Below are 72,089 nucleotides of genomic sequence, written 5' to 3'. Positions count from 1 at the left end.
GGTCGTTTAAGGCCAAAATGCATTGAAACCAATGGAAACAACAAAAGCGCATACTTTGTGATATCTCCTCTTGTAGCAAACACAGACAGCTCAAAATTTCACAGATTGTGTTGAAGACCAAGACCCACAAATGTGATGTGAAATGGTTTATCTCCCATGTTGCTTTTAAGAGAAAACAGCAAATGCTCGTTTAAGGCCAAAATGCATTGAAACCAATGGAAACAACAAAAGTGCATACTTTGTGATATCTCCACTTGTAGCAAACATAGACAGCTCAAAATTTCACAGATTGTGTTGAAGACCAAGACCCACAAATGTGATGTGAAATAGTTTTTCTCCCATGTTGCGTTTAAGAGAAAACAGCAAATGCTTGATTTAGGCCAAAATGCATTGAATGCAATGGAAACAACAAAAGTGCATACTTTGTGATATCTCCTCTTGTAGCAAACACAGACAGCACAAATTTTCACAGATTGTGTTGAAGACAAAAAACCCCAAATGTGATGTGAAATGGTTTTTCTCCCATGTTGCGTTTTAAGAGAAAACAGCAAATGCTCGTTTAAGGCCAAAATGCATTGAAACCAATAGGAACAACAAAAGCGCATACTTTGTGATATCTCCTCTTGTAGCAAACACTGACAGCTCAAAATTTCACAGATTGTGTTGAAGACTAAGACCCACAAATGTGATGTGAAATGGTTTTTCTCCCATGTTGCGTTTAAGAGAAAACAGCAAATGCTCATTTTACGCCAAAATGCATTGAAACCAATGTAAACAAGAAAAACGCATACTTTGTGATATCTCCTCTTGTAGAAAACACAGACAGCTCAAAATTCCACAGATTGTGTTGAAGACCAAGACCCACAAATGTGATTTGAAATGGTTTTTCTCCCACTTTGCGTTTAAGAGAAAAAACAGCAAATGCTCGTTTTAGGCCAAAATGCATTGAACCAACGGAAACAACAAAGGTGCATACTTTGTGATATCTCCTCTTGTAGCAAACACAGACAGCTCAAAATTTCACAGATTGTGTTGACGACCAAGACCCACAAATGTGATGTGAAATGGTTTTACTCCCTTGTTGCGTTTTAAGAGAAAACAGCAAATGCTCGTTTAAGGCCAAAATGCATTGAAACTAATGGAAACAACAAAAGCGCATACTTTGTGATATCTCCTCTTGTAGCAAAAACAGACAGCTCAAAATTTCACAGTTTATGTTGAAGACCAAGACCCACAAATGTGATGTGAATTGGTTTTTCTCCCATGTTGCGTTTAACAGAAAACAGCAAATGCTCATTTTAGGCCAAAATGCATTGAAACCAATGGAAACAACAAAAGCGCATACTTTGTGATATCTCCTCTTGTAGCAAACACAGACAGCTCAAAATTTCACAGATTGTGTTGAAGGCCAAGACCCACAAATGTGATTTGAAATGGTTTTTCTCCCACATTGCGTTTAAGAGAAAACAGCAAATGCTCATTTTACGCCAAAATGCATTGAAACCAATGTAAACAAGAAAAACACATACTTTGTGATATCTCCTCTTGTAGAAAACACAGACAGCTCAAAATTCCACAGATTGTGTTGAAGACCAAGACCCACAAATGTGATGTGAAATGGTTTTTCTCCCACTTTGCGTTTAAGAGAAAAAACAGCAAATGCTCGTTTTAGGCCAAAATGCATTGAACCAACGGAAACAACAAAAGTGCATACTTTGTGATATCTCCTCTTGTAGCAAACACAGACAGCTCAAAATTTCACAGATTGTGTTGACGACCAAGACCCACAAATGTGATGTGAAATGGTTTTACTCCCTTGTTGCGTTTTAAGAGAAAACAGAAAATGCTCGTTTAAGGCCAAAATGCATTGAAACCAATGGAAACAACAAAAGCGCATACTTTGTGATATCTCCTCTTGTCGCAAACACAGACAGCTCAAAATTTCACTGATTGTGTTGAAGACCAAGACTCACAAATGTGATGTGAAATGGTTTTACTCCCATGTTGCATTTTAAGAGAAAACAGCAAATGCTCGATTAAGGCCAAAATGCATTGAAACCAATGGAAACAACAAAAGCGCATACTTTGTGATATCTCCTCTTGTAGAAACACAGACAGCTCAAAATTTCACAGATTGTGTTGTAGACCAAGACCCACAAATGTGATGTGAAATGGTTTTTCTCCCATGTTGCGTTTAAGAGAAAACACTAAATGCTCATTTTAGGCCAAAATGCATAGAAACCAATGGAAACAAAAGCGCATACTTTGTGATATCTCCTCTTGTAGCAAACACAGACAGCTCAAAATTTCACAGATTGTTTTGAAGACCAAGACCCACAAATGTGATTTGAAATGGTTTTTCTCCCACGTTGCGTTTAAGAGAAAACAGCAAATGTTCATTTTACGCCAAAATGCATTGGAACCAATGTAAACAAGAAAAACGCATACTTTGTGATATCTCCTCTTGTAGCAAACACAGACAGCTCAACATTTCACAGATTGTGTTGAAGACCAAGACCCACAAATTTGATGTGAAATGGTTTTACTCCCATATTGCATTTTAAGAGAAAACAGCAAATGCTCGATTTAACCCAAAATGCATTGAAACCAATGGAAACAACAAAAACGCAAACTTTGTGATATCTCCTCTTGTAGCAAACACAGACAGCTCAAAATTTCACAGATTGTGTTGAAAACCAAGACCCACAAATGTGATGTGAAATGGTTTTTCTCCCACTTTGCGTTTAAGAGAAAAAACAGCAAATGCTCGTTTTAGGCCAAAATGCATTGAACCAACGGAAACAACAAAGGTGCATACTTTGTGATATCTCCACTTGTAGCAAACACAGACAGCTCAAAATTTCACAGATTGTGTTGACGACCAAGACCCACAAATGTGATGTGAAATGGTTTTAACTCCCTTGTTGTGTTTTAAGAGAAAACAGCAAATGCTCGTTTAAGGCCAAAATGCATTGAAACCAATGGAAACAACAAAAGCGCATACTTTGTGATATCTCCTCTTGTAGCAAACACAGACAGCTCAAAATTTCACAGATTGTGTTGAAGACCAAGACCCACAAATGTGATGTGAAATGGTTTATCTCCCATGTTGCTTTTAAGAGAAAACAGCAAATGCTCGTTTAAGGCCAAAATGCATTGAAACCAATGGAAACAACAAAAGTGCATACTTTGTGATATCTCCACTTGTAGCAAACATAGACAGCTCAAAATTTCACAGATTGTGTTGAAGACCAAGACCCACAAATGTGATGTGAAATAGTTTTTCTCCCATGTTGCGTTTAAGAGAAAACAGCAAATGCTTGATTTAGGCCAAAATGCATTGAATGCAATGGAAACAACAAAAGTGCATACTTTGTGATATCTCCTCTTGTAGCAAACACAGACAGCACAAATTTTCACAGATTGTGTTGAAGACAAAAAACCCCAAATGTGATGTGAAATGGTTTTTCTCCCATGTTGCGTTTTAAGAGAAAACAGCAAATGCTCGTTTAAGGCCAAAATGCATTGAAACCAATAGGAACAACAAAAGCGCATACTTTGTGATATCTCCTCTTGTAGCAAACACAGACAGCTCAAAATTTCACAGATTGTGTTGAAGACCAAGACCCACAAATGTGATGTGAAATGGTTTTTCTCCCGAGTTGCATTTAAGAGAAAACAGCAAATGCTTGTTTTAGGCCAAAATGCATTGAAACCAATAGAAACAACAAAAGCGCATACTTTGTGATATCTCCTCTTGTAGCAAACACAGACAGCTCAAAATTTCACAGATTGTGTTGAAGACTAAGACCCACAAATGTGATGTGAAATGGTTTTTCTCCCATGTTGCGTTAAAGAGTTAACAGCAAATGCTCGTTTTAGGCCAAAATGCATTGAAACCAATGGAAACAACAAAAGTGCAAACTTTGTGATATCTCCTCTTGTAGCAAACACAGACAGCTCAAAATTTCACAGATTGTGTTGAAGACCAAGACCCACAAATGTGATGTGAAATGGTTTTTCTCCCATGTTGCGTTTAAGAGAAAACAGCAAATGCTCATTTTACGCCAAAATGCATTGAAACCAATGGAAACAACAAAAGCGCATACTTTGTGATATCTCCTCTTGTATCAAACACAGACAGCTCAAAATTTCACAGATTGTGTTGAAGACCAAGACCCACAAATGTGATTTGAAATGGTTTTTCTCCCACGTTGCGTTTAAGAGAAAACAGCAAATGCTCATTTTACGCCAAAATGCATTGAAACCAATGTAAACAAGAAAAACGCATACTTTGTGATATCTCCTCTTGTAGAAAACACAGACAGCTCAAAATTCCACAGATTGTGTTGAAGACCAAGACCCACAAATGTGATTTGAAATGTTTTTTCTCCCACTTTGCGTTTAAGAGAAAAAACAGCAAATGCTCGTTTTAGGCCAAAATGCATTGAACCAACGGAAACAACAAAGGTGCATACTTTGTGATATCTCCTCTTGTAGAAAACACAGACAGCTCAAAATTTCACAGATTGTGTTGACGACCAAGACCCACAAGTGTGATGTGAAATGGTTTTACTCCCTTGTTGCGTTTTAAGAGAAAACAGCAAATGCTCGTTTAAGGCCAAAATGCATTGAAACTAATGGAAACAACAAAAGCGCATACTTTGTGATATCTCCTCTTGTAGCAAACACAGACAGCTCAAAATTTCACAGTTTATGTTGAAGACCAAGACCCACAAATGTGATGTGAATTGGTTTTTCTCCCATGTTGCGTTTAAGAGAAAACAGCAAATGCTCATTTTAGGCCAAAATGCATTGAAACCAATGGAAACAACAAAAGCGCATACTTTGTGATATCTCCTCTTGTAGCAAACACAGACAGCTCAAAATTTCACAGATTGTGTTGAAGGCCAAGACCCACAAATGTGATTTGAAATGGTTTTTCTCCCACGTTGCGTTTAAGAGAAAACAGCAAATGCTCATTTTACGCCAAAATGCATTGAAACCAATGTAAACAAGAAAAACGCATACTTTGTGATATCTCCTCTTGTAGAAAACACAGACAGCTCAAAATTCCACAGATTGTGTTGAAGACCAAGACCCACAAATGTGATGTGAAATGGTTTTTCTCCCACTTTGCGTTTAAGAGAAAAAACAGCAAATGCTCGTTTTAGGCCAAAATGCATTGAACCAACGGAAACAACAAAAGTGCATACTTTGTGATATCTCCTCTTGTAGCAAACACAGACAGCTCAAAATTTCACCGATTGTGTTGACGACCAAGACCCACAAATGTGATGTGAAATGGTTTTACTCCCTTGTTGCGTTTTAAGAGAAAACAGAAAATGCTCGTTTAAGGCCAAAATGCATTGAAACCAATGGAAACAACAAAAGCGCATACTTTGTGATATCTCCTCTTGTAGCAAACACAGACAGCTCAAAATTTCACTGATTGTGTTGAAGACCAAGACTCACAAATGTGATGTGAAATGGTTTTACTCCCATGCTGCATTTTAAGAGAAAACAGCAAATGCTCGATTAAGGCCAAAATGCATTGAAACCAATGGAAACAACAAAAGCGCATACTTTGTGATATCTCCTCTTGTAGAAACACAGACAGCTCAAAATTTCACAGATTGTGTTGTACACCAAGACCCACAAATGTGATGTGAAATGGTTTTTCTCCCATGTTGCGTTTAAGAGAAAACACTAAATGCTCATTTTAGGCTAAAATGCATTGAAACCAATGGAAACAAAAGCGCATACTTTGTGATATCTCCTCTTGTAGCAAACACAGACAGCTCAAAATTTCACAGATTGTTTTGAAGACCAAGACCCACAAATGTGATTTGAAATGGTTTTTCTCCCACGTTGCATTTAAGAGAAAACAGCAAATGTTCATTTTACGCCAAAATGCATTGAAACCAATGTAAACAAGAAAAACGCATACTTTGTGATATCTCCTCTTGTAGCAAACACAGACAGCTCAAAATTTCACAGATTGTTTTGAAAACCAAGACCCACAAATGTGATGTGACATGTTTTTTCTCCCATGTTGCATTTAAGAGAAAATAGCAAATGCTCGTTTAAGGCCAAAATGCATTGAAACCAATGGAAACAACAAAAGTGAATTCTTTGTGATATCTCCTCTTGTAGCAAACACAGACAGCTCAACATTTCACAGATTGTGTTGAAGACCAAGACCCACAAATGTGATGTGAAATGGTTTTACTCCCATGTTGCATTTTAAGAGAAAACAGCAAATGCTCGATTAAGGCCAAAATGCATTGAAACCAATGGAAACAACAAAAACGCATACTTTGTGATATCTCCTCTTGTAGCAAACACAGACAGCTCAAAATTTCACAGATTGTGTTGAAGACCAAGACCCACAAATGTGATGTGAAATGGTTTTTCTCCCATGTTGCGTTTAAGAGAAAACACTAAATGCTCATTTTAGGCCAAAATGCATTGAAACCAATGGAAACAAAAGCGCATACTTTGTGATATCTCCTCTTGTAGCAAACACAGACAGCTCAAAATTTCACAGATTGTGTTGAAGACCAAGACCCACAAATGTGATTTGAAAAGGTTTTTCTCCCACATTGCGTTCAAGAGAAAACAGCAAATGCTCATTTTACGCCAAAATGCATTGAAACCAATGTAAACAAGAAAAACGCATACTTTGTGATATCTCCTCTTGTAGCAAACACAGACAGCTCAAAATTTTACAGATTGTTTTGAAGACCAAGACCCACAAATGTGATGTGACATGTTTTTTCTCCCATGTTGCATTTAAGAGAAAAAACAGCAAATGCTTGTTTTAGGCCAAAATGCATTGAACCAACGGAAACAACAAAGGTGCATACTTTGTGATATCTCCTCTTGTAGCAAACACAGACAGCTCAAAATTTCACAGATTGTGTTGAAGGCCAAGACCCACAAATGTGATTTGAAATGGTTTTTCTCCCACGTTGCGTTTAAGAGAAAACAGCAAATGCTCATTTTACGCCAAAATGCATTGAAACCAATGTAAACAAGAAAAACGCATACTTTGTGATATCTCCTCTTGTAGAAAACACAGACAGCTCAAAATTCCACAGATTGTGTTGAAGACCAAGACCCACAAATGTGATGTGAAATGGTTTTTCTCCCACTTTGCGTTTAAGAGAAAAAACAGCAAATGCTCGTTTTAGGCCAAAATGCATTGAACCAACGGAAACAACAAAAGTGCATACTTTGTGATATCTCCTCTTGTAGCAAACACAGACAGCTCAAAATTTCACAGATTGTGTTGACGACCAAGACCCACAAATGTGATGTGAAATGGTTTTACTCCCTTGTTGCGTTTTAAGAGAAAACAGAAAATGCTCGTTTAAGGCCAAAATGCACTGAAACCAATGGAAACAACAAAAGCGCATACTTTGTGATATCTCCTCTTGTAGCAAACACAGACAGCTCAAAATTTCACTGATTGTGTTGAAGACCAAGACTCACAAATGTGATGTGAAATGGTTTTACTCCCATGTTGCATTTTAAGAGAAAACAGCAAATGCTCGATTAAGGCCAAAATGCATTGAAACCAATGGAAACAACAAAAGCGCATACTTTGTGATATCTCCTCTTGTAGAAACACAGACAGCTCAAAATTTCACAGATTGTGTTGTAGACCAAGACCCACAAATGTGATGTGAAATGGTTTTTCTCCCATGTTGCGTTTAAGAGAAAACACTAAATGCTCATTTTAGGCCAAAATGCATTGAAACCAATGGAAACAAAAGCGCATACTTTGTGATATCTCCTCTTGTAGCAAACACAGACAGCTCAAAATTTCACAGATTGTTTTGAAGACCAAGACCCACAAATGTGATTTGAAATGGTTTTTCTCCCACGTTGCATTTAAGAGAAATCAGCAAATGTTCATTTTACGCCAAAATGCATTGAAACCAATGTAAACAAGAAAAACGCATACTTTGTGATATCTCCTCTTGTAGCAAACACAGACAGCTCAAAATTTCACAGATTGTTTTGAAAACCAAGACCCACAAATGTGATGTGACATGTTTTTTCTCCCATGTTGCATTTAAGAGAAAATAGCAAATGCTCGTTTAAGGCCAAAATGCATTGAAACCAATGGAAACAACAAAAGTGAATTCTTTGTGATATCTCCTCTTGTAGCAAACACAGACAGCTCAACATTTCACAGATTGTGTTGAAGACCAAGACCCACAAATGTGATGTGAAATGGTTTTACTCCCATGTTGCATTTTAAGAGAAAACAGCAAATGCTCGATTAAGGCCAAAATGCATTGAAACCAATGGAAACAACAAAAACGCATACTTTGTGATATCTCCTCTTGTAGCAAACACAGACAGCTCAAAATTTCACAGATTGTGTTGAAGACCAAGACCCACAAATGTGATGTGAAATGGTTTTTCTCCCATGTTGCGTTTAAGAGAAAACACTAAATGCTCATTTTAGGCCAAAATGCATTGAAACCAATGGAAACAAAAGCGCATACTTTGTGATATCTCCTCTTGTAGCAAACACAGACAGCTCAAAATTTCACAGATTGTGTTGAAGACCAAGACCCACAAATGTGATTTGAAAAGGTTTTTCTCCCACATTGCGTTCAAGAGAAAACAGCAAATGCTCATTTTACGCCAAAATGCATTGAAACCAATGTAAACAAGAAAAACGCATACTTTGTGATATCTCCTCTTGTAGCAAACACAGACAGCTCAAAATTTTACAGATTGTTTTGAAGACCAAGACCCACAAATGTGATGTGACATGTTTTTTCTCCCATGTTGCATTTAAGAGAAAAAACAGCAAATGCTTGTTTTAGGCCAAAATGCATTGAACCAACGGAAACAACAAAGGTGCATACTTTGTGATATCTCCTCTTGTAGCAAACACAGACAGCTCAAAATTTCACAGATTGTGTTGAAGGCCAAGACCCACAAATGTGATTTGAAATGGTTTTTCTCCCACGTTGCGTTTAAGAGAAAACAGCAAATGCTCATTTTACGCCAAAATGCATTGAAACCAATGTAAACAAGAAAAACGCATACTTTGTGATATCTCCTCTTGTAGAAAACACAGACAGCTCAAAATTCCACAGATTGTGTTGAAGACCAAGACCCACAAATGTGATGTGAAATGGTTTTTCTCCCACTTTGCGTTTAAGAGAAAAAACAGCAAATGCTCGTTTTAGGCCAAAATGCATTGAACCAACGGAAACAACAAAAGTGCATACTTTGTGATATCTCCTCTTGTAGCAAACACAGACAGCTCAAAATTTCACAGATTGTGTTGACGACCAAGACCCACAAATGTGATGTGAAATGGTTTTACTCCCTTGTTGCATTTAAGAGAAAACAGAAAATGCTCGTTTAAGGCCAAAATGCACTGAAACCAATGGAAACAACAAAAGCGCATACTTTGTGATATCTCCTCTTGTAGCAAACACAGACAGCTCAAAATTTCACTGATTGTGTTGAAGACCAAGACTCACAAATGTGATGTGAAATGGTTTTACTCCCATGTTGCATTTTAAGAGAAAACAGCAAATGCTCGATTAAGGCCAAAATGCATTGAAACCAATGGAAACAACAAAAGCGCATACTTTGTGATATCTCCTCTTGTAGAAACACAGACAGCTCAAAATTTCACAGATTGTGTTGTAGACCAAGACCCACAAATGTGATGTGAAATGGTTTTTCTCCCATGTTGCGTTTAAGAGAAAACACTAAATGCTCATTTTAGGCCAAAATGCATAGAAACCAATGGAAACAAAAGCGCATACTTTGTGATATCTCCTCTTGTAGCAAACACAGACAGCTCAAAATTTCACAGATTGTTTTGAAGACCAAGACCCACAAATGTGATTTGAAATGGTTTTTCTCCCACGTTGCGTTTAAGAGAAAACAGCAAATGTTCATTTTACGCCAAAATGCATTGAAACCAATGTAAACAAGAAAAACGCATACTTTGTGATATCTCCTCTTGTAGCAAACACAGACAGCTCAAAATTTCACAGATTGTTTTGAAAACCAAGACCCACAAATGTGATGTGACATGTTTTTTCTCCCATGTTGCATTTAAGAGAAAATAGCAAATGCTCGTTTAAGGCCAAAATGCATTGAAACCAATGGAAACAACAAAAGTGCATTCTTTGTGATATCTCCTCTTGTAGCAAACACAGACAGCTCAACATTTCACAGATTGTGTTGAAGACCAAGACCCACAAATGTGATGTGAAATGGTTTTACTCCCATATTGCATTTTAAGAGAAAACAGCAAATGCTCGATTAAGGCCAAAATGCATTGAAACCAATGGAAACAACAAAAACGCATACTTTGTGATATCTCCTCTTGTAGCAAACACAGACAGCTCAAAATTTCACAGATTGTGTTGAAGACCAAGACCCACAAATGTGATGTGAAATGGTTTTTCTCCCACTTTGCGTTTAAGAGAAAAAACAGCAAATGCTCGTTTTAGGCCAAAATGCATTGAACCAACGGAAACAACAAAGGTGCATACTTTGTGATATCTCCACTTGTAGCAAACACAGACAGCTCAAAATTTCACAGATTGTGTTGACGACCAAGACCCACAAATGTGATGTGAAATGGTTTTACTCCCTTGTTGTGTTTTAAGAGAAAACAGCAAATGCTCGTTTAAGGCCAAAATGCATTGAAACCAATGGAAACAACAAAAGCGCATACTTTGTGATATCTCCTCTTGTAGCAAACACAGACAGCTCAAAATTTCACAGATTGTGTTGAAGACCAAGACCCACAAATGTGATGTGAAATAGTTTTTCTCCCATGTTGGGTTTAAGAGAAAACAGCAAATGCTTGATTTAGGCCAAAATGCATTGAATGCAATGGAAACAACAAAAGTGCATACTTTGTGATATCTCCTCTTGTAGCAAACACAGACAGCACAAATTTTCACAGATTGTGTTGAAGACAAAAAACCCCAAATGTGATGTGAAATGGTTTTTCTCCCATGTTGCGTTTTAAGAGAAAACAGCAAATGCTCGTTTAAGCCCAAAATGCATTGAAACCAATAGGAACAACAAAAGCGCATACTTTGTGATATCTCCTCTTGTAGCAAACACAGACAGCTCAAAATTTCACAGATTGTGTTGAAGACCAAGACCCACAAATGTGATGTGAAATGGTTTTTCTCCCGAGTTGCATTTAAGAGAAAACAGCAAATGCTTGTTTTAGGCCAAAATGCATTGAAACCAATAGAAACAACAAAAGCGCATACTTTGTGATATCTCCTCTTGTAGCAAACACAGACAGCTCAAAATTTCACAGATTGTGTTGAAGACTAAGACCCACAAATGTGATGTGAAATGGTTTTTCTCCCATGTTGCATTAAAGAGTTAACAGCAAATGCTCGTTTTAGGCCAAAATGCATTGAAACCAATGGAAACAACAAAAGTGCAAACTTTGTGATATCTCCTCTTGTAGCAAACACAGACAGCTCAAAATTTCACAGATTGTGTTGAAGACCAAGACCCACAAATGTGATTTGAAATGGTTTTTCTCCCACGTTGCGTTTAAGAGAAAACAGCAAATGCTCATTTTACGCCAAAATGCATTGAAACCAATGTAAACAAGAAAAACGCATACTTTGTGATATCTCCTCTTGTAGAAAACACAGACAGCTCAAAATTCCACAGATTGTGTTGAAGACCAAGACCCACAAATGTGATTTGAAATGGTTTTTCTCCCACTTTGCGTTTAAGAGAAAAAACAGCAAATGCTCGTTTTAGGCCAAAATGCATTGAACCAACGGAAACAACAAAGGTGCATACTTTGTGATATCTCCTCTTGTAGAAAACACAGACAGCTCAAAATTTCACAGATTGTGTTGACGACCAAGACCCACAAGTGTGATGTGAAATGGTTTTACTCCCTTGTTGCGTTTTAAGAGAAAACAGCAAATGCTCGTTTAAGGCCAAAATGCATTGAAACTAATGGAAACAACAAAAGCGCATACTTTGTGATATCTCCTCTTGTAGCAAACACAGACAGCTCAAAATTTCACAGTTTATGTTGAAGACCAAGACCCACAAATGTGATGTGAATTGGTTTTTCTCCCATGTTGCGTTTAAGAGAAAACAGCAAATGCTCATTTTAGGCCAAAATGCATTGAAACCAATGGAAACAACAAAAGCGCATACTTTGTGATATCTCCTCTTGTAGCAAACACAGACAGCTCAAAATTTCACAGATTGTGTTGAAGGCCAAGACCCACAAATGTGATTTGAAATGGTTTTTCTCCCACGTTGCGTTTAAGAGAAAACAGCAAATGCTCATTTTACGCCAAAATGCATTGAAACCAATGTAAACAAGAAAAACGCATACTTTGTGATATCTCCTCTTGTAGAAAACACAGACAGCTCAAAATTCCACAGATTGTGTTGAAGACCAAGACCCACAAATGTGATGTGAAATGGTTTTTCTCCCACTTTGCGTTTAAGAGAAAAAACAGCAAATGCTCGTTTTAGGCCAAAATGCATTGAACCAACGGAAACAACAAAAGTGCATACTTTGTGATATCTCCTCTTGTAGCAAACACAGACAGCTCAAAATTTCACCGATTGTGTTGACGACCAAGACCCACAAATGTGATGTGAAATGGTTTTACTCCCTTGTTGCGTTTTAAGAGAAAACAGAAAATGCTCGTTTAAGGCCAAAATGCATTGAAACCAATGGAAACAACAAAAGCGCATACTTTGTGATATCTCCTCTTGTAGCAAACACAGACAGCTCAAAATTTCACTGATTGTGTTGAAGACCAAGACTCACAAATGTGATGTGAAATGGTTTTACTCCCATGCTGCATTTTAAGAGAAAACAGCAAATGCTCGATTAAGGCCAAAATGCATTGAAACCAATGGAAACAACAAAAGCGCATACTTTGTGATATCTCCTCTTGTAGAAACACAGACAGCTCAAAATTTCACAGATTGTGTTGTACACCAAGACCCACAAATGTGATGTGAAATGGTTTTTCTCCCATGTTGCGTTTAAGAGAAAACACTAAATGCTCATTTTAGGCCAAAATGCATTGAAACCAATGGAAACAAAAGCGCATACTTTGTGATATCTCCTCTTGTAGCAAACACAGACAGCTCAAAATTTCACAGATTGTTTTGAAGACCAAGACCCACAAATGTGATTTGAAATGGTTTTTCTCCCACGTTGCATTTAAGAGAAAACAGCAAATGTTCATTTTACGCCAAAATGCATTGAAACCAATGTAAACAAGAAAAACGCATACTTTGTGATATCTCCTCTTGTAGCAAACACAGACAGCTCAAAATTTCACAGATTGTTTTGAAAACCAAGACCCACAAATGTGATGTGACATGTTTTTTCTCCCATGTTGCATTTAAGAGAAAATAGCAAATGCTCGTTTAAGGCCAAAATGCATTGAAACCAATGGAAACAACAAAAGTGAATTCTTTGTGATATCTCCTCTTGTAGCAAACACAGACAGCTCAACATTTCACAGATTGTGTTGAAGACCAAGACCCACAAATGTGATGTGAAATGGTTTTACTCCCATGTTGCATTTTAAGAGAAAACAGCAAATGCTCGATTAAGGCCAAAATGCATTGAAACCAATGGAAACAACAAAAACGCATACTTTGTGATATCTCCTCTTGTAGCAAACACAGACAGCTCAAAATTTCACAGATTGTGTTGAAGACCAAGACCCACAAATGTGATGTGAAATGGTTTTTCTCCCATGTTGCGTTTAAGAGAAAACACTAAATGCTCATTTTAGGCCAAAATGCATTGAAACCAATGGAAACAAAAGCGCATACTTTGTGATATCTCCTCTTGTAGCAAACACAGACAGCTCAAAATTTCACAGATTGTGTTGAAGACCAAGACCCACAAATGTGATTTGAAAAGGTTTTTCTCCCACATTGCGTTCAAGAGAAAACAGCAAATGCTCATTTTACGCCAAAATGCATTGAAACCAATGTAAACAAGAAAAACGCATACTTTGTGATATCTCCTCTTGTAGCAAACACAGACAGCTCAAAATTTTACAGATTGTTTTGAAGACCAAGACCCACAAATGTGATGTGACATGTTTTTTCTCCCATGTTGCATTTAAGAGAAAAAACAGCAAATGCTTGTTTTAGGCCAAAATGCATTGAACCAACGGAAACAACAAAGGTGCATACTTTGTGATATCTCCTCTTGTAGCAAACACAGACAGCTCAAAATTTCACAGATTGTGTTGAAGGCCAAGACCCACAAATGTGATTTGAAATGGTTTTTCTCCCACGTTGCGTTTAAGAGAAAACAGCAAATGCTCATTTTACGCCAAAATGCATTGAAACCAATGTAAACAAGAAAAACGCATACTTTGTGATATCTCCTCTTGTAGAAAACACAGACAGCTCAAAATTCCACAGATTGTGTTGAAGACCAAGACCCACAAATGTGATGTGAAATGGTTTTTCTCCCACTTTGCGTTTAAGAGAAAAAACAGCAAATGCTCGTTTTAGGCCAAAATGCATTGAACCAACGGAAACAACAAAAGTGCATACTTTGTGATATCTCCTCTTGTAGCAAACACAGACAGCTCAAAATTTCACAGATTGTGTTGACGACCAAGACCCACAAATGTGATGTGAAATGGTTTTACTCCCTTGTTGCGTTTTAAGAGAAAACAGAAAATGCTCGTTTAAGGCCAAAATGCACTGAAACCAATGGAAACAACAAAAGCGCATACTTTGTGATATCTCCTCTTGTAGCAAACACAGACAGCTCAAAATTTCACTGATTGTGTTGAAGACCAAGACTCACAAATGTGATGTGAAATGGTTTTACTCCCATGTTGCATTTTAAGAGAAAACAGCAAATGCTCGATTAAGGCCAAAATGCATTGAAACCAATGGAAACAACAAAAGCGCATACTTTGTGATATCTCCTCTTGTAGAAACACAGACAGCTCAAAATTTCACAGATTGTGTTGTAGACCAAGACCCACAAATGTGATGTGAAATGGTTTTTCTCCCATGTTGCGTTTAAGAGAAAACACTAAATGCTCATTTTAGGCCAAAATGCATTGAAACCAATGGAAACAAAAGCGCATACTTTGTGATATCTCCTCTTGTAGCAAACACAGACAGCTCAAAATTTCACAGATTGTTTTGAAGACCAAGACCCACAAATGTGATTTGAAATGGTTTTTCTCCCACGTTGCATTTAAGAGAAAACAGCAAATGTTCATTTTACGCCAAAATGCATTGAAACCAATGTAAACAAGAAAAACGCATACTTTGTGATATCTCCTCTTGTAGCAAACACAGACAGCTCAAAATTTCACAGATTGTTTTGAAAACCAAGACCCACAAATGTGATGTGACATGTTTTTTCTCCCATGTTGCATTTAAGAGAAAATAGCAAATGCTCGTTTAAGGCCAAAATGCATTGAAACCAATGGAAACAACAAAAGTGAATTCTTTGTGATATCTCCTCTTGTAGCAAACACAGACAGCTCAACATTTCACAGATTGTGTTGAAGACCAAGACCCACAAATGTGATGTGAAATGGTTTTACTCCCATGTTGCATTTTAAGAGAAAACAGCAAATGCTCGATTAAGGCCAAAATGCATTGAAACCAATGGAAACAACAAAAACGCATACTTTGTGATATCTCCTCTTGTAGCAAACACAGACAGCTCAAAATTTCACAGATTGTGTTGAAGACCAAGACCCACAAATGTGATGTGAAATGGTTTTTCTCCCATGTTGCGTTTAAGAGAAAACACTAAATGCTCATTTTAGGCCAAAATGCATTGAAACCAATGGAAACAAAAGCGCATACTTTGTGATATCTCCTCTTGTAGCAAACACAGACAGCTCAAAATTTCACAGATTGTGTTGAAGACCAAGACCCACAAATGTGATTTGAAAAGGTTTTTCTCCCACATTGCGTTCAAGAGAAAACAGCAAATGCTCATTTTACGCCAAAATGCATTGAAACCAATGTAAACAAGAAAAACGCATACTTTGTGATATCTCCTCTTGTAGCAAACACAGACAGCTCAAAATTTTACAGATTGTTTTGAAGACCAAGACCCACAAATGTGATGTGACATGTTTTTTCTCCCATGTTGCATTTAAGAGAAAAAACAGCAAATGCTTGTTTTAGGCCAAAATGCATTGAACCAACGGAAACAACAAAGGTGCATACTTTGTGATATCTCCTCTTGTAGCAAACACAGACAGCTCAAAATTTCACAGATTGTGTTGAAGGCCAAGACCCACAAATGTGATTTGAAATGGTTTTTCTCCCACGTTGCGTTTAAGAGAAAACAGCAAATGCTCATTTTACGCCAAAATGCATTGAAACCAATGTAAACAAGAAAAACGCATACTTTGTGATATCTCCTCTTGTAGAAAACACAGACAGCTCAAAATTCCACAGATTGTGTTGAAGACCAAGACCCACAAATGTGATGTGAAATGGTTTTTCTCCCACTTTGCGTTTAAGAGAAAAAACAGCAAATGCTCGTTTTAGGCCAAAATGCATTGAACCAACGGAAACAACAAAAGTGCATACTTTGTGATATCTCCTCTTGTAGCAAACACAGACAGCTCAAAATTTCACAGATTGTGTTGACGACCAAGACCCACAAATGTGATGTGAAATGGTTTTACTCCCTTGTTGCATTTAAGAGAAAACAGAAAATGCTCGTTTAAGGCCAAAATGCACTGAAACCAATGGAAACAACAAAAGCGCATACTTTGTGATATCTCCTCTTGTAGCAAACACAGACAGCTCAAAATTTCACTGATTGTGTTGAAGACCAAGACTCACAAATGTGATGTGAAATGGTTTTACTCCCATGTTGCATTTTAAGAGAAAACAGCAAATGCTCGATTAAGGCCAAAATGCATTGAAACCAATGGAAACAACAAAAGCGCATACTTTGTGATATCTCCTCTTGTAGAAACACAGACAGCTCAAAATTTCACAGATTGTGTTGTAGACCAAGACCCACAAATGTGATGTGAAATGGTTTTTCTCCCATGTTGCGTTTAAGAGAAAACACTAAATGCTCATTTTAGGCCAAAATGCATAGAAACCAATGGAAACAAAAGCGCATACTTTGTGATATCTCCTCTTGTAGCAAACACAGACAGCTCAAAATTTCACAGATTGTTTTGAAGACCAAGACCCACAAATGTGATTTGAAATGGTTTTTCTCCCACGTTGCGTTTAAGAGAAAACAGCAAATGTTCATTTTACGCCAAAATGCATTGAAACCAATGTAAACAAGAAAAACGCATACTTTGTGATATCTCCTCTTGTAGCAAACACAGACAGCTCAAAATTTCACAGATTGTTTTGAAAACCAAGACCCACAAATGTGATGTGACATGTTTTTTCTCCCATGTTGCATTTAAGAGAAAATAGCAAATGCTCGTTTAAGGCCAAAATGCATTGAAACCAATGGAAACAACAAAAGTGCATTCTTTGTGATATCTCCTCTTGTAGCAAACACAGACAGCTCAACATTTCACAGATTGTGTTGAAGACCAAGACCCACAAATGTGATGTGAAATGGTTTTACTCCCATATTGCATTTTAAGAGAAAACAGCAAATGCTCGATTAAGGCCAAAATGCATTGAAACCAATGGAAACAACAAAAACGCATACTTTGTGATATCTCCTCTTGTAGCAAACACAGACAGCTCAAAATTTCACAGATTGTGTTGAAGACCAAGACCCACAAATGTGATGTGAAATGGTTTTTCTCCCACTTTGCGTTTAAGAGAAAAAACAGCAAATGCTCGTTTTAGGCCAAAATGCATTGAACCAACGGAAACAACAAAGGTGCATACTTTGTGATATCTCCACTTGTAGCAAACACAGACAGCTCAAAATTTCACAGATTGTGTTGACGACCAAGACCCACAAATGTGATGTGAAATGGTTTTACTCCCTTGTTGTGTTTTAAGAGAAAACAGCAAATGCTCGTTTAAGGCCAAAATGCATTGAAACCAATGGAAACAACAAAAGCGCATACTTTGTGATATCTCCTCTTGTAGCAAACACAGACAGCTCAAAATTTCACAGATTGTGTTGAAGACCAAGACCCACAAATGTGATGTGAAATAGTTTTTCTCCCATGTTGCGTTTAAGAGAAAACAGCAAATGCTTGATTTAGGCCAAAATGCATTGAATGCAATGGAAACAACAAAAGTGCATACTTTGTGATATCTCCTCTTGTAGCAAACACAGACAGCTCAAAATTTCACAGATTGTGTTGAAGACCAAGACCCACAAATGTGATTTGAAATGGTTTTTCTCCCACGTTGCGTTTAAGAGAAAACAGCAAATGCTCATTTTACGCCAAAATGCATTGAAACCAATGTAAACAAGAAAAACGCATACTTTGTGATATCTCCTCTTGTAGAAAACACAGACAGCTCAAAATTCCACAGATTGTGTTGAAGACCAAGACCCACAAATGTGATTTGAAATGGTTTTTCTCCCACTTTGCGTTTAAGAGAAAAAACAGCAAATGCTCGTTTTAGGCCAAAATGCATTGAACCAACGGAAACAACAAAGGTGCATACTTTGTGATATCTCCTCTTGTAGAAAACACAGACAGCTCAAAATTTCACAGATTGTGTTGACGACCAAGACCCACAAATGTGATGTGAAATGGTTTTACTCCCTTGTTGCATTTTAAGAGAAAACAGCAAATGCTCGTTTAAGGCCAAAATGCATTGAAACTAATGGAAACAACAAAAGCGCATACTTTGTGATATCTCCTCTTGTAGCAAACACAGACAGCTCAAAATTTCACAGTTTATGTTGAAGACCAAGACCCACAAATGTGATGTGAATTGGTTTTTCTCCCATGTTGCGTTTAAGAGAAAACAGCAAATGCTCATTTTAGGCCAAAATGCATTGAAACCAATGGAAACAACAAAAGCGCATACTTTGTGATATCTCCTCTTGTAGCAAACACAGACAGCTCAAAATTTCACAGATTGTGTTGAAGGCCAAGACCCACAAATGTGATTTGAAATGGTTTTTCTCCCACGTTGCGTTTAAGAGAAAACAGCAAATGCTCATTTTACGCCAAAATGCATTGAAACCAATGTAAACAAGAAAAATGCATACTTTGTGATATCTCCTCTTGTAGAAAACACAGACAGCTCAAAATTCCACAGATTGTGTTGAAGACCAAGACCCACAAATGTGATGTGAAATGGTTTTTCTCCCACTTTGCGTTTAATAGAAAAAACAGCAAATGCTTGTTTTAGGCCAAAATGCATTGAACCAACGGAAACAACAAAAGTGCATACTTTGTGATATCTCCTCTTGTAGCAAACACAGACAGCTCAAAATTTCACCGATTGTGTTGACGACCAAGACCCACAAATGTGATGTGAAATGGTTTTACTCCCTTGTTGCGTTTTAAGAGAAAACAGAAAATGCTCGTTTAAGGCCAAAATGCATTGAAACCAATGGAAACAACAAAAGCGCATACTTTGTGATATCTCCTCTTGTAGCAAACACAGACAGCTCAAAATTTCACTGATTGTGTTGAAGACCAAGACTCACCAATGTGATGTGAAATGGTTTTACTCCCATGTTGCATTTTAAGAGAAAACAGCAAATGTTCATTTTACGCCAAAATGCATTGAAACCAATGTAAACAAGAAAAACGCATACTTTGTGATATCTCCTCTTGTAGCAAACACAGACAGCTCAAAATTTCACAGATTGTTTTGAAAACCAAGACCCACAAATGTGATGTGACATGTTTTTTCTCCCATGTTGCATTTAAGAGAAAATAGCAAATGCTCGTTTAAGGCCAAAATGCATTGAAACCAATGGAAACAACAAAAGTGCATTCTTTGTGATATCTCCTCTTGTAGCAAACACAGACAGCTCAACATTTCACAGATTGTGTTGAAGACCAACACCCACAAATGTGATGTGAAATGGTTTTACTCCCATGTTGCATTTTAAGAGAAAACAGCAAATGCTCGATTAAGGCCAAAATGCATTGAAACCAATGGAAACAACAAAAACGCATACTTTGTGATATCTCCTCTTGTAGCAAACACAGACAGCTCAAAATTTCACAGATTGTGTTGAAGACCAAGACCCACAAATGTGATGTGAAATGGTTTTTCTCCCATGTTGCGTTTAAGAGAAAACACTAAATGCTCATTTTAGGCCAAAATGCATTGAAACCAATGGAAACAAAAGCGCATACTTTGTGATATCTCCTCTTGTAGCAAACACAGACAGCTCAAAATTTCACAGATTGTGTTGAAGACCAAGACCCACAAATGTGATTTGAAAAGGTTTTTCTCCCACGTTGCGTTCAAGAGAAAACAGCAAATGCTCATTTTCTGCCAAAATGCATTGAAACCAATGTAAACAAGAAAAACGCATACTTTGTGATATCTCCTCTTGTAGCAAACACAGACAGCTCAAAATTTTACAGATTGTTTTGAAGACCAAGACCCACAAATGTGATGTGACATGTTTTTTCTCCCATGTTGCATTTAAGAGAAAAAACAGCAAATGCTTGTTTTAGGCCAAAATGCATTGAACCAACGGAAGCAACAAAGGTGCATACTTTGTGATATCTCCTCTTGTAGCAAACACAGACAGCTCAAAATTTCACAGTTTATGTTGAAGACCAAGACCCACAAATGTGATGTGAATTGGTTTTTCTCCCATGTTGCGTTTAAGAGAAAACAGCAAATGCTCATTTTAGGCCAAAATGCATTGAAACCAATGGAAACAACAAAAGCGCATACTTTGTGATATCTCCTCTTGTAGCAAACACAGACAGCTCAAAATTTCACAGATTGTGTTGAAGGCCAAGACCCACAAATGTGATTTGAAATGGTTTTTCTCCCACGTTGCGTTTAAGAGAAAACAGCAAATGCTCATTTTACGCCAAAATGCATTGAAACCAATGTAAACAAGAAAAACGCATACTTTGTGATATCTCCTCTTGTAGAAAACCCAGACAGCTCAAAATTCCACAGATTGTGTTGAAGACCAAGACCCACAAATGTGATGTGAAATGGTTTTTCTCCCACTTTGCGTTTAAGAGAAAAAACAGCAAATGCTCGTTTTAGGCCAAAATGCATTGAACCAACGGAAACAACAAAAGTGCATACTTTGTGATATCTCCTATTGTAGCAAACACAGACAGCTCAAAATTTCACAGATTGTGTTGACGACCAAGACCCACAAATGTGATGTGAAATGGTTTTACTCCCTTGTTGCATTTTAAGAGAAAACAGAAAATGCTCGTTTAAGGCCAAAATGCATTGAAACCAATGGAAACAACAAAAGCGCATACTTTGTGATATCTCCTCTTGTAGCAAACACAGACAGCTCAAAATTTCACTGATTGTGTTGAAGACCAAGACTCACAAATGTGATGTGAAATGGTTTTACTCCCATGTTGCATTTTAAGAGAAAACAGCAAATGCTCGATTAAGGCCAAAATGCATTGAAACCAATGGAAACAACAAAAGCGCATACTTTGTGATATCTCCTCTTGTAGAAACACAGACAGCTCAAAATTTCACAGATTGTGTTGTAGACCAAGACCCACAAATGTGATGTGAAATGGTTTTTCTCCCATGTTGCGTTTAAGAGAAAACACTAAATGCTCATTTTAGGCCAAAATGCATAGAAACCAATGGAAACAAAAGCGCACACTTTGTGATATCTCCTCTTGTAGCAAACACAGACAGCTCAAAATTTCACAGATTGTTTTGAAGACCAAGACCCACAAATGTGATTTGAAATGGTTTTTCTCCCACGTTGCGTTTAAGAGAAAACAGCAAATGTTCATTTTACGCCAAAATGCATTGAAACCAATGTAAACAAGAAAAACGCATACTTTGTGATATCTCCTCTTGTAGCAAACACAGACAGCTCAAAATTTTACAGATTGTTTTGAAGACCAAGACCCACAAATGTGATGTGACATGTTTTTTCTCCCATGTTGCATTTAAGAGAAAAAACAGCAAATGCTTGTTTTAGGCCAAAATGCATTGAACCAACGGAAGCAACAAAGGTGCATACTTTGTGATATCTCCTCTTGTAGCAAACACAGACAGCTCAAAATTTCACAGTTTATGTTGAAGACCAAGACCCACAAATGTGATGTGAATTGGTTTTTCTCCCATGTTGCGTTTAAGAGAAAACAGCAAATGTTCATTTTACGCCAAAATGCATTGAAACCAATGTAAACAAGAAAAACGCATACTTTGTGATATCTCCTCTTGTAGCAAACACAGACAGCTCAAAATTTTACAGATTGTTTTGAAGACCAAGACCCACAAATGTGATGTGACATGTTTTTTCTCCCATGTTGCATTTAAGAGAAAAAACAGCAAATGCTTGTTTTAGGCCAAAATGCATTGAACCAACGGAAGCAACAAAGGTGCATACTTTGTGATATCTCCTCTTGTAGCAAACACAGACAGCTCAAAATTTCACAGTTTATGTTGAAGACCAAGACCCACAAATGTGATGTGAATTGGTTTTTCTCCCATGTTGCGTTTAAGAGAAAACAGCAAATGCTCATTTTAGGCCAAAATGCATTGAAACCAATGGAAACAACAAAAGCGCATACTTTGTGATATCTCCTCTTGTAGCAAACACAGACAGCTCAAAATTTCACAGATTGTGTTGAAGGCCAAGACCCACAAATGTGATTTGAAATGGTTTTTCTCCCACGTTGCGTTTAAGAGAAAACAGCAAATGCTCATTTTACGCCAAAATGCATTGAAACCAATGTAAACAAGAAAAACGCATACTTTGTGATATCTCCTCTTGTAGAAAACCCAGACAGCTCAAAATTCCACAGATTGTGTTGAAGACCAAGACCCACAAATGTGATGTGAAATGGTTTTTCTCCCACTTTGCGTTTAAGAGAAAAAACAGCAAATGCTCGTTTTAGGCCAAAATGCATTGAACCAACGGAAACAACAAAAGTGCATACTTTGTGATATCTCCTCTTGTAGCAAACACAGACAGCTCAAAATTTCACAGATTGTGTTGACGACCAAGACCCACAAATGTGATGTGAAATGGTTTTACTCCCTTGTTGCATTTTAAGAGAAAACAGAAAATGCTCGTTTAAGGCCAAAATGCATTGAAACCAATGGAAACAACAAAAGCGCATACTTTGTGATATCTCCTCTTGTAGCAAACACAGACAGCTCAAAATTTCACTGATTGTGTTGAAGACCAAGACTCACAAATGTGATGTGAAATGGTTTTACTCCCATGTTGCATTTTAAGAGAAAACAGCAAATGCTCGATTAAGGCCAAAATGCATTGAAACCAATGGAAACAACAAAAGCGCATACTTTGTGATATCTCCTCTTGTAGAAACACAGACAGCTCAAAATTTCACAGATTGTGTTGTAGACCAAGACCCACAAATGTGATGTGAAATGGTTTTTCTCCCATGTTGCGTTTAAGAGAAAACACTAAATGCTCATTTTAGGCCAAAATGCATAGAAACCAATGGAAACAAAAGCGCATACTTTGTGATATCTCCTCTTGTAGCAAACACAGACAGCTCAAAATTTCACAGATTGTTTTGAAGACCAAGACCCACAAATGTGATTTGAAATGGTTTTTCTCCCACGTTGCGTTTAAGAGAAAACAGCAAATGTTCATTTTACGCCAAAATGCATTGAAACCAATGTAAACAAGAAAAACGCATACTTTGTGATATCTCCTCTTGTAGCAAACACAGACAGCTCAAAATTTCACAGATTGTTTTGAAAACCAAGACCCACAAATGTGATGTGACATGTTTTTTCTCCCATGTTGCATTTAAGAGAAAATAGCAAATGCTCGTTTAAGGCCAAAATGCATTGAAACCAATGGAAACAACAAAAGTGCATTCTTTGTGATATCTCCTCTTGTAGCAAACACAGACAGCTCAACATTTCACAGATTGTGTTGAAGACCAAGACCCACAAATGTGATGTGAAATGGTTTTACTCCCATATTGCATTTTAAGAGAAAACAGCAAATGCTCGATTAAGGCCAAAATGCATTGAAACCAATGTAAACAACAAAAACGCATACTTTGTGATATCTCCTCTTGTAGCAAACACAGACAGCTCAAAATTTCACAGATTGTGTTGAAGACCAAGACCCACAAATGTGATGTGAAATGGTTTTTCTCCCACTTTGCGTTTAAGAGAAAAAACAGCAAATGCTCGTTTTAGGCCAAAATGCATTGAACCAACGGAAACAACAAAGGTGCATACTTTGTGATATCTCCACTTGTAGCAAACACAGACAGCTCAAAATTTCACAGATTGTGTTGACGACCAAGACCCACAAATGTGATGTGAAATGGTTTTACTCCCTTGTTGTGTTTTAAGAGAAAACAGCAAATGCTCGTTTAAGGCCAAAATGCATTGAAACCAATGGAAACAACAAAAGCGCATACTTTGTGATATCTCCTCTTGTAGCAAACACAGACAGCTCAAAATTTCACAGATTGTGTTGAAGACCAAGACCCACAAATGTGATGTGAAATAGTTTTTCTCCCATGTTGCGTTTAAGAGAAAACAGCAAATGCTTGATTTAGGCCAAAATGCATTGAAAGCAATGGAAACAACAAAAGTGCATACTTTGTGATATCTCCTCTTGTAGCAAACACAGACAGCACAAATTTTCACAGATTGTGTTGAAGACAAAAATCCCCAAATGTGATGTGAAATGGTTTTTCTCCCATGTTGCGTTTTAAGAGAAAACAGCAAATGCTCGTTTAAGGCCAAAATGCATTGAAACCAATAGGAACAACAAAAGCGCATACTTTGTGATATCTCCTCTTGTAGCAAACACAGACAGCTCAAAATTTCACAGATTGTGTTGAAGACCAAGACCCACAAATGTGATGTGAAATGGTTTTTCTCCCGAGTTGCATTTAAGAGAAAACAGCAAATGCTTGTTTTAGGCCAAAATGCATTGAAACCAATAGAAACAACAAAAGCGCATACTTTGTGATATCTCCTCTTGTAGCAAACACAGAGCTCAAAATTTCACAGATTGTGTTGAAGACTAAGTCCCACAAATGTGATGTGAAATGGTTTTTCTCCCATGTTGCGTTAAAGAGTTAACAGCAAATGCTCGTTTTAGGCCAAAATGCATTGAAACCAATGGAAACAACAAAAGTGCAAACTTTGTGATATCTCCTCTTGTAGCAAACACAGACAGCTCAAAATTTCACAGATTGTGTTGAAGACCAAGACCCACAAATGTGATGTGAAATGGTTTTTCTCCCATGTTGCGTTTAAGAGAAAACAGCAAATGCTCATTTTACGCCAAAATGCATTGAAACCAATGGAAACAACAAAAGCGCATACTTTGTGATATCTCCTCTTGTATCAAACACAGACAGCTCAAAATTTCACAGATTGTGTTGAAGACCAAGACCCACAAATGTGATTTGAAATGGTTTTTCTCCCACGTTGTGTTTAAGAGAAAACAGCAAATGCTCATTTTACGCCAAAATGCATTGAAACCAATGTAAACAAGAAAAACGCATACTTTGTGATATCTCCTCTTGTAGAAAACACAGACAGCTCAAAATTCCACAGATTGTGTTGAAGACCAAGACCCACAAATGTGATTTGAAATGGTTTTTCTCCCATTTTGCGTTTAAGAGAAAAAACAGCAAATGCTCGTTTTAGGCCAAAATGCATTGAACCAACGGAAACAACAAAGGTGCATACTTTGTGATATCTCCTCTTGTAGAAAACACAGACAGCTCAAAATTTCACAGATTGTGTTGACGACCAAGACCCACAAATGTGATGTGAAATGGTTTTACTCCCTTGTTGCATTTAAGAGAAAACAGCAAATGCTCGTTTAAGGCCAAAATGCATTGAAACTAATGGAAACAACAAAAGCGCATACTTTGTGATATCTCCTCTTGTAGCAAACACAGACAGCTCAAAATTTCACAGTTTATGTTGAAGACCAAGACCCACAAATGTGATGTGAATTGGTTTTTCTCCCATGTTGCGTTTAAGAGAAAACAGCAAATGCTCATTTTAGGCCAAAATGCATTGAAACCAATGGAAACAACAAAAGCGCATACTTTGTGATATCTCCTCTTGTAGCAAACACAGACAGCTCAAAATTTCACAGATTGTGTTGAAGGCCAAGACCCACAAATGTGATTTTAAATGGTTTTACTCCCTTGTTGCGTTTTAAGAGAAAACAGCAAATGCTCATTTAAGGCCAAAATGCATTGAAACTAATGGAAACAACAAAAGCGCATACTTTGTGATATCTCCTCTTGTAGCAAACACAGACAGCTCAAAATTTCACAGTTTATGTTGAAGACCAAGACCCACAAATGTGATCTGAATTGGTTTTTCTCCCATGTTGCGTTTAAGAGAAAACAGCAAATGCTCATTTTACGCCAAAATGCATTGAAACCAATGTAAACAAGAAAAACGCATACTTTGTGATATCTCCTCTTGTAGAAAACACAGACAGCTCAAAATTCCACAGATTGTTTTGAAGACCAAGACCCACAAATGTGATGTGAAATGGTTTTTCTCCCACTTTGCGTTTAAGAGAAAAAACAGCAAATGCTCGTTTTAGGCCAAAATGCATTGAACCAACGGAAACAACAAAAGTGCATACTTTGTGATATCTCCTCTTGTAGCAAACACAGACAGCTCAAAATTTCACCGATTGTGTTGACGACCAAGACCCACAAATGTGATGTGAAATGGTTTTACTCCCTTGTTGCGTTTTAAGAGAAAACAGAAAATGCTCGTTTAAGGCCAAAATGCATTGAAACCAATGGAAACAACAAAAGCGCATACTTTGTGATATCTCCTCTTGTATCAAACACAGACAGCTCAAAATTTCACAGATTGTGTTGAAGACCAAGACCCACAAATGTGATTTGAAATGGTTTTTCTCCCACGTTGCGTTTAAGAGAAAACAGCAAATGCTCATTTTACGCCAAAATGCATTGAAACCAATGCAAACAAGAAAAACGCATACTTTGTGATATCTCCTCTTGTAGAAAACACAGACAGCTCAAAATTCCACAGATTGTGTTGAAGACCAAGACCCACAAATGTGATGTGAAATGGTTTTTCTCCCACTTTGCGTTTAAGAGAAAAAACAGCAAATGCTCGTTTTAGGCCAAAATGCATTGAACCAACGGAAACAACAAAGGTGCATACTTTGTGATATCTCCTCTTGTAGAAAACACAGACAGCTCAAAATTTCACAGATTGTGTTGACGACCAAGACCCACAAATGTGATGTGAAATGGTTTTACTCCCTTGTTGCATTTAAGAGAAAACAGCAAATGCTCGTTTAAGGCCAAAATGCATTGAAACTAATGGAAACAACAAAAGCGCATACTTTGTGATATCTCCTCTTGTAGCAAACACAGACAGCTCAAAATTTCACAGTTTATGTTGAAGACCAAGACCCACAAATGTGATGTGAATTGGTTTTTCTCCCATGTTGCGTTTAAGAGAAAACAGCAAATGCTCATTTTAGGCCAAAATGCATTGAAACCAATGGAAACAACAAAAGCGCATACTTTGTGATATCTCCTCTTGTAGCAAACACAGACAGCTCAAAATTTCACAGATTGTGTTGAAGGCCAAGACCCACAAATGTGATTTTAAATGGTTTTACTCCCTTGTTGCGTTTTAAGAGAAAACAGCAAATGCTCATTTAAGGCCAAAATGCATTGAAACTAATGGAAACAACAAAAGCGCATACTTTGTGATATCTCCTCTTGTAGCAAACACAGACAGCTCAAAATTTCACAGTTTATGTTGAAGACCAAGACCCACAAATGTGATGTGAATTGGTTTTTCTCCCATGTTGCGTTTAAGAGAAAACAGCAAATGCTCATTTTACGCCAAAATGCATTGAAACCAATGTAAACAAGAAAAACGCATACTTTGTGATATCTCCTCTTGTAGAAAACACAGACAGCTCAAAATTCCACAGATTGTTTTGAAGACCAAGACCCACAAATGTGATGTGAAATGGTTTTTCTCCCACTTTGCGTTTAAGAGAAAAAACAGCAAATGCTCGTTTTAGGCCAAAATGCATTGAACCAACGGAAACAACAAAAGTGCATACTTTGTGATATCTCCTCTTGTAGCAAACACAGACAGCTCAAAATTTCACCGATTGTGTTGACGACCAAGACCCACAAATGTGATGTGAAATGGTTTTACTCCCTTGTTGCGTTTTAAGAGAAAACAGAAAATGCTCGTTTAAGGCCAAAATGCATTGAAACCAATGGAAACAACAAAAGCGCATACTTTGTGATATCTCCTCTTGTATCAAACACAGACAGCTCAAAATTTCACAGATTGTGTTGAAGACCAAGACCCACAAATGTGATTTGAAATGGTTTTTCTCCCACGTTGCGTTTAAGAGAAAACAGCAAATGCTCATTTTACGCCAAAATGCATTGAAACCAATGTAAACAAGAAAAACGCATACTTTGTGATATCTCCTCTTGTAGAAAACACAGACAGCTCAAAATTCCACAGATTGTGTTGAAGACCAAGACCCACAAATGTGATGTGAAATGGTTTTTCTCCCACTTTGCGTTTAAGAGAAAAAACAGCAAATGCTCGTTTTAGGCCAAAATGCATTGAACCAACGGAAACAACAAAGTTGCATACTTTGTGATATCTCCTCTTGTAGAAAACACAGACAGCTCAAAATTTCACAGATTGTGTTGACGACCAAGACCCACAAATGTGATGTGAAATGGTTTTACTCCCTTGTTGCGTTTTAAGAGAAAACAGCAAATGCTCGTTTAAGGCCAAAATGCATTGAAACTAATGGAAACAACAAAAGCGCATACTTTGTGATATCTCCTCTTGTAGCAAACACAGACAGCTCAAAATTTCACAGTTTATGTTGAAGACCAAGACCCACAAATGTGATGTGAATTGGTTTTTCTCCCATGTTGCGTTTAAGAGAAAACAGCAAATGCTCATTTTAGGCCAAAATGCATTGAAACCAATGGAAACAACAAAAGCGCATACTTTGTGATATCTCCTCTTGTAGCAAACACAGACAGCTCAAAATTTCACAGATTGTGTTGAAGGCTAAGACCCACAAATGTGATTTGAAATGGTTTTACTCCCTTGTTGCGTTTTAAGAGAAAACAGCAAATGCTCGTTTAAGGCCAAAATGCATTGAAACTAATGGAAACAACAAAAGCTCATACTTTGTGATATCTCCTCTTGTAGCAAACACAGACAGCTCAAAATTTCACAGTTTATGTTGAAGACCAAGACCCACAAATCTGATGTGAATTGGTTTTTCTCCCATGTTGCGTTTAAGAGAAAACAGCAAATGCTCATTTTACGCCAAAATGCATTGAAACCAATGTAAACAAGAAAAACGCATACTTTGTGATATCTCCTCTTGTAGAAAACACAGACAGCTCAAAATTCCACAGATTGTGTTGAAGACCAAGACCCACAAATGTGATGTGAAATGGTTTTTCTCCCACTTTGCGTTTAAGAGAAAGAACAGCAAATGCTCGTTTTAGGCCAAAATGCATTGAACCAACGGAAACAACAAAAGTGCATACTTTGTGATATCTCCTCTTGTAGCAAACACAGACAGCTCAAAATTTCACCGATTGTGTTGACGACCAAGACCCACAAATGTGATGTGAAATGGTTTTACTCCCTTGTTATTTTTAAGAGAAAACAGAAAATGCTCGTTTAAGGCCAAAATGCATTGAAACCAATGGAAACAACAAAAGCGCATACTTTGTGATATCTCCTCTTGTAGCAAACACAGACAGCTCAAAATTTCACAGATTGTGTTGAAGACTAAGACCCACAAATGTGATGTGAAATGGTTTTTCTCCCATGTTGCGTTAAAGAGTTAACAGCAAATGCTCGTTTTAGGCCAAAATGCATTGAAACCAATGGAAACAACAAAAGTGCAAACTTTGTGATATCTCCTCTTGTAGCAAACACAGACAGCTCAAAATTTCACAGATTGTGTTGAAGACCAAGACCCACAAATGTGATGTGAAATGGTTTTTCTCCCATGTTGCGTTTAAGAGAAAACAGCAAATGCTCATTTTACGCCAAAATGCATTGAAACCAATGGAAACAACAAAAGCGCATACTTTGTGATATCTCCTCTTGTATCAAACACAGACAGCTCAAAATTTCACAGATTGTGTTGAAGACCAAGACCCACAAATGTGATTTGAAATGGTTTTTCTCCCACGTTGCGTTTAAGAGAAAACAGCAAATGCTCATTTTACGCCAAAATGCATTGAAACCAATGTAAACAAGAAAAACGCATACTTTGTGATATCTCCTCTTGTAGAAAACACAGACAGCTCAAAATTCCACAGATTGTGTTGAAGACCAAGACCCACAAATGTGATGTGAAATGGTTTTTCTCCCACTTTGCGTTTAAGAGAAAAAACAGCAAATGCTCGTTTTAGGCCAAAATGCATTGAACCAACGGAAACAACAAAGGTGCATACTTTGTGATATCTCCTCTTGTAGAAAACACAGACAGCTCAAAATTTCACAGATTGTGTTGACGACCAAGACCCACAAATGTGATGTGAAATGGTTTTACTGCCTTGTTGCGTTTTAAGAGAAAACAGCAAATGCTCGTTTAAGGCCAAAATGCATTGAAACTAATGGAAACAACAAAAGCGCATACTTTGTGATATCTCCTCTTGTAGCAAACACAGACAGCTCAAAATTTCACAGTTTATGTTGAAGACCAAGACCCACAAATGTGATGTGAATTGGTTTTTCTCCCATGTTGCGTTTAAGAGAAAACAGCAAATGCTCATTTTAGGCCAAAATGCATTGAAACCAATGGAAACAACAAAAGCGCATACTTTGTGATATCTCCTCTTGTAGCAAACACAGACAGCTCAAAATTTCACAGATTGTGTTGAAGGCCAAGACCCACAAATGTGATTTGAAATGGTTTTACTCCCTTGTTGCGTTTTAAGAGAAAACAGCAAATGCTCGTTTAAGGCCAAAATGCATTGAAACTAATGGAAACAACAAAAGCGCATACTTTGTGATATCTCCTCTTGTAGCAAACACAGACAGCTCAAAATTTCACAGTTTATGTTCAAGACCAAGACCCACAAATGTGATGTGAATTGGTTTTTCTCCCATGTTGCGTTTAAGAGAAAACAGCAAATGCTCATTTTACGCCAAAATGCATTGAAACCAATGTAAACAAGAAAAACGCATACTTTGTGATATCTCCTCTTGTAGAAAACACAGACAGCTCAAAATTCCACAGATTGTGTTGAAGACCAAGACCCACAAATGTGATGTGAAATGGTTTTTCTCCCACTTTGCGTTTAAGAGAAAAAACAGCAAATGCTCGTTTTAGGCCAAAATGCATTGAACCAACGGAAACAACAAAAGTGCATACTTTGTGATATCTCCTCTTGTAGCAAACACAGACAGCTCAAAATTTCACCGATTGTGTTGACGACCAAGACCCACAAATGTGATGTGAAATGGTTTTACTCCCTTGTTGCGTTTTAAGAGAAAACAGAAAATGCTCGTTTAAGGCCAAAATGCATTGAAACCAATGGAAACAACAAAAGCGCATACTTTGTGATATCTCCTCTTGTAGCAAACACAGACAGCTCAAAATTTCACAGATTGTGTTGAAGACTAAGACCCACAAATGTGATGTGAAATGGTTTTTCTCCCATGTTGCGTTGAAGAGTTAACAGCAAATGCTCGTTTTAGGCCAAAATGCATTGAAACCAATGGAAACAACAAAAGTGCAAACTTTGTGATATCTCCTCTTGTAGCAAACACAGACAGCTCAAAATTTCACAGATTGTGTTGAAGACCAAGACCCACAAATGTGATGTGAAATGGTTTTTCTCCCATGTTGCGTTTAAGAGAAAACAGCAAATGCTCATTTTACGCCAAAATGCATTGAACCAATGGAAACAACAAAAGCGCATACTTTGTGATATCTCCTCTTGTATCAAACACAGACAGCTCAAAATTTCACAGATTGTGTTGAAGACCAAGACCCACAAATGTGATTTGAAATGGTTTTTCTCCCACGTTGCGTTTAAGAGAAAACAGCAAATGCTCATTTTATGCCAAAATGCATTGAAACCAATGTAAACAAGAAAAACGCATACTTTGTGATATCTCCTCTTGTAGAAAACACAGACAGCTCAAAATTCCACAGATTGTGTTGAAGACCAAGACCCACAAATGTGATGTGAAATGGTTTTTCTCCCACTTTGCGTTTAAGAGAAAAAACAGCAAATGCTCGTTTTAGGCCAAAATGCATTGAACCAACGGAAACAACAAAGGTGCATACTTTGTGATATCTCCTCTTGTAGAAAACACAGACAGCTCAAAATTTCACAGATTGTGTTGACGACCAAGACCCACAAATGTGATGTGAAATGGTTTTACTCCCTTGTTGCGTTTTAAGAGAAAACAGCAAATGCTCGTTTAAGGCCAAAATGCATTGAAACTAATGGAAACAACAAAAGCGCATACTTTGTGATATCTCCTCTTGTAGCAAACACAGACAGCTCAAAATTTCACAGTTTATGTTGAAGACCAAGACCCACAAATGTGATGTGAATTGGTTTTTCTCCCATGTTGCGTTTAAGAGAAAACAGCAAATGCTCATTTTATGCCAAAATGCATTGAAACCAATGGAAACAACAAAAGCGCATACTTTGTGATATCTCCTCTTGTAGCAAACACAGACAGCTCAAAATTTCACAGATTGTGTTGAAGGCCAAGACCCACAAATGTGATTTGAAATGGTTTTACTCCCTTGTTGCGTTTTAAGAGAAAACAGCAAATGCTCGTTTAAGGCCAAAATGCATTGAAACTAATGGAAACAACAAAAGCGCATACTTTGTGATATCTCCTCTTGTAGCAAACACAGACAGCTCAAAATTTCACAGTTTATGTTGAAGACCAAGACCCACAAATGTGATGTGAAATGGTTTTTCTCCCACTTTGCGTTTAAGAGAAAAAACAGCAAATGCTCGTTTTAGGCCAAAATGCATTGAACCAACGGAAACAACAAAAGTGCATACTTTGTGATATCTCCTCTTGTAGCAAACACAGACAGCTCAAAATTTCACCGATTGTGTTGACGACCAAGACCCACAAATGTGATGTGAAATGGTTTTACTCCCTTGTTGCGTTTTAAGAGAAAACAGAAAATGCTCGTTTAAGGCCAAAATGCATTGAAACCAATGGAAACAACAAAAGCGCATACTTTGTGATATCTCCTCTTGTAGCAAACACAGACAGCTCAAAATTTCACTGATTGTGTTGAAGACCAAGACTCACAAATGTGATGTGAAATGGTTTTACTCCCATGTTGCATTTTAAGAGAAAACAGCAAATGCTCGATTAAGGCCAAAATGCATTGAAACCAATGGAAACAACAAAAGCGCATACTTTGTGATATCTCCTCTTGTAGCAAACACAGACAGCTCAAAATTTCACCGATTGTGTTGACGACCAAGACCCACAAATGTGATGTGAAATGGTTTTACTCCCTTGTTGCGTTTTAAGAGAAAACAGAAAATGCTCGTTTAAGGCCAAAATGCATTGAAACCAATGGAAACAACAAAAGCGCATACTTTGTGATATCTCCTCTTGTAGCAAACACAGACAGCTCAAAATTTCACTGATTGTGTTGAAGACCAAGACTCACAAATGTGATGTGAAATGGTTTTACTCCCATGTTGCATTTTAAGAGAAAACAGCAAATGCTCGATTAAGGCCAAAATGCATTGAAACCAATGGAAACAACAAAAGCGCATACTTTGTGATATCTCCTCTTGTAGAAACACAGACAGCTCAAAATTTCACAGATTGTGTTGTAGACCAAGACCCACAAATGTGATGTGAAATGGTTTTTCTCCCATGTTGCGTTTAAGAGAAAACACTAAATGCTCATTTTAGGCCAAAATGCATTGAAACCAATGGAAACAAAAGCGCATACTTTGTGATATCTCCTCTCGTAGCAAACACAGACAGCTCAAAATTTCACAGATTGTTTTGAAGACTAAGACCCACAAATGTGATTTGAAATGGTTTTTCTCCCACGTTGCATTTAAGAGAAAACAGCAAATGTTCATTTTACGCCAAAATGCATTGAAACCAATGTAAACAAGAAAAACGCATACTTTGTGATATCTCCTCTTGTAGCAAACACAGACAGCTCAAAATTTCACAGATTGTTTTGAAAACCAAGACCCACAAATGTGATGTGACATGTTTTTTCTCCCATGTTGCATTTAAGAGAAAATAGCAAATGCTCGTTTAAGGCCAAAATGCATTGAAACCAATGAAAACAACAAAAGTGCATTCTTTGTGATATCTCCTCTTGTAGCAAACACAGACAGCTCAACATTTCACAGATTGTGTTGAAGACCAAGACCCACAAATGTGATGTGAAATGGTTTTACTCCCATGTTGCATTTTAAGAGAAAACAGCAAATGCTCGATTAAGGCCAAAATGCATTGAAACCAATGGAAACAACAAAAACGCATACTTTGTGATATCTCCTCTTGTAGCAAACACAGACAGCTCAAAATTTCACAGATTGTGTTGAAGACCAAGACCCACAAATGTGATGTGAAATGGTTTTTCTCCCATGTTGCGTTTAAGAGAAAACACTAAATGCTCATTTTAGGCCAAAATGCATTGAAACCAATGGAAACAAAAGCGCATACTTTGTGATATCTCCTCTTGTAGCAAACACAGACAGCTCAAAATTTCACAGATTGTGTTGAAGACCAAGACCCACAAATGTGATTTGAAAAGGTTTTTCTCCCACGTTGCGTTCAAGAGAAAACAGCAAATGCTCATTTTACGCCAAAATGCATTGAAACCAATGTAAACAAGAATAACGCATACTTTGTGATATCTCCTCTTGTAGCAAACACAGACAGCTCAAAATTTTACAGATTGTTTTGAAGACCAAGACCCACAAATGTGATGTGACATGTTTTTTCTCCCATGTTGCATTTAAGAGAAAAAACAGCAAATGCTCGTTTTAGGCCAAAATGCATTGAACCAACGGAAACAACAAAGGTGCATACTTTGTGATATCTCCTCTTGTAGCAAACACAGACAGCTCAAAATTTCACAGATTGTGTTGAAGACCAAGACCCACAAATGTGATGTGAAATGGTTTATCTCCCATGTTGCTTTTAAGAGAAAACAGCAAATGCTCGTTTAAGGCCAAAATGCATTGAAACCAATGGAAACAACAAAAGTGCATACTTTGTGATATCTCCACTTGTAGCAAACATAGACAGCTCAAAATTTCACAGATTGTGTTGAAGACCAAGACCCACAAATGTGATGTGAAATAGTTTTTCTCCCATGTTGCGTTTAAGAGAAAACAGCAAATGCTTGATTTAGGCCAAAATGCATTGAAACCAATAGGAACAACAAAAGCACATACTTTGTGATATCTGCTCTTGTAGCAAACACAGACAGCTCAAAATTTCACAGATTGTGTTGAAGACCAAGACCCACAAATGTGATGTGAAATGGTTTTTCTCCCGAGTTGCATTTAAGAGAAAACTGCAAATGCTTGTTTTAGGCCAAAATGCATTGAAACCAATAGAAACAACAAAAGCGCATACTTTGTGATATCTCCTCTTGTAGCAAACACAGACAGCTCAAAATTTCACAGATTGTGTTGAAGACTAAGACCCACAAATGTGATGTGAAATGGTTTTTCTCCCATGTTGCGTTAAAGAGTTAACAGCAAATGCTCGTTTTAGGCCAAAATGCATTGAAACCAATGGAAACAACAAAAGTGCAAACTTTGTGATATCTCCTCTTGTAGCAAACACAGACAGCACAAATTTTCACAGATTGTGTTGAAGACCAAGACCCACAAATGTGATTTGAAAAGGTTTTTCTCCCACGTTGCGTTTAAGAGAAAACAGCAAATGCTCATTTTACACCAAAATGCATTGAAACCAATGTAAACAAGAAAAACGCATACTTTGTGATATCTCCTCTTGTAGAAAACACAGACAGCTCAAAATTCCACAGATTGTGTTGAAGACCAAGACCCACAAATGTGATGTGAAATGGTTTTTCTCCCACTTTGCGTTTAAGAGAAAAAACACCAAATGCTCATTTTAGGCCAAAATGCATTGAACCAACGGAAACAACAAAGGTGCATACTTTGTGATATCTCCTCTTGTAGCAAACACAGACAGCTCAAAATTTCATAGATTGTGTTGACGACCAAGACCCACAAATGTGATGTGAAATGGTTTTACTCCCTTGTTGCGTTTTAAGAGAAAACAGCAAATGCTCGTTTAAGGCCAAAATGCATTGAAACCAATGGAAACAACAAAAGCGCATACTTTGTGATATCTCCTCTTGTAGCAAACACAGACAGCTCAAAATTTCACAGTTTATGTTGAAGACCAAGACCCACAAATGTGATGTGAAATGGTTTTTCTCCCATGTTGCGTTTAAGAGAAAACAGCAAATGCTCATTTTAGGCCAAAATGCATTGAAACCAATGGAAACAATAAAAGCGCATACTTTGTGATATCTCCTCTTGTAGCAAACACAGACAGCTCAAAATTTCACAGATTGTGTTGAAGGCCAAGACCCACAAATGTGATGTGAAATGGTTTTTCTCCCACTTTGCGTTTAAGAGAAAAAACAGCAAATGCTCGTTTTAGGCCAAAATGCATTGAACCAACGGAAACAACAAAAGTGCATACTTTGTGATATCTCCTCTTGTAGCAAACACAGACAGCTCAAAATTTCACCGATTGTGTTGACGACCAAGACCCACAAATGTGATGTGAAATGGTTTTACTCCCTTGTTGCGTTTTAAGAGAAAACAGAAAATGCTCGTTTAAGGCCAAAATGCATTGAAACCAATGGAAACAACAAAAGCGCATTCTTTGTGATATCTCCTCTTGTAGCAAACACAGACAGCTCAAATTTTCACAGATTGTGTTGAAGACTAAGACCCACAAATGTGATGTGAAATGGTTTTTCTCCCATGTTGCGTTAAAGAGTTAACAGCAAATGCTCGTTTTAGGCCAAAATGCATTGAAACCAATGGAAACAACAAAAGTGCAAACTTTGTGATATCTCCTCTTGTAGCAAACACAGACAGCTCAAAATTTCACAGATTGTGTTGAAGACCAAGACCCACAAATGTGATGTGAAATGGTTTTTCTCCCATGTTGCGTTTAAGAGAAAACAGCAAATGCTCATTTTACGCCAAAATGCATTGAAACCAATGGAAACAACAAAAGCGCATACTTTGTGATATCTCCTCTTGTATCAAACACAGACAGCTCAAAATTTCACAGATTGTGTTGAAGACCAAGACCCACAAATGTGATTTGAAATGGTTTTTCTCCCACGTTGCGTTTAAGAGAAAACAGCAAATGCTCATTTTACGCCAAAATGCATTGAAACCAATGTAAACAAGAAAAACGCATACTTTGTGATATCTCCTCTTGTAGAAAACACAGACAGCTCAAAATTCCACAGATTGTGTTGAAGACCAAGACCCACAAATGTGATGTGAAATGGTTTTTCTCCCACTTTGCGTTTAAGAGAAAAAACAGCAAATGCTCGTTTTAGGTCAAAATGCATTGAACCAACGGAAACAACAAAGGTGCATACTTTGTGATATCTCCTCTTGTAGCAAACACAGACAGCTCAAAATTTCACAGATTGTGTTGAAGACCAAGACCCACAAATGTGATGTGAAATGTTTTTACTCCCTTGTTGTGTTTTAAGAGACAACAGCAAATGCTTGTTTAAGGCCAAAATGCATTGAAACCAATGGAAACAACAAAAGCGCATACTTTGTGATATCTCCTCTTGTAGCAAACACTGACAGCGCAAAATTTCACAGATTGTGTTGAAGACCAAGACCCACAAATGTGATGTGAAATGGTTTATCTCCCATGTTGCTTTTAAGAGAAAACAGCAAATGCTCGTTTAAGGCCAAAATGCATTGAAACCAATGGAAACAACAAAAGTGCATACTTTGTGATATCTCCACTTGTAGCAAACATAGACAGCTCAAAATTTCACAGATTGTGTTGAAGACCAAGACCCACAAATGTGATGTGAAATAGTTTTTCTCCCATGTTGCGTTTAAGAGAAAACAGCAAATGCTTGATTTAGGCCAAAATGCATTGAAACCAATAGGAACAACAAAAGCACATACTTTGTGATATCTGCTCTTGTAGCAAACACAGACAGCTCAAAATTTCACAGATTGTGTTGAAGACCAAGACCCACAAATGTGATGTGAAATGGTTTTTCTCCCGAGTTGCATTTAAGAGAAAACTGCAAATGCTTGTTTTAGGCCAAAATGCATTGAAACCAATAGAAACAACAAAAGCGCATACTTTGTGATATCTCCTCTTGTAGCAAACACAGACAGCTCAAAATTTCACAGATTGTGTTGAAGACTAAGACCCACAAATGTGATGTGAAATGGTTTTTCTCCCATGTTGCGTTAAAGAGTTAACAGCAAATGCTCGTTTTAGGCCAAAATGCATTGAAACCAATGGAAACAACAAAAGTGCAAACTTTGTGATATCTCCTCTTGTAGCAAACACAGACAGCACAAATTTACACAGATTGTGTTGAAGACCAAGACCCACAAATGTGATTTGAAAAGGTTTTTCTCCCACGTTGCGTTTAAGAGAAAACAGCAAATGCTCATTTTACGCCAAAATGCATTGAAACCAATGTAAACAAGAAAAACGCATACTTTGTGATATCTCCTCTTGTAGAAAACACAGACAGCTCAAAATTCCACAGATTGTGTTGAAGACCAAGACCCACAAATGTGATGTGAAATGGTTTTTCTCCCACTTTGCGTTTAAGAGAAAAAACACCAAATGCTCATTTTAGGCCAAAATGCATTGAACCAACGGAAACAACAAAGGTGCATACTTTGTGATATCTCCTCTTGTAGCAAACACAGACAGCTCAAAATTTCATAGATTGTGTTGACGACCAAGACCCACAAATGTGATGTGAAATGGTTTTACTCCCTTGTTGCGTTTTAAGAGAAAACAGCAAATGCTCGTTTAAGGCCAAAATGCATTGAAACCAATGGAAACAACAAAAGCGCATACTTTGTGATATCTCCTCTTGTAGCAAACACAGACAGCTCAAAATTTCACAGTTTATGTTGAAGACCAAGACCCACAAATGTGATGTGAAATGGTTTTTCTCCCATGTTGCGTTTAAGAGAAAACAGCAAATGCTCATTTTAGGCCAAAATGCTTTGAAATCAATGGAAACAATAAAAGCACATACTTTGTGATATCTCCTCTTGTAGCAAACACAGACAGCTCAAAATTTCACAGATTGTGTTGAAGGCCAAGACCCACAAATGTGATGTGAAATGGTTTTTCTCCCACTTTGCGTTTAAGAGAAAAAACAGCAAATGCTCGTTTTAGGCCAAAATGCATTGAACCAACGGAAACAACAAAAGTGCATACTTTGTGATATCTCCAATTGTAGCAAACACAGACAGCTCAAAATTTCACCGATTGTGTTGACGACCAAGACCCACAAATGTGATGTGAAATGGTTTTACTCCCTTGTTGCGTTTTAAGAGAAAACAGAAAATGCTCGTTTAAGGCCAAAATGCATTGAAACCAATGGAAACAACAAAAGCGCATTCTTTGTGATATCTCCTCTTGTAGCAAACACAGACAGCTCAAATTTTCACAGATTGTGTTGAAGACTAAGACCCACAAATGTGATGTGAAATGGTTTTTCTCCCATGTTGCGTTAAAGAGTTAACAGCAAATGCTCGTTTTAGGCCAAAATGCATTGAAACCAATGGAAACAACAAAAGTGCAAACTTTGTGATATCTCCTCTTGTAGCAAACACAGACAGCTCAAAATTTCACAGTTTATGTTGAAGACCAAGACCCACAAATGTGATGTGAATTGGTTTTTCTCCCACGTTGCGTTTAAGAGAAAACAGCAAATGCTCATTTTATGCCAAAATGCATTGAAACCAATGTAAACAAGAAAAACGCATACTTTGTGATATCTCCTCTTGTAGAAAACACAGACAGCTCAAAATTCCACAGATTGTGTTGAAGACCAAGACCCACAAATGTGATGTGAAATGGTTTTTCTCCCACTTTGCGTTTAAGAGAAAAAACAGCAAATGCTCGTTTTAGGCCAAAATGCATTGAACCAACGGAAACAACAAAGGTGCATACTTTGTGATATCTCCTCTTGTAGAAAACACAGACAGCTCAAAATTTCACAGATTGTGTTGACGACCAAGACCCACAAATGTGATGTGAAATGGTTTTACTCCCTTGTTGCGTTTTAAGAGAAAACAGCAAATGATCGTTTAAGGCCAAAATGCATTGAAACTAATGGAAACAACAAAAGCGCATACTTTGTGATATCTCCTCTTGTAGCAAACACAGACAGCTCAAAATTTCACAGTTTATGTTGAAGACCAAGACCCACAAATGTGATGTGAATTGGTTTTTCTCCCATGTTGCGTTTAAGAGAAAACAGCAAATGCTCATTTTATGCCAAAATGCATTGAAACCAATGGAAACAACAAAAGCGCATACTTTGTGATATCTCCTCTTGTAGCAAACACAGACAGCTCAAAATTTCACAGATTGTGTTGAAGGCCAAGACCCACAAATGTGATTTGAAATGGTTTTACTCCCTTGTTGCGTTTTAAGAGAAAACAGCAAATGCTCGTTTAAGGCCAAAATGCATTGAAACTAATGGAAACAACAAAAGCGCATACTTTGTGATATCTCCTCTTGTAGCAAACACAGACAGCTCAAAATTTCACAGTTTATGTTGAAGACCAAGACCCACAAATGTGATGTGAAATGGTTTTTCTCCCACTTTGCGTTTAAGAGAAAAAACAGCAAATGCTCGTTTTAGGCCAAAATGCATTGAACCAACGGAAACAACAAAAGTGCATACTTTGTGATATCTCCTCTTGTAGCAAACACAGACAGCTCAAAATTTCACCGATTGTGTTGACGACCAAGACCCACAAATGTGATGTGAAATGGTTTTACTCCCTTGTTGCGTTTTAAGAGAAAACAGAAAATGCTCGTTTAAGGCCAAAATGCATTGAAACCAATGGAAACAACAAAAGCGCATACTTTGTGATATCTCCTCTTGTAGCAAACACAGACAGCTCAAAATTTCACTGATTGTGTTGAAGACCAAGACTCACAAATGTGATGTGAAATGGTTTTACTCCCTTGTTGCATTTTAAGAGAAAACAGCAAATGCTCGATTAAGGCCAAAATGCATTGAAACCAATGGAAACAACAAAAGCGCATACTTTGTGATATCTCCTCTTGTAGAAACACAGACAGCTCAAAATTTCACAGATTGTGTTGTAGACCAAGACCCACAAATGTGATGTGAAATGGTTTTTCTCCCATGTTGCGTTTAAGAGAAAACACTAAATGCTCATTTTAGGCCAAAATGCATTGAAACCAATGGAAACAAAAGCGCATACTTTGTGATATCTCCTCTCGTAGCAAACACAGACAGCTCAAAATTTCACAGATTGTTTTGAAGACCAAGACCCACAAATGTGATTTGAAATGGTTTTTCTCCCACGTTGCATTTAAGAGAAAACAGCAAATGTTCATTTTACGCCAAAATGCATTGAAACCAATGTAAACAAGAAAAACGCATACTTTGTGATATCTCCTCTTGTAGCAAACACAGACAGCTCAAAATTTCACTGATTGTGTTGAAGACCAAGACTCACAAATGTGATGTGAAATGGTTTTACTCCCTTGTTGCATTTTAAGAGAAAACAGCAAATGCTCGATTAAGGCCAAAATGCATTGAAACCAATGGAAACAACAAAAGCGCATACTTTGTGATATCTCCTCTTGTAGAAACACAGACAGCTCAAAATTTCACAGATTGTGTTGTAGACCAAGACCCACAAATGTGATGTGAAATGGTTTTTCTCCCATGTTGCGTTTAAGAGAAAACACTAAATGCTCATTTTAGGCCAAAATGCATTGAAACCAATGGAAACAAAAGCGCATACTTTGTGATATCTCCTCTCGTAGCAAACACAGACAGCTCAAAATTTCACAGTTTATGTTGAAGACCAAGACCCACAAATGTGATGTGAATTGGTTTTTCTCCCATGTTGCGTTTAAGAGAAAACAGCAAATGCTCATTTTATGCCAAAATGCATTGAAACCAATGGAAACAACAAAAGCGCATACTTTGTGATATCTCCTCTTGTAGCAAACACAGACAGCTCAAAATTTCACAGATTGTGTTGAAGGCCAAGACCCACAAATGTGATTTGAAATGGTTTTACTCCCTTGTTGCGTTTTAAGAGAAAACAGCAAATGCTCGTTTAAGGCCAAAATGCATTGAAACTAATGGAAACAACAAAAGCGCATACTTTGTGATATCTCCTCTTGTAGCAAACACAGACAGCTCAAAATTTCACAGTTTATGTTGAAGACCAAGACCCACAAATGTGATGTGAAATGGTTTTTCTCCCACTTTGCGTTTAAGAGAAAAAACAGCAAATGCTCGTTTTAGGCCAAAATGCATTGAACCAACGGAAACAACAAAAGTGCATACTTTGTGATATCTCCTCTTGTAGCAAACACAGACAGCTCAAAATTTCACCGATTGTGTTGACGACCAAGACCCACAAATGTGATGTGAAATGGTTTTACTCCCTTGTTGCGTTTTAAGAGAAAACAGAAAATGCTCGTTTAAGGCCAAAATGCATTGAAACCAATGGAAACAACAAAAGCGCATACTTTGTGATATCTCCTCTTGTAGCAAACACAGACAGCTCAAAATTTCACTGATTGTGTTGAAGACCAAGACTCACAAATGTGATGTGAAATGGTTTTACTCCCTTGTTGCATTTTAAGAGAAAACAGCAAATGCTCGATTAAGGCCAAAATGCATTGAAACCAATGGAAACAACAAAAGCGCATACTTTGTGATATCTCCTCTTGTAGAAACACAGACAGCTCAAAATTTCACAGATTGTGTTGTAGACCAAGACCCACAAATGTGATGTGAAATGGTTTTTCTCCCATGTTGCGTTTAAGAGAAAACACTAAATGCTCATTTTAGGCCAAAATGCATTGAAACCAATGGAAACAAAAGCGCATACTTTGTGATATCTCCTCTCGTAGCAAACACAGACAGCTCAAAATTTCACAGATTGTTTTGAAGACCAAGACCCACAAATGTGATTTGAAATGGTTTTTCTCCCACGTTGCATTTAAGAGAAAACAGCAAATGTTCATTTTACGCCAAAATGCATTGAAACCAATGTAAACAAGAAAAACGCATACTTTGTGATATCTCCTCTTGTAGCAAACACAGACAGCTCAAAATTTCACAGATTGTTTTGAAAACCAAGACCCACAAATGTGATGTGACATGTTTTTTCTCCCATGTTGCATTTAAGAGAAAATAGCAAATGCTCGTTTAAGGCCAAAATGCATTGAAACCAATGAAAACAACAAAAGTGCATTCTTTGTGATATCTCCTCTTGTAGCAAACACAGACAGCTCAACATTTCACAGATTGTGTTGAAGACCAAGACCCACAAATGTGATGTGAAATGGTTTTACTCCCATGTTGCATTTTAAGAGAAAACAGCAAATGCTCGATTAAGGCCAAAATGCATTGAAACCAATGGAAACAACAAAAACGCATACTTTGTGATATCTCCTCTTGTAGCAAACACAGACAGCTCAAAATTTCACAGATTGTGTTGAAGACCAAGACCCACAAATGTGATGTGAAATGGTTTTTCTCCCATGTTGCGTTTAAGAGAAAACACTAAATGCTCATTTTAGGCCAAAATGCATTGAAACCAATGGAAACAAAAGCGCATACTTTGTGATATCTCCTCTTGTAGCAAACACAGACAGCTCAAAATTTCACAGATTGTGTTGAAGACCAAGACCCACAAATGTGATTTGAAAAGGTTTTTCTCCCACGTTGCGTTCAAGAGAAAACAGCAAATGCTCATTTTACGCCAAAATGCATTGAAACCAATGTAAACAAGAAAAACGCATACTTTGTGATATCTCCTCTTGTAGCAAACACAGACAGCTCAAAATTTTACAGATTGTTTTGAAGACCAAGACCCACAAATGTGATGTGACATGTTTTTTCTCCCATGTTGCATTTAAGAGAAAAAACAGCAAATGCTCGTTTTAGGCCAAAATGCATTGAACCAACGGAAACAACAAAGGTGCATACTTTGTGATATCTCCTCTTGTAGCAAACACAGACAGCTCAAAATTTCACAGATTGTGTTGAAGACCAAGACCCACAAATGTGATTTGAAATGGTTTATCTCCCATGTTGCTTTTAAGAGAAAACAGCAAATGCTCGTTTAAGGCCAAAATGCATTGAAACCAATGGAAACAACAAAAGTGCATACTTTGTGATATCTCCACTTGTAGCAAACATAGACAGCTCAAAATTTCACAGATTGTGTTGAAGACCAAGACCCACAAATGTGATGTGAAATAGTTTTTCTCCCATGTTGCGTTTAAGAGAAAACAGCAAATGCTTGATTTAGGCCAAAATGCATTGAAACCAATAGGAACAACAAAAGCACATACTTTGTGATATCTGCTCTTGTAGCAAACACAGACAGCTCAAAATTTCACAGATTGTGTTGAAGACCAAGACCCACAAATGTGATGTGAAATGGTTTTTCTCCCGAGTTGCATTTAAGAGAAAACTGCAAATGCTTGTTTTAGGCCAAAATGCATTGAAACCAATAGAAACAACAAAAGCGCATACTTTGTGATATCTCCTCTTGTAGCAAACACAGACAGCTCAAAATTTCACAGATTGTGTTGAAGACTAAGACCCACAAATGTGATGTGAAATGGTTTTTCTCCCATGTTGCGTTAAAGAGTTAACAGCAAATGCTCGTTTTAGGCCAAAATGCATTGAAACCAATGGAAACAACAAAAGTGCAAACTTTGTGATATCTCCTCTTGTAGCAAACACAGACAGCACAAATTTTCACAGATTGTGTTGAAGACCAAGACCCACAAATGTGATTTGAAAAGGTTTTTCTCCCACGTTGCGTTTAAGAGAAAACAGCAAATGCTCATTTTACGCCAAAATGCATTGAAACCAATGTAAACAAGAAAAACGCATACTTTGTGATATCTCCTCTTGTAGAAAACACAGACAGCTCAAAATTCCACAGATTGTGTTGAAGACCAAGACCCACAAATGTGATGTGAAATGGTTTTTCTCCCACTTTGCGTTTAAGAGAAAAAACACCAAATGCTCATTTTAGGCCAAAATGCATTGAACCAACGGAAACAACAAAGGTGCATACTTTGTGATATCTCCTCTTGTAGCAAACACAGACAGCTCAAAATTTCATAGATTGTGTTGACGACCAAGACCCACAAATGTGATGTGAAATGGTTTTACTCCCTTGTTGCGTTTTAAGAGAAAACAGCAAATGCTCGTTTAAGGCCAAAATGCATTGAAACCAATGGAAACAACAAAAGCGCATACTTTGTGATATCTCCTCTTGTAGCAAACACAGACAGCTCAAAATTTCACAGTTTATGTTGAAGACCAAGACCCACAAATGTGATGTGAAATGGTTTTTCTCCCATGTTGCGTTTAAGAGAAAACAGCAAATGCTCATTTTAGGCCAAAATGCATTGAAACCAATGGAAACAATAAAAGCGCATACTTTGTGATATCTCCTCTTGTAGCAAACACAGACAGCTCAAAATTTCACAGATTGTGTTGAAGGCCAAGACCCACAAATGTGATGTGAAATGGTTTTTCTCTCACTTTGCGTTTAAGAGAAAAAACAGCAAATGCTCGTTTTAGGCCAAAATGCATTGAACCAACGGAAACAACAAAAGTGCATACTTTGTGATATCTCCTCTTGTAGCAAACACAGACAGCTCAAAATTTCACCGATTGTGTTGACGACCAAGACCCACAAATGTGATGTGAAATGGTTTTACTCCCTTGTTGCGTTTTAAGAGAAAACAGAAAATGCTCGTTTAAGGCCAAAATGCATTGAAACCAATGGAAACAACAAAAGCGCATTCTTTGTGATATCTCCTCTTGTAGCAAACACAGACAGCTCAAATTTTCACAGATTGTGTTGAAGACTAAGACCCACAAATGTGATGTGAAATGGTTTTTCTCCCATGTTGCGTTAAAGAGTTAACAGCAAATGCTCGTTTTAGGCCAAAATGCATTGAAACCAATGGAAACAACAAAAGTGCAAACTTTGTGATATCTCCTCTTGTAGCAAACACAGACAGCTCAAAATTTCACAGATTGTGTTGAAGACCAAGACCCACAAATGTGATGTGAAATGGTTTTTCTCCCATGTTGCGTTTAAGAGAAAACAGCAAATGCTCATTTTACGCCAAAATGCATTGAAACCAATGGAAACAACAAAAGCGCATACTTTGTGATATCTCCTCTTGTATCAAACACAGACAGCTCAAAATTTCACAGATTGTGTTGAAGACCAAGACCCACAAATGTGATTTGAAATGGTTTTTCTCCCACGTTGCGTTTAAGAGAAAACAGCAAATGCTCATTTTACGCCAAAATGCATTGAAACCAATGTAAACAAGAAAAACGCATACTTTGTGATATCTCCTCTTGTAGAAAACACAGACAGCTCAAAATTCCACAGATTGTGTTGAAGACCAAGACCCACAAATGTGATGTGAAATGGTTTTTCTCCCACTTTGCGTTTAAGAGAAAAAACAGCAAATGCTCGTTTTAGGTCAAAATGCATTGAACCAACGGAAACAACATAGGTGCATACTTTGTGATATCTCCTCTTGTAGCAAACACAGACAGCTCAAAATTTCACAGATTGTGTTGAAGACCAAGACCCACAAATGTGATGTGAAATGTTTTTACTCCCTTGTTGTGTTTTAAGAGACAACAGCAAATGCTTGCTTAAGGCCAAAATGCATTGAAACCAATGGAAACAACAAAAGCGCATACTTTGTGATATCTCCTCTTGTAGCAAACACTGACAGCGCAAAATTTCACAGATTGTGTTGAAGACCAAGACCCACAAATGTGATGTGAAATGGTTTATCTCCCATGTTGCTTTTAAGAGAAAACAGCAAATGCTCGTTTAAGGCCAAAATGCATTGAAACCAATGGAAACAACAAAAGTGCATACTTTGTGATATCTCCACTTGTAGCAAACATAGACAGCTCAAAATTTCACAGATTGTGTTGAAGACCAAGACCCACAAATGTGATGTGAAATAGTTTTTCTCCCATGTTGCGTTTAAGAGAAAACAGCAAATGCTTGATTTAGGCCAAAATGCATTGAAACCAATAGGAACAACAAAAGCACATACTTTGTGATATCTGCTCTTGTAGCAAACACAGACAGCTCAAAATTTCACAGATTGTGTTGAAGACCAAGACCCACAAATGTGATGTGAAATGGTTTTTCTCCCGAGTTGCATTTAAGAGAAAACTGCAAATGCTTGTTTTAGGCCAAAATGCATTGAAACCAATAGAAACAACAAAAGCGCATACTTTGTGATATCTCCTCTTGTAGCAAACACAGACAGCTCAAAATTTCACAGATTGTGTTGAAGACTAAGACCCACAAATGTGATGTGAAATGGTTTTTCTCCCATGTTGCGTTAAAGAGTTAACAGCAAATGCTCGTTTTAGGCCAAAATGCATTGAAACCAATGGAAACAACAAAAGTGCAAACTTTGTGATATCTCCTCTTGTAGCAAACACAGACAGCACAAATTTACACAGATTGTGTTGAAGACCAAGACCCACAAATGTGATTTGAAAAGGTTTTTCTCCCACGTTGCGTTTAAGAGAAAACAGCAAATGCTCATTTTACGCCAAAATGCATTGAAACCAATGTAAACAAGAAAAACGCATACTTTGTGATATCTCCTCTTGTAGAAAACACAGACAGCTCAAAATTCCACAGATTGTGTTGAAGACCAAGACCCACAAATGTGATGTGAAATGGTTTTTCTCCCACTTTGCGTTTAAGAGAAAAAACACCAAATGCTCATTTTAGGCCAAAATGCATTGAACCAACGGAAACAACAAAGGTGCATACTTTGTGATATCTCCTCTTGTAGCAAACACAGACAGCTCAAAATTTCATAGATTGTGTTGACGACCAAGACCCACAAATGTGATGTGAAATGGTTTTACTCCCTTGTTGCGTTTTAAGAGAAAACAGCAAATGCTCGTTTAAGGCCAAAATGCATTGAAACCAATGGAAACAACAAAAGCGCATACTTTGTGATATCTCCTCTTGTAGCAAACACAGACAGCTCAAAATTTCACAGTTTATGTTGAAGACCAAGACCCACAAATGTGATGTGAAATGGTTTTTCTCCCATGTTGCGTTTAAGAGAAAACAGCAAATGCTCATTTTAGGCCAAAATGCTTTGAAACCAATGGAAACAATAAAAGCGCATACTTTGTGATATCTCCTCTTGTAGCAAACACAGACAGCTCAAAATTTCACAGATTGTGTTGAAGGCCAAGACCCACAAATGTGATGTGAAATGGTTTTTCTCCCACTTTGCGTTTAAGAGAAAAAACAGCAAATGCTCGTTTTAGGCCAAAATGCATTGAACCAACGGAAACAACAAAAGTGCATACTTTGTGATATCTCCAATTGTAGCAAACACAGACAGCTCAAAATTTCACCGATTGTGTTGACGACCAAGACCCACAAATGTGATGTGAAATGGTTTTACTCCCTTGTTGCGTTTTAAGAGAAAACAGAAAATGCTCGTTTAAGGCCAAAATGCATTGAAACCAATGGAAACAACAAAAGCGCATTCTTTGTGATATCTCCTCTTGTAGCAAACACAGACAGCTCAAATTTTCACAGATTGTGTTGAAGACTAAGACCCACAAATGTGATGTGAAATGGTTTTTCTCCCATGTTGCGTTAAAGAGTTAACAGCAAATGCTCGTTTTAGGCCAAAATGCATTGAAACCAATGGAAACAACAAAAGTGCAAACTTTGTGATATCTCCTCTTGTAGCAAACACAGACAGCTCAAAATTTCACAGATTGTGTTGAAGACCAAGACCCACAAATGTGATGTGAAATGGTTTTTCTCCCATGTTGCGTTTAAGAGAAAACAGCAAATGCTCATTTTACGCCAAAATGCATTGAAACCAATGGAAACAACAAAAGCGCATACTTTGTGATATCTCCTCTTGTATCAAACACAGACAGCTCAAAATTTCACAGATTGTGTTGAAGACCAAGACCCACAAATGTGATTTGAAATGGTTTTTCTCCCACGTTGCGTTTAAGAGAAAACAGCAAATGCTCATTTTACGCCAAAATGCATTGAAACCAATGTAAACAAGAAAAACGCATACTTTGTGATATCTCCTCTTGTAGAAAACACAGACAGCTCAAAATTCCACAGATTGTGTTGAAGACCAAGACCCACAAATGTGATGTGAAATGGTTTTTCTCCCACTTTGCGTTTAAGAGAAAAAACAGCAAATGCTCGTTTTAGGTCAAAATGCATTGAACCAACGGAAACAACAAAGGTGCATACTTTGTGATATCTACTCTTGTAGAAAACACAGACAGCTCAAAATTTCACAGATTGTGTTGACGACCAAGACCCACAAATGTGATGTGAAATTGTTTTACTCCCTTGTTGCGTTTTAAGAGAAAACAGCAAATGCTCGTTTAAGGCCAAAATGCATTGAAACTAATGGAAACAACAAAAGCGCATACTTTGTGATATCTCCTCTTGTAGCAAACACAGACAGCTCAAAATTTCACAGTTTATGTTGAAGACCAAGACCCACAAATGTGATGTGAATTGGTTTTTCTCCCATGTTGCGTTTAAGAGAAAACAGCAAATGCTCATTTTAGGCCAAAATGCATTGAAACCAATGGAAACAACAAAAGCGCATACTTTGTGATATCTCCTCTTGTAGCAAACACAGACAGCTCAAAATTTCACAGATTGTGTTGAAGGCCAAGACCCACAAATGTGATTTGAAATGGTTTTACTCCCTTGTTGCGTTTTAAGAGAAAACAGCAAATGCTCGTTTAAGGCCAAAATGCATTGAAACTAATGGAAACAACAAAAGCGCATACTTTGTGATATCTCCTCTTGTAGCAAACACAGACAGCTCAAAATTTCACAGTTTATGTTGAAGACCAAGACCCACAAATGTGATGTGAATTGGTTTTTCTCCCATGTTGCGTTTAAGAGAAAACAGCAAATGCTCATTTTACGCCAAAATGCATTGAAACCAATGTAAACAAGAAAAACGCATACTTTGTGATATCTCCTCTTGTAGAAAACACAGACAGCTCAAAATTCCACAGTTTATGTTGAAGACCAAGACCCACAAATGTGATGTGAAATGGTTTTTCTCCCACTTTGCGTTTAAGAGAAAAAACAGCAAATGCTCGTTTTAGGCCAAAATGCATTGAACCAACGGAAACAACAAAAGTGCATACTTTGTGATATCTCCTCTTGTAGCAAACACAGACAGCTCAAAATTTCACCGATTGTGTTGACGACCAAGACCCACAAATGTGATGTGAAATGGTTTTACTCCCTTGTTGCGTTTTAAGAGAAAACAGAAAATGCTCGTTTAAGGCCAAAATGCATTGAAACCAATGGAAACAACAAAAGCGCATACTTTGTGATATCTCCTCTTGTAGCAAACACAGACAGCTCAAAATTTCACTGATTGTGTTGAAGACCAAGACTCACAAATGTGATGTGAAATGGTTTTACTCCCATGTTGCATTTTAAGAGAAAACAGCAAATGCTCGATTAAGGCCAAAATGCATTGAAACCAATGGAAACAACAAAAGCGCATACTTTGTGATATCTCCTCTTGTAGAAACACAGACAGCTCAAAATTTCACAGATTGTGTTGTAGACCAAGACCCACAAATGTGATGTGAAATGGTTTTTCTCCCATGTTGCGTTTAAGAGAAAACACTAAATGCTCATTTTAGGCCAAAATGCATTGAAACCAATGGAAACAAAAGCGCATACTTTGTGATATCTCCTCTTGTAGCAAACACAGACAGCTCAAAATTTCACAGATTGTTTTGAAGACCAAGACCCACAAATGTGATTTGAAATGGTTTTTCTCCCACGTTGCATTTAAGAGAAAACAGCAAATGTTCATTTTACGCCAAAATGCATTGAAACCAATGTAAACAAGAAAAACGCATACTTTGTGATATCTCCTCTTGTAGCAAACACAGACAGCTCAAAATTTCACAGATTGTTTTGAAAACCAAGACCCACAAATGTGATGTGACATGTTTTTTCTCCCATGTTGCATTTAAGAGAAAATAGCAAATGCTCGTTTTAGGCCAAAATGCATTGAACCAACGGAAACAACAAAGGTGCATACTTTGTGATATCTCCTCTTGTAGCAAACACAGACAGCTCAAAATTTCACAGATTGTGTTGAAGACCAAGACCCACAAATGTGATGTGAAATGGTTTTACTCCCTTGTTGTGTTTTAAGAGAAAACAGCAAATGCTTGTTTAAGGCCAAAATGCATTGAAACCAATGGAAACAACAAAAGCGCATACTTTGTGATATCTCCTCTTGTAGCAAACACTGACAGCGCAAAATTTCACAGATTGTGTTGAAGACCAAGACCCACAAATGTGATGTGAAATGGTTTATCTCCCATGTTGCTTTTAAGAGAAAACAGCAAATGCTCGTTTAAGGCCAAAATGCATTGAAACCAATGGAAACAACAAAAGTGCATACTTTGTGATATCTCCACTTGTAGCAAACATAGACAGCTCAAAATTTCACAGATTGTGTTGAAGACCAAGACCCACAAATGTGATGTGAAATAGTTTTTCTCCCATGTTGCGTTTAAGAGAAAACAGCAAATGCTTGATTTAGGCCAAAATACATTGAAACCAATAGGAACAACAAAAGCACATACTTTGTGATATCTCCTCTTGTAGCAACACAGACAGCTCAAAATTTCACAGATTGTGTTGAAGACCAAGACCCACAAATGTGATGTGAAATGGTTTTTCTCCCGAGTTGCATTTAAGAGAAAACTGCAAATGCTTGTTTTAGGCCAAAATGCATTGAAACCAATAGAAACAACAAAAGCGCATACTTTGTGATATCTCCTCTTGTAGCAAACACAGACAGCTCAAAATTTCACAGATTGTGTTGAAGACTAAGACCCACAAATGTGATGTGAAATGGTTTTTCTCCCATGTTGCGTTAAAGAGTTAACAGCAAATGCTCGTTTTAGGCCAAAATGCATTGAAACCAATGGAAACAACAAAAGTGCAAACTTTGTGATATCTCCTCTTGTAGCAAACACAGACAGCACAAATTTTCACAGATTGTGTTGAAGACCAAGAGCCACAAATGTGATTTGAAAAGGTTTTTCTCCCACGTTGCATTTAAGAGAAAACAGCAAATGCTCATTTTATGCCAAAATGCATTGAAACCAATGTAAACAAGAAAAACGCATACTTTGTGATATCTCCTCTTGTAGAAAACACAGACAGCTCAAAATTCCACAGATTGTGTTGAAGACCAAGACCCACAAATGTGATGTGAAATGGTTTTTCTCCCACTTTGCGTTTAAGAGAAAAAACACCAAATGCTCATTTTACGCCAAAATGCATTGAAACCAATGTAAACAAGAAAAACGCATACTTTGTGATATCTCCTCTTGTAGCAAACACAGACAGCTCAAAATTTTACAGATTGTTTTGAAGACCAAGACCCACAAATGTGATGTGACATGTTTTTTCTCCCATGTTGCATTTAAGAGAAAATAGCAAATGCTCGTTTAAGGCCAAAATGCATTGAAACCAATGGAAACAACAAAAGTGCATTCTTTGTGATATCTCCTCTTGTAGCAAACACAGACAGCTCAACATTTCACAGATTGTGTTGAAGACCAAGACCCACAAATGTGATGTGAAATGGTTTATCTCCCATGTTGCGTTTAAGAAAAAACAGAAAATGCTCGTTTTAGGCCAAAATGCATTGAATGCAATGGAAACAACAAAAGCACATACTTTGTGATATCTCCTCTTGTAGCAAACACAGACAGCTCAAAATTTCACAGATTGTGTTGATGACCAAGACCCACAAATGTGATGTGAAATGGTTTTACTCCCTTATTGTGTTTTAAGAGAAAACAGCAAATGCTCGTTTAAGGCCAAAATGCATTGAAACCAATGGAAACAACAAAAGCGCATACTTTGTGATATCTCCTCTTGTAGCAAACACAGACAGCTCAAAATTTCACAGATTGTGTTGACGACCAAGACCCACAAATGTGATGTGAAATGGTTTTACTCCCTTGTTGTGTTTTAAGAGAAAACAGCAAATGCTCGTTTAAGGCCAAAATGCATTGAAACCAATGGAAACAACAAAAGCGCATACTTTGTGATATCTCCTCTTGTAGCAAACACAGACAGCTCAAAATTTCACAGATTGTGTTGAAGACCAAGACCCACAAATGTGATGTGAAATGGTTTATCTCCCATGTTGCTTTTAAGAGAAAACAGCAAATGCTCGTTTAAGGCCAAAATGCATTGAAACCAATGGAAACAACAAAAGTGCAAACTTTGTGATATCTCCTCTTATAGCAAACACAGACAGCTCAAAATTTCACAGATTGTGTTGAAGACCAAGACCCACAAATGTGATTTGAATTGGTTTTTCTCCCACGTTGCGTTTAAGAGAAAACAGCAAATGCACATTTTATGCCAAAATGCATTGAAACCAATGTAAACAAGAAAAACGCATACTTTGTGATATCTCCTCTTGTAGAAAACACAGACAGCTCAAAATTCCACAGATTGTGTTGAAGACCAAGACCCACAAATGTGATGTGAAATGGTTTTTCTCCCACTTTGCGTTTAAGAGAAAAAACAGCAAATGCTCGTTTTAGGCCAAAATGCATTGAACCAACGGAAACAACAAAGGTGCATACTTTGAGATATCTCCTCTTGTAGCAAACACAGACAGCTCAAAATTTCACAGATTGTGTTGACGACCAAGACCCACAAATGTAATGTGAAATGGTTTTACTCCCTTGTTGTGTTTTAAGAGAAAACAGCAAATGCTCGTTTAATGCCAAAATGCATTGAAACCAATGGAAACAACAAAAGCGCATACTTTGTGATATCTCCTCTTGTAGCAAACACAGACAGCTCAAAATTTCACAGATTGTGTTGAAGACCTAGACCCACAAATGTGATGTGAAATGGTTTATCTCCCATGTTGCTTTTAAGAGAAAACAGCAAATGCTCGTTTACGGCCAAAATGCATTGAAACCAATGGAAACAACAAAAGTGCATACTTTGTGATATCTCCACTTGTAGCAAACATAGACAGCTCAAAATTTCACAGACTGTGTTGAAGACAAAGACCCACAAATGTGATGTGAAATAGTTTTTCTACCATGTTGCGTTTAAGAGAAAACAGCAAATGCTTGATTTAGGCCAAAATGCATTGAATGCAATGGAAACAACAAAAGTGCATACTTTGTGATATCTCCTCTTGTAGCAAACACAGACAGCACAAATTTTCACAGATTGTGTTGAAGACAAAAACCCCCAAATGTGATGTGAAATGGTTTTTCTCCCATGTTGCGTTTTAAGAGAAAACAGCAAATGCTCGTTTAAGGCCAAAATGCATTGAAACCAATAGGAACAACAAAAGCGCATACTTTGTGATATCTCCTCTTGTAGCAAACACAGACAGCTCAAAATTTCACAGATTGTGTTGAAGACCAAGACCCACAAATGTGATGTGAAATGGTTTTTCTCCCGAGTTGCATTTAAGAGAAAACAGCAAATGCTTGTTTTAGGCCAAAATGCATTGAAACCAATAGAAACAACAAAAGCGCATACTTTGTGATATCTCCTCTTGTAGCAAACACAGACAGCTCAAAGTTTCACAGATTGTGTTGAAGACTAAGACCCACAAATGTGATGTGAAATGGTTTTTCTCCCATGTTGCGTTAAAGAGTTAACAGCAAATGCTCGTTTTAGGCCAAAATGCATTGAAACCAATGGAAACAACAAAAGCGCATACTTTGTGATATCTCCTCTTGTATCAAACACAGACAGCTCAAAATTTCACAGATTGTGTTGAAGACCAAGACCCACAAATGTGATTTGAAATGGTTTTTCTCCCACGTTGCGTTTAAGAGAAAACAGCAAATGCTCATTTTACGCCAAAATGCATTGAAACCAATGGAAACAACAAAAGCGCATACTTTGTGATATCTCCTCTTGTAGAAAACACAGACAGCTCAAAATTCCACAGATTGTGTTGAAGACCAAGACCCACAAATGTGATGTGAAATGGTTTTTCTCCCATGTTGCGTTAAAGAGTTAACAGCAAATGCTCGTTTTAGGCCAAAATGAATTGAACCAACGGAAACAACAAAAGTGCATACTTTGTGATATCTCCTCTTGTAGCAAACACAGACAGCTCAAAATTTCACAGATTGTGTTGACGACCAAGACCCACAAATGTGATGTGAAATGGTTTTACTCCCTTGTTGCGTTTTAAGAGAAAACAGCAAATGCTCATTTAAGGCCAAAATGCATTGAAACCAATGGAAACAACAAAAGCGCATACTTTGTGATATCTCCTCTTGTAGCAAACACAGACAGCTCAAAATTTCACTGATTGTGTTGAAGACCAAGACCCACAAATGTGATGTGAAATGGTTTTACTCCCATGTTGCATTTTAAGAGAAAACAGCAAATGCTCGATTAAGGCCAAAATGCATTGAAACCAATGGAAACAACAAAAACGCATACTTTGTGATATCTCCTCTTGTAGCAAACACAGACAGCTCAAAATTTCACAGATTGTGTTGAAGACCAAGACCCACAAATGTGATGTGAAATGGTTTTTCTCCCATGTTGCGTTTAAGAGAAAACACTAAATGCTCATTTTAGGCCAAAATGCATTGAAACCAATGGAAACAAAAGCGCATACTTTGTGATATCTCCTCTTGTAGCAAACACAGACAGCTCAAAATTTCACAGATTGTGTTGAAGACCAAGACCCACAAATGTGATGTGAAATGGTTTATCTCCCATGTTGCGTTTAAGAGAAAACAGCAAATGCTCATTTAAGGCCAAAATGCATTGAATGCAATGGAAACAACAAAAGCACATACTTTGTGATATCTCCTCTTGTAGCAAACAGAGACATCTCAAAATTTCACAGATTGTGTTGAAGAACAAGACCCCCAAATGTGATGTGAAATGGTTTTTCTCCCATGTTGCATTTTAAGAGAAAACAGCAAATGCTCGTTTAAGGCCAAAATGCATTGAAACCAATGGAAACAACAAAAGTGCATACTTTGTGATATCTCCACTTGTAGCAAACCCAGACAGCTCAAAATTTCACAGATTGTGTTGAAGACCAAGACCAACAAATGTGATGTGAAATGGTTTTTCTCCCATGTTGCGTTAAAGAGTTAACAGCAAATGCTCGTTTTAGGCCAAAATGCATTGAAACCAATGGAAACAACAAAAGTGCAAACTTTGTGATATCTCCTCTTGTAGCAAACACAGACAGCTCAAAATTTCACAGATTGTGTTGAAGACCAAGACCCACAAATGTGATGTGAAATGGTTTTTCTCCCATGTTGCGTTTAAGAGAAAACAGCAAATGCTCATTTTACGCCAAAATGCATTGAAACCAATGGAAACAACAAAAGCGCATACTTTGTGATATCTCCTCTTGTAGCAAACACAGACAGCTCAAAATTTCACAGATTGTGTTGAAGACCAAGACCCACAAATGTGATTTGAAATGGTTTTTCTCCCACGTTGCGTTTAAGAGAAAACAGCAAATGCTCATTTTATGCCAACATGCATTGAAACCAATGTAAACAAGAAAAACGCGTACTTTGTGATATCTCCTCTTGTAGAAAACACAGACAGCTCAAAATTCCACAGATTGTGTTGAAGACCAAGACCCACAAATGTGATGTGAAATGGTTTTTCTACCACTTTGCGTTTAAGAGAAAAAACAACAAATGCTCATTTTAGGCCAAAATGCATTGAACCAACGGAAACAACAAAAGTGCATACTTTGTGATATCTCCTCTTGTAGCAAACACAGACAGCTCAAAATTTCACAGATTGTGTTGACGACCAAGACCCACAAATGTGATGTGAAATGGTTTTACTCCCTTGTTGCGTTTTAAGAGAAAACAGAAAATGCTCGTTTAAGGCCAAAATGCATTGAAACCAATGGAAACAACAAAAGCGCATACTTTGTGATATCTCCTCTTGTAGCAAACACAGACAGCTCAAAATTTCACAGATTGTGTTGAAGACCAAGACCCACAAATGTGATGTGAAATGGTTTTACTCCCATGTTGCATTTTAAGAGAAAACAGCAAATGCTCGATTAAGGCCAAAATGCATTGAAACCAATGGAAACAACAAAAGCGCATACTTTGTGATATCTCCTCTTGTAGAAACACAGACAGCTCAAAATTTCACAGATTGTGTTGAAGACCAAGACCCACAAATGTGATGTGAAATGGTTTTACTCCCATGATGCATTTTAAGAGAAAACAGCAAATGCTCGATTAAGGCCAAAATGCATTGAAACCAATGGAAACAACAAAAACGCATACTTTGTGATATCTCCTCTTGTAGCAAACACAGACAGCTCAAAATTTCACAGATTGTGTTGAAGACCAAGACCCACAAATGTGATGTGAAATGGTTTTTCTCCCATGTTGCGTTTAAGAGAAAACACTAAATGCTCATTTTAGGCCAAAATGCATTGAAACCAATGGAAACAAAAGCGCATACTTTGTGATATCTCCTCTGGTAGCAAACACAGACAGCTCAAAATTTCACAGATTGTGTTGAAGACCAAGACCCACAAATGTGATTTGAAAAGGTTTTTCTCCCACGTTGCGTTTAAGAGAAAACAGCAAATGCTCATTTTACGCCAAAATGCATTGAAACCAATGTAAACAAGAAAAACGCATACTTTGTGATATCTCCTCTTGTAGCAAACACAGACAGCTCAAAATTTTACAGATTGTTTTGAAGACCAAGACCCACAAATGTGATGTGACATGTTTTTTCTCCCATGTTGCATTTAAGAGAAAATAGCAAATGCTCGTTTAAGGCCAAAATGCATTGAAACCAATGGAAACAACAAAAGTGCATTCTTTGTGATATCTCCTCTTGTAGCAAACACAGACAGCTCAACATTTCACAGATTGTGTTGAAGACCAAGACCCACAAATGTGATGTGAAATGGTTTATCTCCCATGTTGCGTTTAAGAAAAAACAGAAAATGCTCGTTTTAGGCCAAAATGCATTGAATGCAATGGAAACAACAAAAGCACATACTTTGTGATATCTCCTCTTGTAGCAAACACAGACAGCTCAAAATTTCACAGATTGTGTTGACGACCAAGACCCACAAATGTGATGTGAAATGGTTTATCTCCCATGTTGCTTTTAAGAGAAAACAGCAAATGCTCGTTTAAGGCCAAAATGCATTGAAACCAATGGAAACAACAAAAGTGCAAACTTTGTGATATCTCCTCTTGTAGCAAACACAGACAGCTCAAAATTTCACAGATTGTGTTGAAGACCAAGACCCACAAATGTGATGTGAAATGGTTTTTCTCCCATGTTGCGTTTAAGAGAAAACAGCAAATGCTCATTTTACGCCAAAATGCATTGAAACCAATGGAAACAACAAAAGCGCATACTTTGTGATATCTCCTCTTGTAGCAAACACAGACAGCTCAAAATTTCACAGATTGTGTTGAAGACCAAGACCCACAAATGTGATTTGAATTGGTTTTTCTCCCACGTTGCGTTTAAGAGAAAACAGCAAATGCTCATTTTATGCCAAAATGCATTGAAACCAATGTAAACAAGAAAAACGCATACTTTGTGATATCTCCTCTTGTAGCAAACACAGACAGCTCAAAATTCCACAGATTGTGTTGAAGACCAAGACCCACAAATGTGAAGTGAAATGGTTTTTCTCCCACTTTGCGTTTAAGAGAAAAAACAGCAAATGCTCGTTTTAGGCCAAAATGCATTGAACCAACGGAAACAACAAAGGTGCATACTTTGAGATATCTCCTCTTGTAGCAAACACAGACAGCTCAAAATTTCACAGATTGTGTTGACGACCAAGACCCACAAATGTAATGTGAAATGGTTTTACTCCCTTGTTGTGTTTTAAGAGAAAACAGCAAATGCTCGTTTAAGGCCAAAATGCATTGAAACCAATGGAAACAACAAAAGCGCATACTTTGTGATATCTCCTCTTGTAGCAAACACAGACAGCTCAAAATTTCACAGATTGTGTTGAAGACCAAGACCCACAAATGTGATGTGAAATGGTTTATCTCCCATGTTGCTTTTAAGAGAAAACAGCAAATGCTCGTTTACGGCCAAAATGCATTGAAACCAATGGAAACAACAAAAGTGCATACTTTGTGATATCTCCACTTGTAGCAAACATAGACAGCTCAAAATTTCACAGACTGTGTTGAAGACCAAGACCCACAAATGTGATGTGAAATAGTTTTTCACCCATGTTGCGTTTAAGAGAAAACAGCAAATGCTTGATTTAGGCCAAAATGCATTGAATGCAATGGAAACAACAAAAGTGCATACTTTGTAATATCTCCTCTTGTAGCAAACACAGACAGCACAAATTTTCACAGATTGTGTTGAAGACAAAAACCCCCAAATGTGATGTGAAATGGTTTTTCTCCCATGTTGCGTTTTAAGAGAAAACAGCAAATGCTCGTTTAAGGCCAAAATGCATTGAAACCAATAGGAACAACAAAAGCGCATACTTTGTGATATCTCCTCTTGTAGCAAACACAGACAGCTCAAAATTTCACAGATTGTGTTGAAGACCAAGACCCACAAATGTGATGTGAAATGGTTTTTCTCCCGAGTTGCATTTAAGAGAAAACAGCAAATGCTTGTTTTAGGCCAAAATGCATTGAAACCAATAGAAACAACAAAAGCGCATACTTTGTGATATCTCCTCTTGTAGCAAACACAGACAGCTCAAAATTTCACAGATTGTGTTGAAGACTAAGACCCACAAATGTGATGTGAAATGGTTTTTCTCCCATGTTGCGTTAAAGAGTTAACAGCAAATGCTCGTTTTAGGCCAAAATGAATTGAACCAACGGAAACAACAAAAGTGCATACTTTGTGATATCTCCTCTTGTAGCAAACACAGACAGCTCAAAATTTCACAGATTGTGTTGACGACCAAGACCCACAAATGTGATGTGAAATGGTTTTACTCCCTTGTTGCGTTTTAAGAGAAAACAGCAAATGCTCATTTAAGGCCAAAATGCATTGAAACCAATGGAAACAACAAAAGCGCATACTTTGTGATATCTCCTCTTGTAGCAAACACAGACAGCTCAAAATTTCACTGATTGTGTTGAAGACCAAGACCCACAAATGTGATGTGAAATGGTTTTACTCCCATGTTGCATTTTAAGAGAAAACAGCAAATGCTCGATTAAGGCCAAAATGCATTGAAACCAATGGAAACAACAAAAACGCATACTTTGTGATATCTCCTCTTGTAGCAAACACAGACAGCTCAAAATTTCACAGATTGTGTTGAAGACCAAGACCCACAAATGTGATGTGAAATGGTTTTTCTCCCATGTTGCGTTTAAGAGAAAACACTAAATGCTCATTTTAGGCCAAAATGCATTGAAACCAATGGAAACAAAAGCGCATACTTTGTGATATCTCCTCTTGTAGCAAACACAGACAGCTCAAAATTTCACAGATTGTGTTGAAGACCAAGACCCACAAATGTGATGTGAAATGGTTTATCTCCCATGGTGCGTTTAAGAAAAAACAGAAAATGCTTGTTTTAGGCCAAAATGCATTGAATGCAATGGAAACAACAAAAGCACATACTTTGTGATATCTCCTCTTGTAGCAAACAGAGACATCTCAAAATTTCACAGATTGTGTTGAAGAACAAGACCCCCAAATGTGATGTGAAATGGTTTTTCTCCCATGTTGCATTTTAAGAGAAAACAGCAAATGCTCGTTTAAGGCCAAAATGCATTGAAACCAATGGAAACAACAAAAGTGCATACTTTGTGATATCTCCACTTGTAGCAAACACAGACAGCTCAAAATTTCACAGATTGTGTTGAAGACCAAGACCAACAAATGTGATGTGAAATGGTTTTTCTCCCATGTTGCGTTAAAGAGTTAACAGCAAATGCTCGTTTTAGGCCAAAATGCATTGAAACCAATGGAAACAACAAAAGTGCAAACTTTGTGATATCTCCTCTTGTAGCAAACACAGACAGTTCAAAATTTCACAGATTGTGTTGAAGACCAAGACCCACAAATGTGATGTGAAATGGTTTTTCTCCCATGTTGCGTTTAAGAGAAAACAGCAAATGCTCATTTTACGCCAAAATGCATTGAAACCAATGGAAACAACAAAAGCGCATACTTTGTGATATCTCCTCTTGTAGCAAACACAGACAGCTCAAAATTTCACAGATTGTGTTGAAGACCAAGACCCACAAATGTGATTTGAAATGGTTTTTCTCCCACGTTGCGTTTAAGAGAAAACAGCAAATGCTCATTTTATGCCAACATGCATTGAAACCAATGTAAACAAGAAAAACGCATACTTTGTGATATCTCCTCTTGTAGAAAACACAGACAGCTCAAAATTCCACAGATTGTGTTGAAGACCAAGACCCACAAATGTGATGTGAAATGGTTTTTCTCCCACTTTGCTTTTTAGAGAAAAAACAGCAAATGCTCGTTTTAGGCCAAAATGCATTGAACCAACGGAAACAACAAAAGTGGATACTTTGTGATATCTCCTCTTGTAGCAAACACAGACAGCTCAAAATTTCACAGATTGTGTTGACGACCAAGACCCACAAATGTGATGTGAAATGGTTTTACTCCCTTGTTGCGTTTTAAGAGAAAACAGAAAATGCTCGTTTAAGACCAAAATGCATTGAAACCAATGGAAACAACAAAAGCGCATACTTTGTGATATCTCCTCTTGTAGCAAATACAGACAGCTCAAAATTTCACTGATTGTGTTGAAGACCAAGACCCACAAATGTGATGTGAAATGGTTTTACTCCCATGTTGCATTTTAAGAGAAAACAGCAAATGCTCGATTAAGGCCAAAATGCATTGAAACCAATGGAAACAACAAAAGCGCATACTTTGTGATATCTCCTCTTGTAGAAACACAGACAGCTCAAAATTTCACAGATTGTGTTGTAGACCAAGACCCACAAATGTGATGTGAAATGGTTTTTCTCCCATGTTGCGTTTAAGAGAAAACACTAAATGCTCATTTTAGGCCAAAATGCATTGAAACCAATGGAAACAAAAGCGCATACTTTGTGATATCTCCTCTTGTAGCAAACACAGACAGCTCAAAATTTCACAGATTGTGTTGAAGACCAAGACCCACAAATGTGATTTGAAATGGTTTTTCTCCCACGTTGCGTTTAAGAGAAAACAGCAAATGTTCATTTTACGCCAAAATGCATTGAAACCAATGTAAACAAGAAAAACGCATACTTTGTGATATCTCCTCTTGTAGCAAACACAGACAGCTCAAAATTTCACAGATTGTTTTGAAAACCAAGACCCACAAATGTGATGTGACATGTTTTTTCTCCCATGTTGCATTTAAGAGAAAATAGCAAATGCTCGTTTAAGGCCAAAATGCATTGAAACCAATGGAAACAACAAAAGTGCATTCTTTGTGATATCTCCTCTTGTAGCAAACACAGACAGCTCAACATTTCACAGATTGTGTTGAAGACCAAGACCCACAAATGTGATGTGAAATGGTTTTACTCCCATGATGCATTTTAAGAGAAAACAGCAAATGCTCGATTAAGGCCAAAATGCATTGAAACCAATGGAAACAACAAAAATGCATACTTTGTGATATCTCCTCTTGTAGCAAACACAGACAGCTCAAAATTTCACAGATTGTGTTGAAGACCAAGACCCACAAATGTGATGTGAAATGGTTTTTCTCCCATGTTGCGTTTAAGAGAAAACACTAAATGCTCATTTTAGGCCAAAATGCATTGAAACCAATGGAAACAAAAGCGCATACTTTGTGATATCTCCTCTTGTAGCAAACACAGACAGCTCAAAATTTCACAGATTGTGTTGAAGACTAAGACCCACAAATGTGATGTGAAATGGTTTTTCTCCCATGTTGCGTTAAAGAGTTAACAGCAAATGCTCGTTTTAGGCCAAAATGAATTGAACCAACGGAAACAACAAAAGTGCATACTTTGTGATATCTCCTCTTGTAGCAAACACAGACAGCTCAAAATTTCACAGATTGTGTTGACGACCAAGACCCACAAATGTGATGTGAAATGGTTTTACTCCCTTGTTGCGTTTTAAGAGAAAACAGCAAATGCTCATTTAAGGCCAAAATGCATTGAAACCAATGGAAACAACAAAAGCGCATACTTTGTGATATCTCCTCTTGTAGCAAACACAGACAGCTCAAAATTTCACTGATTGTGTTGAAGACCAAGACCCACAAATGTGATGTGAAATGGTTTTACTCCCATGTTGCATTTTAAGAGAAAACAGCAAATGCTCGATTAAGGCCAAAATGCATTGAAACCAATGGAAACAACAAAAACGCATACTTTGTGATATCTCCTCTTGTAGCAAACACAGACAGCTCAAAATTTCACAGATTGTGTTGAAGACCAAGACCCACAAATGTGATGTGAAATGGTTTTTCTCCCATGTTGCGTTTAAGAGAAAACACTAAATGCTCATTTTAGGCCAAAATGCATTGAAACCAATGGAAACAAAAGCGCATACTTTGTGATATCTCCTCTTGTAGCAAACACAGACAGCTCAAAATTTCACAGATTGTGTTGAAGACCAAGACCCACAAATGTGATGTGAAATGGTTTATCTCCCATGTTGCGTTTAAGAAAAAACAGAAAATGCTTGTTTTAGGCCAAAATGCATTGAATGCAATGGAAACAACAAAAGCACATACTTTGTGATATCTCCTCTTGTAGCAAACAGAGACATCTCAAAATTTCACAGATTGTGTTGAAGAACAAGACCCCCAAATGTGATGTGAAATGGTTTTTCTCCCATGTTGCATTTTAAGAGAAAACAGCAAATGCTCGTTTAAGGCCAAAATGCATTGAAACCAATGGAAACAACAAAAGTGCATACTTTGTGATATCTCCACTTGTAGCAAACACAGACAGCTCAAAATTTCACAGATTGTGTTGAAGACCAAGACCAACAAATGTGATGTGAAATGGTTTTTCTCCCATGTTGCGTTAAAGAGTTAACAGCAAATGCTCGTTTTAGGCCAAAATGCATTGAAACCAATGGAAACAACAAAAGTGCAAACTTTGTGATATCTCCTCTTGTAGCAAACACAGACAGCTCAAAATTTCACAGATTGTGTTGAAGACCAAGACCCACAAATGTGATGTGAAATGGTTTTTCTCCCATGTTGCGTTTAAGAGAAAACAGCAAATGCTCATTTTACGCCAAAATGCATTGAAACCAATGGAAACAAAAGCGCATACTTTGTGATATCTCCTCTTGTAGCAAACACAGACAGCTCAAAATTTCACAGATTGTGTTGAAGACCAAGACCCACAAATGTGATGTGAAATGGTTTATCTCCCATGTTGCGTTTAAGAAAAAACAGAAAATGCTTGTTTTAGGCCAAAATGCATTGAATGCAATGGAAACAACAAAAGCACATACTTTGTGATATCTCCTCTTGTAGCAAACAGAGACATCTCAAAATTTCACAGATTGTGTTGAAGAACAAGACCCCCAAATGTGATGTGAAATGGTTTTTCTCCCATGTTGCATTTTAAGAGAAAACAGCAAATGCTCGTTTAAGGCCAAAATGCATTGAAACCAATGGAAACAACAAAAGTGCATACTTTGTGATATCTCCACTTGTAGCAAACACAGACAGCTCAAAATTTCACAGATTGTGTTGAAGACCAAGACCAACAAATGTGATGTGAAATGGTTTTTCTCCCATGTTGCGTTAAAGAGTTAACAGCAAATGCTCGTTTTAGGCCAAAATGCATTGAAACCAATGGAAACAACAAAAGTGCAAACTTTGTGATATCTCCTCTTGTAGCAAACACAGACAGTTCAAAATTTCACAGATTGTGTTGAAGACCAAGACCCACAAATGTGATGTGAAATGGTTTTTCTCCCATGTTGCGTTTAAGAGAAAACAGCAAATGCTCATTTTACGCCAAAATGCATTGAAACCAATGGAAACAACAAAAGCGCATACTTTGTGATATCTCCTCTTGTAGCAAACACAGACAGCTCAAAATTTCACAGATTGTGTTGAAGACCAAGACCCACAAATGTGATTTGAAATGGTTTTTCTCCCACGTTGCGTTTAAGAGAAAACAGCAAATGCTCATTTTATGCCAACATGCATTGAAACCAATGTAAACAAGAAAAACGCATACTTTGTGATATCTCCTCTTGTAGAAAACACAGACAGCTCAAAATTCCACAGATTGTGTTGAAGACCAAGACCCACAAATGTGATGTGAAATGGTTTTTCTCCCACTTTGCGTTTAAGAGAAAAAACAGCAAATGCTCGTTTTAGGCCAAAATGCATTGAACCAACGGAAACAACAAAAGTGGATACTTTGTGATATCTCCTCTTGTAGCAAACACAGACAGCTCAAAATTTCACAGATTGTGTTGACGACCAAGACCCACAAATGTGATGTGAAATGGTTTTACTCCCTTGTTGCGTTTTAAGAGAAAACAGAAAATGCTCGTTTAAGACCAAAATGCATTGAAACCAATGGAAACAACAAAAGCGCATACTTTGTGATATCTCCTCTTGTAGCAAATACAGACAGCTCAAAATTTCACTGATTGTGTTGAAGACCAAGACCCACAAATGTGATGTGAAATGGTTTTACTCCCATGTTGCATTTTAAGAGAAAACAGCAAATGCTCGATTAAGGCCAAAATGCATTGAAACCAATGGAAACAACAAAAGCGCATACTTTGTGATATCTCCTCTTGTAGAAACACAGACAGCTCAAAATTTCACAGATTGTGTTGTAGACCAAGACCCACAAATGTGATGTGAAATGGTTTTTCTCCCATGTTGCGTTTAAGAGAAAACACTAAATGCTCATTTTAGGCCAAAATGCATTGAAACCAATGGAAACAAAAGCGCATACTTTGTGATATCTCCTCTTGTAGCAAACACAGACAGCTCAAAATTTCACAGATTGTGTTGAAGACCAAGACCCACAAATGTGATTTGAAATGGTTTTTCTCCCACGTTGCGTTTAAGAGAAAACAGCAAATGTTCATTTTACGCCAAAATGCATTGAAACCAATGTAAACAAGAAAAACGCATACTTTGTGATATCTCCTCTTGTAGCAAACACAGACAGCTCAAAATTTCACAGATTGTTTTGAAAACCAAGACCCACAAATGTGATGTGACATGTTTTTTCTCCCATGTTGCATTTAAGAGAAAATAGCAAATGCTCGTTTAAGGCCAAAATGCATTGAAACCAATGGAAACAACAAAAGTGCATTCTTTGTGATATCTCCTCTTGTAGCAAACACAGACAGCTCAACATTTCACAGATTGTGTTGAAGACCAAGACCCACAAATGTGATGTGAAATGGTTTTACTCCCATGATGCATTTTAAGAGAAAACAGCAAATGCTCGATTAAGGCCAAAATGCATTGAAACCAATGGAAACAACAAAAATGCATACTTTGTGATATCTCCTCTTGTAGCAAACACAGACAGCTCAAAATTTCACAGATTGTGTTGAAGACCAAGACCCACAAATGTGATGTGAAATGGTTTTTCTCCCATGTTGCGTTTAAGAGAAAACACTAAATGCTCATTTTAGGCCAAAATGCATTGAAACCAATGGAAACAAAAGCGCATACTTTGTGATATCTCCTCTTGTAGCAAACACAGACAGCTCAAAATTTCACAGATTGTGTTGAAGACTAAGACCCACAAATGTGATGTGAAATGGTTTTTCTCCCATGTTGCGTTAAAGAGTTAACAGCAAATGCTCGTTTTAGGCCAAAATGAATTGAACCAACGGAAACAACAAAAGTGCATACTTTGTGATATCTCCTCTTGTAGCAAACACAGACAGCTCAAAATTTCACAGATTGTGTTGACGACCAAGACCCACAAATGTGATGTGAAATGGTTTTACTCCCTTGTTGCGTTTTAAGAGAAAACAGCAAATGCTCATTTAAGGCCAAAATGCATTGAAACCAATGGAAACAACAAAAGCGCATACTTTGTGATATCTCCTCTTGTAGCAAACACAGACAGCTCAAAATTTCACTGATTGTGTTGAAGTCCAAGACCCACAAATGTGATGTGAAATGGTTTTACTCCCATGTTGCATTTTAAGAGAAAACAGCAAATGCTCGATTAAGGCCAAAATGCATTGAAACCAATGGAAACAACAAAAACGCATACTTTGTGATATCTCCTCTTGTAGCAAACACAGACAGCTCAAAATTTCACAGATTGTGTTGAAGACCAAGACCCACAAATGTGATGTGAAATGGTTTTTCTCCCATGTTGCGTTTAAGAGAAAACACTAAATGCTCATTTTAGGCCAAAATGCATTGAAACCAATGGAAACAAAAGCGCATACTTTGTGATATCTCCTCTTGTAGCAAACACAGACAGCTCAAAATTTCACAGATTGTGTTGAAGACCAAGACCCACAAATGTGATGTGAAATGGTTTATCTCCCATGTTGCGTTTAAGAAAAAACAGAAAATGCTTGTTTTAGGCCAAAATGCATTGAATGCAATGGAAACAACAAAAGCACATACTTTGTGATATCTCCTCTTGTAGCAAACAGAGACATCTCAAAATTTCACAGATTGTGTTGAAGAACAAGACCCCCAAATGTGATGTGAAATGGTTTTTCTCCCATGTTGCATTTTAAGAGAAAACAGCAAATGCTCGTTTAAGGCCAAAATGCATTGAAACCAATGGAAACAACAAAAGTGCATACTTTGTGATATCTCCACTTGTAGCAAACACAGACAGCTCAAAATTTCACAGATTGTGTTGAAGACCAAGACCAACAAATGTGATGTGAAATGGTTTTTCTCCCATGTTGCGTTAAAGAGTTAACAGCAAATGCTCGTTTTAGGCCAAAATGCATTGAAACCAATGGAAACAACAAAAGTGCAAACTTTGTGATATCTCCTCTTGTAGCAAACACAGACAGCTCAAAATTTCACAGATTGTGTTGAAGACCAAGACCCACAAATGTGATGTGAAATGGTTTTTCTCCCATGTTGCGTTTAAGAGAAAACAGCAAATGCTCATTTTACGCCAAAATGCATTGAAACCAATGGAAACAACAAAAGCGCATACTTTGTGATATCTCCTCTTGTAGCAAACACAGACAGCTCAAAATTTCACAGATTGTGTTGAAGACCAAGACCCACAAATGTGATTTGAAATGGTTTTTCTCCCACGTTGCGTTTAAGAGAAAACAGCAAATGCTCATTTTATGCCAACATGCATTGAAACCAATGTAAACAAGAAAAACGCATACTTTGTGATATCTCCTCTTGTAGAAAACACAGACAGCTCAAAATTCCACAGATTGTGTTGAAGACCAAGACCCACAAATGTGATGTGAAATGGTTTTTCTCCCACTTTGCGTTTAAGAGAAAAAACAGCAAATGCTCGTTTTAGGCCAAAATGCATTGAACCAACGGAAACAACAAAAGTGGATACTTTGTGATATCTCCTCTTGTAGCAAACACAGACAGCTCAAAATTTCACAGATTGTGTTGACGACCAAGACCCACAAATGTGATGTGAAATGGTTTTACTCCCTTGTTGCGTTTTAAGAGAAAACAGAAAATGCTCGTTTAAGACCAAAATGCATTGAAACCAATGGAAACAACAAAAGCGCATACTTTGTGATATCTCCTCTTGTAGCAAATACAGACAGCTCAAAATTTCACTGATTGTGTTGAAGACCAAGACCCACAAATGTGATGTGAAATGGTTTTACTCCCATGTTGCATTTTAAGAGAAAACAGCAAATGCTCGATTAAGGCCAAAATGCATTGAAACCAATGGAAACAACAAAAGCGCATACTTTGTGATATCTCCTCTTGTAGAAACACAGACAGCTCAAAATTTCACAGATTGTGTTGTAGACCAAGACCCACAAATGTGATGTGAAATGGTTTTTCTCCCATGTTGCGTTTAAGAGAAAACACTAAATGCTCATTTTAGGCCAAAATGCATTGAAACCAATGGAAACAAAAGCGCATACTTTGTGATATCTCCTCTTGTAGCAAACACAGACAGCTCAAAATTTCACAGATTGTTTAGAAGACCAAGACCCACAAATGTGATTTGAAATGGTTTTTCTCCCACGTTGCGTTTAAGAGAAAACAGCAAATGTTCATTTTACGCCAAAATGCATTGAAACCAATGTAAACAAGAAAAACGCATACTTTGTGATATCTCCTCTTGTAGCAAACACAGACAGCTCAAAATTTCACAGATTGTTTTGAAAACCAAGACCCACAAATGTGATGTGACATGTTTTTTCTCCCATGTTGCATTTAAGAGAAAATAGCAAATGCTCGTTTAAGGCCAAAATGCATTGAAACCAATGGAAACAACAAAAGTGCATTCTTTGTGATATCTCCTCTTGTAGCAAACACAGACAGCTCAACATTTCACAGATTGTGTTGAAGACCAAGACCCACAAATGTGATGTGAAATGGTTTTACTCCCATGATGCATTTTAAGAGAAAACAGCAAATGCTCGATTAAGGCCAAAATGCATTGAAACCAATGGAAACAACAAAAATGCATACTTTGTGATATCTCCTCTTGTAGCAAACACAGACAGCTCAAAATTTCACAGATTGTGTTGAAGACCAAGACCCACAAATGTGATGTGAAATGGTTTTTCTCCCATGTTGCGTTTAAGAGAAAACACTAAATGCTCATTTTAGGCCAAAATGCATTGAAACCAATGGAAACAAAAGCGCATACTTTGTGATATCTCCTCTGGTAGCAAACACAGACAGCTCAAAATTTCACAGATTGTGTTGAAGACCAAGACCCACAAATGTGATTTGAAAAGGTTTTTCTCCCACGTTGCGTTTAAGAGAAAACAGCAAATGCTCATTTTACGCCAAAATGCATTGAAACCAATGTAAACAAGAAAAACGCATACTTTGTGATATCTCCTCTTGTAGCAAACACAGACAGCTCAAAATTTTACAGATTGTTTTGAAGACCAAGACCCACAAATGTGATGTGACATGTTTTTTCTCCCATGTTGCATTTAAGAGAAAATAGCAAATGCTCGTTTAAGGCCAAAATGCATTGAAACCAATGGAAACAACAAAAGTGCATTCTTTGTGATATCTCCTCTTGTAGCAAACACAGACAGCTCAACATTTCACAGATTGTGTTGAAGACCAAGACCCACAAATGTGATGTGAAATGGTTTATCTCCCATGTTGCGTTTAAGAAAAAACAGAAAATGCTCGTTTTAGGCCAAAATGCATTGAATGCAATGGAAACAACAAAAGCACATACTTTGTGATATCTCCTCTTGTAGCAAACAGAGACATCTCAAAATTTCACAGATTGTGTTGAAGAACAAGACCCCCAAATGTGATGTGAAATGGTTTTTCTCCCATGTTGCGTTTTAAGAGAAAACAGCAAATGCTCGATTAAGGCCAAAATGCATTGAAACCAATGGAAACAACAAAAGCGCATACTTTGTGATATCTCCTCTTGTAGAAACACAGACAGCTCAAAATTTCACAGATTGTGTTGTAGACCAAGACCCACAAATGTGATGTGAAATGGTTTTTCTCCCATGTTGCGTTAAAGAGTTAACAGCAAATGCTCGTTTTAGGCCAAAATGCATTGAAACCAATGGAAACAACAAAAGTGCAAACTTTGTGATATCTCCTCTTGTAGCAAACACAGACAGCTCAAAATTTCACAGATTGTGTTGAAGACCAAGAACCACAAATGTGATGTGAAATGGTTTTTCTCCCATGTTGCGTTTAAGAGAAAACAGCAAATGCTCATTTTACGCCAAAATGCATTGAAACCAATGGAAACAACAAAAGCGCATACTTTGTGATATCTCCTCTTGTAGCAAACACAGACAGCTCAAAATTTCACAGATTGTGTTGAAGACCAAGACCCACAAATGTGATTTGAAATGGTTTTTCTCCCACGTTGCGTTTAAGAGAAAACAGCAAATGCTCATTTTATGCCAAAATGCTTTGAAACCAATGTAAACAAGAAAAACGCATACTTTGTGATATCTCCTCTTGTAGAAAACACAGACAGCTCAAAATTCCACAGATTGTGTTGAAGACCAAGACCCACAAATGTGATGTGAAATGGTTTTTCTCCCACTTTGCGTTTAAGAGAAAAAACAGCAAATGCTCGTTTTAGGCCAAAATGCATTGAACCAACGGAAACAACAAAGGTGCATACTTTGTGATATCTCCTCTTGTAGCAAACACAGACAGCTCAAAATTTCACAGATTGTGTTGAAGACCAAGACCCACAAATGTGATGTGAAATTGTTTTACTCCCTTGTTGTGTTTTAAGAGAAAACAGCAAATGCTCGTTTAAGGCCAAAATGCATTGAAACCAATGGAAACAACAAAAGCGCATACTTTGTGATATCTCCTCTTGTAGCAAACACAGACAGCTCAAAATT

This window comes from Taudactylus pleione, unplaced genomic scaffold, assembly GCF_031769625.1.
Source record: "Taudactylus pleione unplaced genomic scaffold, aTauple2 ptg000760l, whole genome shotgun sequence".
NCBI classification, from domain to species: domain Eukaryota; kingdom Metazoa; phylum Chordata; class Amphibia; order Anura; family Myobatrachidae; genus Taudactylus; species Taudactylus pleione.
The sequence above is the reverse complement of the archived record's forward strand: the minus strand, read 5'-3'. Positions refer to the sequence as shown.